This window comes from Cannabis sativa, chromosome 2 (genome assembly GCF_029168945.1).
Source record: "Cannabis sativa cultivar Pink pepper isolate KNU-18-1 chromosome 2, ASM2916894v1, whole genome shotgun sequence".
NCBI lineage: Eukaryota > Viridiplantae > Streptophyta > Magnoliopsida > Rosales > Cannabaceae > Cannabis > Cannabis sativa.
In genome coordinates, this window is record NC_083602.1 from 67,181,372 (window position 1) to 67,253,460 (window position 72,089).

At 31.3% G+C, this 72,089-nt stretch overlaps 7 non-coding genes across 7 annotated transcripts; all 7 read right to left on the minus strand.

Moving 5' to 3' along the window:
• Positions 1-31,806: 31,806 nt before the first annotated feature.
• LOC115721600 (small nucleolar RNA snoR53Y) lies at positions 31,807-31,888 on the minus strand. The gene has a single exon (XR_004012611.1). It is a non-coding gene; the product is annotated as a small nucleolar RNA snoR53Y (small nucleolar RNA).
• An 82-nt stretch (positions 31,889-31,970) lies between these two features.
• LOC115721596 (small nucleolar RNA snoR69Y) lies at positions 31,971-32,062 on the minus strand. Its single transcript, XR_004012608.2, has one exon. It is a non-coding gene; the product is annotated as a small nucleolar RNA snoR69Y (small nucleolar RNA).
• Positions 32,063-32,123: 61 nt separating this feature from the next.
• LOC115721589 (small nucleolar RNA snoR1) lies at positions 32,124-32,215 on the minus strand. The gene has a single exon (XR_004012601.1). It is a non-coding gene; the product is annotated as a small nucleolar RNA snoR1 (small nucleolar RNA).
• Positions 32,216-32,485: 270 nt separating this feature from the next.
• LOC115721594 (small nucleolar RNA snoR69Y) lies at positions 32,486-32,577 on the minus strand. Its single transcript, XR_004012606.1, has one exon. It is a non-coding gene; the product is annotated as a small nucleolar RNA snoR69Y (small nucleolar RNA).
• A 62-nt stretch (positions 32,578-32,639) lies between these two features.
• Positions 32,640-32,731, minus strand: LOC115721590 (small nucleolar RNA snoR1). The gene has a single exon (XR_004012602.1). It is a non-coding gene; the product is annotated as a small nucleolar RNA snoR1 (small nucleolar RNA).
• Positions 32,732-32,952: 221 nt separating this feature from the next.
• On the minus strand, positions 32,953-33,048 carry LOC115721598 (small nucleolar RNA snoR69Y). The gene has a single exon (XR_004012609.1). It is a non-coding gene; the product is annotated as a small nucleolar RNA snoR69Y (small nucleolar RNA).
• A 436-nt stretch (positions 33,049-33,484) lies between these two features.
• LOC115721595 (small nucleolar RNA snoR69Y) lies at positions 33,485-33,581 on the minus strand. Its single transcript, XR_004012607.2, has one exon. It is a non-coding gene; the product is annotated as a small nucleolar RNA snoR69Y (small nucleolar RNA).
• Positions 33,582-72,089: the final 38,508 nt, after the last annotated feature.

A 72,089-nucleotide genomic window follows, 5' to 3' on the forward strand; every position in this document is an offset into this window, starting at 1 on the left:
GCTCTGCCTCAGGCGCAAGACCTGACGGTGACTCCCGGGAAACCCTCTTCTAGCTTCCCCTTGGGCCAAATCATTTTGATCAACAAGGAAGGGGAGGTAGAAGAAGAAGAAGAAGAGGGTGAGATTCTCACCCCTCTAGACCGGAAGCGCAAGGGCAAAATAGTGGAGACCGAGGCTGCTAAGAAGCTCAGGAGAGCCGATACTCCGGCTCCCAGTTCTGATTCAGGGATCCCACCCGAGGCGGAGGAGTACACTGTTCCTCCAATTATTGTCCTAACCCACGTTCCTGCTGACGAGGAAAGAAAACAACTCCATAATTCCAAGCATAACCATGCCACTGCAGAGTATACGAAGGGGAACGCAGAGGTGGAGGCTTTGAAAAAGATTCTAAGGGAGGCCCATGACAGTTTCACCTACAGCGAGTACTTTGGGAACGCTTGGGATTTGAATCTGGATCCTCTGATCGACTGGTTCAACCGCTTTATTGGACCCACCCTGGCTCCTTTCGCCTCAGAATTAACAAGCCACTTTGTCTCCAACCTGGTTCGGCTTCCGATGAAGAGATATGCAACATGTGCTTCCACCAACCCAGTCTACCAGATCCAAGACGTGAGTGCGGCCATGACCGCGGTAAGTTTCTATCTATTAGAGGTGTTTTCAGGCTTTTTATCTTTTTGGTGCCTGACACCGTGTATTTTCTGTTTGTCAGATTGCTGCGAAGACAGGTCGTCTTTCAAAGACTATTATCGATCATGGGTACACCATGTCCGAGTTTAGGGGCATGGAGGAGGCCATAAGAGTCTTCGGGACTTGGAGGCACAAAGGAAGGTTATCCGGGAGGAAGCCCAACAGAAGGAGGCCCTTAGGGAGAGGAGCCATCAGGAGGCGCTAAAGGCGAGGGTCCACGAGTTGAAGGAGAAGGACGAGGAACTGAAGGCCAAGGATGCGGCTGTGACCACTACGAGACGGGAGCTTCGGGATGCTAAGGACACAGTGCAAGAATTGACCGCCAAGCTGAAGTCTCTGGGAGAGCTGCATCAAGCTGATTTGCAAACGATAGCCAACTTAACTGTTGAAGTAAAGGGGCTTCGTGACTTAAGGGAGCAGGCTCAGAAGGATGCGGCTAAGGCGAAGAGAGATGCCCTCCTGGCCCCAATCACTTGCCAACACTGCAAGAAGCGTTTTGACGATGGAGTCTTCTTGGCTTGGTAGACCAGTGGCCAAAATCTTAACCTCAAATTTTACCCCAAACCTGAAGAGGTCCTTGTTCGCTTTTGGAAGAAGAAGAAAAGGCTAGATGCAGTGCTGGAGGAGCACAGGGGCCCTCGTCTTCCACCTCGGGCTGATTGAACCATTCGTCTACCACCACTATTATCATTATCCTCTCTCTTTTCTTTAGTTACATATTCAATCCTTCCCCCTCTTTAAGACAATTTATTTCTTTTTCTTTAAGGAGAGACATTTATGGCCTTATGTTTCAATATATATAGATTTTCACTTTGTTAAATTTGGTCTATTTATATTTTTCCGTGTGATATGCCTTACTACCCCCTGAGTGACATGAAAATCAATTTTTAAGTCACTTAGGCTTACAAAATAAATTAGAGGTTGCATATATTCGTCTGGTACAAATTTACTTTACAGAACATAAACTTTATTTTTCAACTATTGGTAATACTTTTGGAGGTGATCGGCATTCTAGGCCCTAGGCACCAAGGTTCTGTCTATTCTTTTTAGCTTGTAGGTCCCGGAGCCGATTTCATCCTCAATTTTATATGGTCCTTCCCAATTTGGCCCAAGTACCCCCACTCCGGGTTCCTGACTGGCTGGGAAGACCCTTCTTAAGACTAGATCACCAATAGTAAATTTCCTGTCTTTGACCTTGGAGTTGAAATGTTTAGCCACCTTCTTTTGATAAGCTGCCATCTGTACTTGAGACTCATCCTGGAGTTTGTCAATTTGATCCAGCGCTTCTTGTAATAAAGCCTTGTTTGTTACCGGATCATAAATCGTCCTCCTGTGGGATGGGAACAAAGTTTCTACCGGGACTATAGCCTCACAACCATATGCCATTGAGAACGGCGAGTGGCCAGTTGTGGTTCTTGGGGTGGTCCGGTAGGCCCATAACACTCTTGGCAATTCTTCAGGCAAATTGTTTTTACAAGCCAGTAGCTTTTTCTTCAGGGTGACCTTTAGAATTTTATTGACGGCTTCTGCTTGTCCATTTGTCTGTGGCCTTGCCACCGCGGAGAAACTTTTAATGACTCCGTGCTGGTTGCAGAAGTCGGTCGATTCTTCGTAGTCGAACTGCTTTCCGTTGTCTGAGACTATCTTATGAGGCAGGCCATATCGACACACTATGTTTTTAATAACAAAGTCTAGTGCTTTTTTAGCAGTTATGGTCTTCATGGGCTCGGCCTCTGTCCACTTTGTGAAATAGTCCACGACTACTATAGCATACTTTACCCCTCCCTTTCCTGTTGGTAACGACCCAATGAGATCTATCCCCCACACCGCGAATGGCCAGGGGCTAGTCATCAGGGTAATCTCGTTGGGAGGGGGGGGCTCTTGGTATGTTTGCGAACCTTTGGCACGAATCACATTTCAGGACATAGTCTATACAATCTTTTTTCATTGTTGACCAGAAGTATCCTTGTCTCAGTATTTTCTTTGAGAGACTTGGACCTCCGGTATGATCTCCGCAGAACCCCTCATGGACCTCTTGCATGATCTATCTAGCTTCAGGGTCCGATACACACCTTAAGTACGGCATGTTGAGTCCTCTTCGGTAGAGAATATTATCCATCATCACATATCGATGTGCTTGATACTGTAGCCTTTTGGACAGGGCCCTTTCTTGAGGCAACTCACCTTTGGTTATGTATTTGATGATAGGGTCCATCCGATTCGGCTCTTGCTCGATTGTAACCACCGTATCTTTAATTTTGATACTCGGTTTCGTGAGGCGTTCAACGGGCACTACCCCTAGTCTCTCTATTTCGCTGTTCGATGCCAACTTGGCCAAACAGTATGCGCGAGCATTCTTTTCTCTGGGGATTCTTTCCACTTTGTAATCCGTGAACTCATGTAGCAACTCCCAGACAATAGCTACATACGCAGCCATCTTCTCTCCACGCGTTTGATATTCTCCCGAGACTTGGTTTACCACTAGTTGCGAATCGCTAAAGACTTCTACTCTTATGGCTCCCACGGCTTTCGCCAACTTTAACCCCACAATTAGGGCTTCATATTCGGCTTCATTGTTAGAAGTTGGGAATTCAAAACGTAGGGCCGCCTGGAGCCGGAGTCTGTCTGGCGATATCATTGCTATCCCAGCACCGGATCTATTTTTGTTTGACGCTCCGTCAACGAATACCTTCCATGCAGGGGTTCGTGGTGCTGGCACGCTTGCTGGTAGGAACTGTTGGGTTTTATGCCCTAAATAAAACTCATTTCATATAATCAGATTTACTTATTAATAAAGATCAGAAATAATATTTTATGTTGCACGGTTCACATGATTTATTTCATGATTATATGTATATAATGTATGAATTCTTTTTAAGTCCAGAACATATGAGTTTGTTAAAGATTATAGTGTTGTCAGCACAGTGGAATATAATCTTAATTATATGTTCAAAAGTTTATTACCTGATTTGTCAGAACACTGGATTTAAACTGACATGGTATAATCAGCGATAGGTATTCTTACACCTTGGAAAAGTGTTATGTCCTTTCCAGGACATTGGCAAAGTTTACCAGTATAGGATGTATGGAGTATACATCGGAAGGGACCGATATTGAACTTTGACTAGATATATAAGAATTTACCATAATATCTATTCAATTCAATATCACATGTTGATCCTAGATCAAATGATCTTAATCCTGATATGGTTAGGTTCAATCTCAAGAGTGTTATTCGTGTTCTTTGATTTGTTAGTTAAGCCTACTTTTGGATCAGGGTGATACGTACATTTTGGGAACACGGTAGTGCAATTGAGTGGGAGCGCTAACATAAATATGGAATCTATAGCTTCTATCTGGCGAATAGAAAGTAAAGGATGATTTCCTTCGAGCTTAACTAAACGAAAATAAATGGTGGAGATCTCATTTCACTTAGCTGAAATATCATTTATACAGGGTTAAGTGTTTTAAGGATAAAATACATTGTAGGGTGTTACGGTAATTTAATCCCTTTACAGTGTAAATCATCTATATAGAGGATCATTGATTACATTAGGGTTATAACAATGGATAACTAATGAAGTGTCTATATCGTGGAACATATAGCGCGTTCTATATGACTGAGAGTGCAATTCTAAGTTCTAAGGGTGGATTCAATGAGAAATTAATAAGTTAGGGAATTTACTTGGTAAATTTGGTTCGACTTATTGGAAGCTCGGTTATATAGACCCATGGTCCCCATACTAGTTGAGACCATACTGCTTGTAAGACTCAGTTAATTGAATTTAATTAATCAATTATAATTCTAAAAGTTAGACTGTGTCTACTTTATGAATTTTCACTAAGCAAGGGTGAAATTGTAAATAAAAGAGATTCTAGGTTTAATTATTAATTAAGAGACTTTGTATGTCTAATTAATAATTATATTAAACGACAATATTATTTGATAATCTATTTTAGTTATTAAATAATTAATTTTGGCATTTAAATGGTTAAATTGGAAAATTGACATTTTTGAGAAAATGGAAATGAAAAATAACAAAATGAGAAAGTTGCAAAGTGAGGCCCAATATCCCTTGTTTGGCCGCCCACTATGCATAGCAATTACCATTTATAGTTTTCATTATTTTAATGCCATACAATTCTAACCTAAACTTAGAGGAAATTCTATTAATAGAAAGTGGTTGCTTCAGGAAACACACAACTTCACATATTGTTTCCCTCAGAGAAAATGCCACACACCCATCTCTCTCTCTTTTCTTCTCTCTAAATTTCGAATTCCTTTGAGTGATGAGTAGTGCCCACACACATCAAGTGGTATCTCAATCATAGTATGTAAGATTATGGAAAATCTGCATCAAAGAAGGAGAAAAGAAGATCCAGATTCAGATCTTGATTATGCTCTGCTACAGAAAGGAATCAAGGGCTAGAGATCTGAATGGATGGAGTCATAATATTCCGCTGCACACAATGTAAGGTTTTCTTAAACTCTTATGTGTTTATTTTCATTGTTTTAGAATTCATATTAGGATGTTAATCAAACATACTTGTTAGTAAATCTAGATCCTAGTAAAATAAATTCTAACAACTGGTATCAGTGCCATGGTAATGATTTACTTTCATGTAATATGAATTAAAACGATAATTTATATGTTTTTGTGTTAATTTGGATGGTTTCATGTGGTTTATGTGTTTATGTGATGAAAGTTTGTGTTGTACGAATTTTTCCATGAAATATATTTTTTCAATTTTTGAAAATATTTATTTGGATTCCTTGTGAAAAATTGAGCAATTTTTTGTTTTTACGGAACTCGATTCCGATAAAAATTGAAAGAGTTATGATTTTTGGAAAATCGGGGTTCAATGGTGTCCCCCACAAATTGCGAATTTTTGGAGTTTTTTCCCCACAAATCCAATTTTTTCATGGGATTGTTTCCCAAAATTCATTTTTTCAATTTTAAATATTTCTAAATTGAAATATTTCCAATTTTAAAATATTTTCAATTTGGAATTTTTCCAATTTTAAATATGTCCATTTTGGAATATTTTCAATTTTAAATATTTCCTATTATGGTCAGATTTAAAAATTTGTTAACTTCTTTAATATTTATATATTATTTAATTATAAGATTAGAAATTTTGATATTTAACATATTTTAAATTAAAAGATAACTTTGTCTTTTTATTTAAAATATTATATTAAAATTATCTTATATGATAAATTAAATAATTAATAAATTTAAAATTAACATAGATATTTTTATAGATATACTTACCATAATATTTTTAAATTTAAAATTTTTTATTTTTTTAAATATTTAATTATTTATAAATTATAAGTTTAAAAATGATATTTTTTCTATATATATCATTTTTTTCCTTATTAGAAATTTATAAATCATATCTTAAATATTTAAATAACATAGATATTTTGTAGAGATTTGAATATTGCTTAATTTGAGATATTTTGACACATAATTATGGTAATTATTATTCATTTATTATTTTATTCCTAAAATAATAATTATCTAACGAAATCTATTTTAAAATTGGTTTATTTTATTACTTTAATTTTATTAAATTATAAGATCTAAAAGTGATATTGAAGATTCTTTCCTTTTAAATCATTGATCTTATTAGATATTTAATTTAATTTGATTCAAATAAACCTAGATATTTTAAAATTAGTTTCCTTTAGTTGGTTAGTTTAAGAATTATAATTTAATTATATTAATATCTTATTTTCACATTTGTTACATGGACAATGTTTGTTTAATTTTATTGTTTATTCAAAAAAAAATTTAACAAACCTATTATTTATCTGATCTAAATTGCTATGATTAACTTGTTGACAGTTCCAATGATTAGATTTTAATCATAGTCCAATTGTCAATAGATCTTATAAATAATTTGTAACAGGTAATTTTTGTACTTCTTTCATCTCTGTAAACCTAGTAACATGATAGGGCTCATCCAAATCATTTGACATGTGTGAGCCTATATGTTTGCTTTTGGCCTTAGATGCATATAGGAAGTCCATTTAAGTTTTACTAAGTAAATGGACTAGGTTGCTAAAATAAATTTTGACATAAGTAAATTTATTTAGGCCCAATTAGATTTGGGCTTATTCAATGAATAACAATTATTTATTTTAAGGTTAAATTCCTCTCTTTTGGGCCTTGTGTGAGAGTTGGGAGCCAATAGAAGTGGGTACGACATACTGAACCCAGCTCCCTCTCACATGAACTACCCCAATTGTGAAGGCCCATTTGCCTTATTTAAATAATTGTATTAGATTAATTATATTAGTTTAACCTAATTAAAATTGAATTAGCAACATAATTAACTTTTAAAATATATGAAATTTATTTTTCATTTTAATATTTTAAAGTTAATTTTAGAAAAACACTTAGTTAATGATATATATTCTAGATAGTTATTTCTATACTAGTTATTATTTCTAATATGAAATAGGAAAATATCATTGATTGTGAAATTAATTGTTTAATAATTAATTTTGGTACAATCTAAGTTTAGTATATTTTCCTAGTATTAAACTAGAATTAATAATTAAGTTTCCTCTATACTTAATTATTTATTTCTTGAATTTAATACATTTAATTAAATTGAAAATTCAATATCTAAGTTGATTTTCATCATGATACTTAAATATTGTTATTTTCATATTATTTAATCAAAGTTGAAAATTGTCTTAAGTTTAGAATCTTATTTCAGAATAACTTAAATCTGAATAACTTTCAAAATATATTTTATTTTATTTTATTAATCATTTCCCAAAATTTCGAAATTGCATCACTTTGATGCAGAAATTTCGAATTTTATTTGAAAAATAGATTAAAGTTGAAAAATTATTTATTTTGGACCAACTTAAATCAATGACTTTTTCATTTAATGATTAATTAAAATAAATGAACTAAAATATATTATAATTAGAAATTGAATTAATTAGTCTATGAAAGTCTAGATAGATATTATCTGTTTTGCTTGAAGTATTTTTCTAGTGTATTTAATTAAATAGAAAATTAATATTTAAGTTGATTCTTAATCATGATACTTAAATATTTGAAATTTTTCTTATATATTTAATTAATAGGAAAATTATATTTTTTGTTGAAAATTAATTTTTATTAATTTTGTGCCAACATAAAATTAGAGTAATTTTCCAGGATTTATTTTTATTTTATTTTAAAGCATTTTCAAAGTAGTATTCTTATACACTTCATTTTTCGAAATGCAATATATATTTATAGAAAATTAAATTTGAGTTGTAAATTAATTTAAATTAATTTTGAAACAACTTAAATTGAATAATTTTCTAAATATTTATGGAAATTATTACTAAGATGGAAATAATTCACGTTATTTTCATATCCATCTAAGTATAATTTATAAATATTAAATTAAAGTTTATATTTAGAATTTTTTATTCTAAATTGGAAATTTTAATTAAATAACTATATATTTAAAATAAATATTAGGAGAAAATACAACCTTCATTAAATAATGAGCTTTATTATCATTAGGATATTCGATCTCCATTGTTGGTTTTACATAGCTATTGTTTTAGTGAGTAATCCTCCCTAATGGAGGAACGTTCATTAGCAAGTTAGCCCGTTTAATCTCGAAAGATAAGTAATCTTGTAAGTTTTTTATATAGTTTTGATCACCCTAATGGTGGCGACTGTATAAGACTTGCAAGAATATGAAACAATGGTGGAAGCTCATAAGATAGAATAGCCTTGACTCTCGCCTAAACGGGACAACGCGGATTCCAATCTTGATCGAATAAAAGAATGTTGATCATTTTAGATGAGCTGACAACTCTATTCAATGGATGGTAGCTTTGACTCTCGCCTAAACGGGACACTGATATCAGTTTGTTGAAAACCTTGGAAATTATTTAGGATTGTATGTTTTAGTATTTTCACTTGTCATTCCTACTTGCTATGTGCTTCATAATTTCTGAATTGTGTATGAATTTGTATTGAACCATGTTATTTTCTGTTATTAAATTGTAGTTTAATTTCGAATCTTCATTGTTGGTCTAACTTGGTTTGTTTTTCTAATGAGATAAATCCCTAATGGATTTTCACCATTAGACTAACATAATAGTGCTAGATCTCGAAAGATAAATATTGTATATGCAACATCTAGCTGTTCATCAATTGATGACACCTTAGACTAGTATTTTATAATATGAAACAAGAAGATTGTATAAATAAGATTACTTTGACTCTCGCTAATCGGAGCATCATTGGATTCTTATTTAAAACGAAATTATCCTAATTCCTCTTAGCTTATTCATTTTCGAATCAGCTTAACAATATATCATTGGATGAATGGTCTATAAATCATATAAAGTCATTCCATATTTTCTCGTAAGAAATTAAATGACGCATATGATTATATTCTTAAAATTCTATCCCAAAATGATATAAATCCTCAATCTTAGATATCTCCTACTTGTATAGGCAAATCATAGAGTTAGATTAGTAGTGGTGGTCCAAGAAAGAATTACTAATTATACAGTTACACTTTCACAAGTGTTTAATAACCATTTTCTTTCAATGGATTCAAACTGTATGAGTTTAGTATTCTGTGACCAGAATCCACTTGTACTGTTCTACGAACTCTTTGATGTAACTAAACTGAAGTCATCAAAAGATACAACTGTTGGAATTTATTTTACCAGTATCTTAGATCTACTCACAAGTATGTTTATTAACATCCTAAATAAGAACTTTCTAAAACGATGAAATAAACACATATAAAGTTTAGGAAACCTTACATTGGGTGCAGCGGAATATAATGACTCCTTCCGTTCAGATATCTAGCCCTTGATTCCTTTCTGTAGCAGAGCATTATCAATATCTGAACCTGGATCTCTTTCTCTGAATCTTTGATGCTGAAACTCCTTTGCTGATGATCTTTCTTCACGATCTTCCTCACTATGATTGAGGTATCACTTGATGTGTGTGGGCACTACTCATACACTAAGGATTTCGAAATTCTAAGAAGAAGAGAGAGAGTGGTCAGCTAAAGATAGGGAGAGAGAAGGCTCAGTTTTTTCTGAATCAGAAGTGTAGAAATTTAAGTGTAAATTTCCTGAAGCCTTCACTATCTATTTATAGCATTCCACTAGGGTTAGGTTTGAATTATTTGGCATTAAAATAATGAAAAAATCAGTTTAAATTTCCTACAAAAGTGGCTGGCCCTATACAAGTGGATTTGGGCCTCACTTTTTGCAATTTTGCAGTTTTATCTTTTCTGCATCTGATTTTCTCAAAAACGCCAATTTTCTAATTCAACCATTTAAATGCCAATTCTAACTATTTAATAACTATAAATAATTATTAAATAATATTGTCATTTATCATATTTATTAATTGAACCATACAAAGTATCATAATTAACAAATATGCCCCTAAAACTCTTTCTTTACAATTTCGCCCTTACTTAGTGAAAAATTCACAAATAGACATAGTCTAATTTGAGAATTATAATTGATTAATCAAAATCAATTACATGAGTCTTACAAGCAATATTATCTCAACTAGTGGGGGGACCATGGGTCTATATAACCGAGCTTCCAATAAGTAGATCAAGAATTTAGCACTAAAATTCACTAACTAATTAATTCTTCGTTGAATCCACGCATAGAACTTAGAATTGCACTCTCAGTATATAGAATGCTCTATATGTTCCACCATATAGACACATCATTAGTTATCCATTGTTATAATCCTAATGTGATCAATGATCCTCTATATGAATGATCTACACTGTAAAGGAATTAAATTACCGTTACACCCTACAATGTATTTATTCCTTAAAACACTTGACCCCGTATAAATGATATTTCAGCTTATGTGAAATGAGTACTCCACCATTTATGTTCGTTTGGTCAAGCTCGAAGGAGATCATCCTTTGCTTACTATTCGCCAGATAGAAGCTATAGATTCCATGTTTATGATAGCGCTCCCACTCAATTGCACTACCGTGTTCCCAAAAAGTACGTATCACCCTGACCAAAAGGTAGGCTTAACTAACAATTCAAGGAACGCGAATAGCCTTTCAAGATTGAGCCTAATCATAACAGGATTAAGATCATTTGATCTAGGATCAACTAGGCGATATTGACTTGAATAGATTTTACGGTAAGTTTAATTAAATCTAAGTCAAAGTTCAATATCGGTCCCTTCCGATGCATACTCCATGCATCCAACCTGAGCTTTACTTTAACCAATGCTCTGGAAAGAACATAGCACTTCTCCAAATGCAAGTAAACTCTTGTTGTAGATTTCATATCAGTAAAACCCTGTGTCTGATAAATCTAGGAAACTTTATTCACATAGTCATGTTTACTTTCCAATGTGTTGACGCCACAATAAACAAGATCAAGTATGTGAAAAGGGTTTCAGATGAATTTATACATTATGTACATATAATCATGAAATAAATCATGTGAACCATGCAACATTAAATGTTATTTCTGATCTTTATTAATAAGCAAATTTGATTATATTGAAATGAGTTTTATTTAGGGCATAAAACCCAACAAACTCCCACTTGCACTAATATAAAACAAAAAGTGCGTTTCAAATAATCTCAACACCTTGATATACAAATCAAGTGTAGTAGTAGTAAACTCCTCGTAATAGGATCTGAAAAGTTGAATTAACCACAACCTTTTCTCCACCATTACTCTTCCTTAATCACAAAATCATTGATAATGTGAAATTCCTCTCTATATGTTTACTCTCTTGGGATACTGGATTCTATACCTTTGGCAACTACTTTTGGTTAATCAGGAAATTAACACTAGTAGTTTAAGGCAATTTGGAATGGTGCCAAAGATGTATAGAACTTTTCTTAGACTGAATAAGTACCTTTCCTGCAGCTTTAACATTCAGTCCCTCTCTGGTAGACCTAGAGACTTCAGATAGGTTTTTACACTTCTCCAAAATCACTATTCCACCCCCTGAGTAACCACCATCTTATCAGAAAGATTTACTAGCACAAAGGCAAATTTCGAAATCTGATATGGTGTAGTCTAAGAGTTTTAAACACACCCTTATAGACTAACATATAGTTCCTCTTCTTTATCTTAAGATTTACTTGATTGTCTTCCAATGTTCTTCTCCTGGATTAATCTGATACCTACTCATTACTCCCACTCAACAGCAGGTGTCTGGTCTAAGGCATACAAAAGCATATCTAAGACCTCTCACTGTTGATGTAAGAAATTCTTTCATGGCTTTATCTTTTCTGGAATAGTTAAGACTTTTCCTTAGATAAATAAAATCTATACCTAAGAAGTTGTGAAGCTTCTATAGATTGCCATTAGAAAGAAAATGCTGCAGCATCTTACTAAAGTAAGTTGCTTGCATTAGAGTAAGTAATTACCAGGTATACCACAAGCCATAGGTTTAGATAAACTCAAACCTATAATACTAGGAACAGGAAGTTTTGTTAAGTCCATTGAATGGACTTATTAACTAAAATTTCCTTTTATGTCCTTGTAATAGAAAACTTTAGGTTACTCCATGTGAATGGATTAAACCATAGTTCTATTGGCTTTCTTCTTAGTTTCTTATCTTGACAATCCATTACTTGTTTAAACTCACAATGGATTTTAATCACTAGTATCTCCCAAGTCATAAGAAGGTGAGTTCCTAGAAACTCTCCCACTACGACGAGGTACCGTGAATTATGTCGAAGAAAACTAAATGGTATTAACCTCTTTGGTTGTGACAAGACAACAGAGGCAGTGGGATCATCATATATTATATAAGATGATAGAACACTTTTGGAATCAAGAATTAAATATCTCCTTTATTTGCTACTTGTTTTCAGACTTAGTCATTATCTTAGAAAAGTAGTATTTGTTTGAACAAACACTTTCTTATCTATTGACTATGGGATGGTCCACCCCTAATCACTTAGAATAGCTAACAAACCATGGTTAACAGTTCTAGCCTTTCTTAAGATTTTGATTAGGTCATCCATGAATCTAGTAATGATTTACATTAAGTAGCCAACCATTACATCATTCTGAAATTGTATTACCATAGAAGGAATTAGGCAACGACTAGTAACTAATCATCAATATGCAACTCGAAATTTCTGGGGAGGTAAGTTTGGATATAATTCAAAAATCAATTTAATGATCTTTGAACTGCATATCTACTAACTATTTCTCCACCCCTATCGCCCGCAAGATCTTTAACCACTTACCTTAATGGTTTTAACCATTGCTAGAAATTAATGAAATTTTTCAAACATTTCAAATTTCTTTGCTAAAAGGTATAATCTAGAGTTATCGTTTTAAGAATACAACGAAAAACTCATATCCACCCCTGAATGTACATCCATCTGCGAATGAGATGAACTACTTTCAGTGGATATAGGCATATTAACTCTTTGCAGAGATTGATCTTGTCAAATCCACTATGAACAAGATACAAATGCCATAGATTAAGAAAAATGTGGTAGTGTCTATGATGACATAGGTTTAGTTACATCAAAGAGTTCTTAGAATACTGCAAGTGGATCCTGGTCACAGAATACCTAACTCATATTCCATACAGTTTGAATCCATTAATAAAAGATGGATATTAAACACTTGAGAAAGTGTAACTGTATTGTATCTGGAATTAGAAATATAAGAAAATTTCTATTTGGAATCTAAAATTAAAGTCAAAGACTTAAATTTATACCAAATATTATGAGTAATTCTATCTTGGACCGCCACTACTAATACAAACTCTAAGTCAGATTTGCCCATACAAGTAGGAGATTTCTAAGATTGAGGATTTATATCAATTGGGAATAGAATTTCGGGATTATAATCATATGCGTCATTTAATTTCTTAAGAGAAAATATAGAATGACATGAAATGATTTATAGACCATTCATCCAATGATATGTTTTGAAGCTAATTCGAAATGAATAAGCTAAGAGGAATTAGGATAATTTCGTTTATAAATAAGAATCCAACGATGCTTCGATTAGCGAAAGACAAAGTAATCTTATTTATGTAATCTTCTTGTTTCATATCGTAAAAATACTAGTCTAAGGTGTCATCAATTGATGAACAGTTAGATGTCGCATATACAATACTTATCTTTCGAGATCTTACACTATTATGTATGTCTAATGGTGAAAATCCATTAGGGATTTATCTCATTAGAAAAACAAACATGTTAGACCAACAATGAAGATTCGAAATTAAACTACAACTTAATAACAGAAAATAACATGGTTCAATATAAATTCATACACAATTCAGAAATTATAAACATATAGCAAGTAGGAATGACTAGTGAAAATACTAAAACATACAATCCTAAATAATTTCCAAGGTTTTCAACAAACTGATACAGTGTCCCGGTAGGCGAGAGTCAAAGCATCATTTATTGAATAGAGTTGTCAGCTCATCTAAAATAGAAACCATTCTAGCAACCTTTCATTCGATCAAAATAAGAATCCAACGTTGTCCCGGTAGGCGAGAGTCAAGGTTATTCTCATTTTATGAGCTTCCACCATTGTTTCATGTTTCATAAGTTTATCTCTAAGTAGTCACCGTAGGGGAGAGTCTAATAGAGACGAAAACTTACAAAACACTTATCAAATGAAATCTTACGGTGTTAAATGCGTTCAACGAATAACCATCCATAGGGGGACGAAGTCTAGCGTCTCGAGGTTATATTGAAAACATTTAACTTTTGTAAGACCAACAATGGAGATCGAATATCTTAATAATAATCAAGCTCATTAAGATAAGAACAACTGTTATTAATTGAATAGGCCCAAAAACTAAATGGGCCTAAATAAATTCTATCAAAAACTATGATAATTTATTTTAGCAACATTAACCTATATGCATCTATAATAAAATTAAACACATAGGCTCACACAGGCACACTTTGGATGGGTCCTATCATGTTGCTAGGTCATACACAGATGAAAGAAGATTGTAAATATACCTGTTACAAATTATTATCTTGACCAAGGGAGCCATCAGATCATTAGATCTGGCAAAAGGTAACCATGGCTATTTGCAATCAAGTAATAATAGGTTTTGAAAACTTACAAACAAGCTAAAACCACATACTCCTGCAACAAGGTTGGCTGGATAGTTGGATGTAGGATTTATTTAATTTTTAATTAAATAATTAATTTCGAAATATTATTAAAATGTATTTTCGAAAAAAAAAATTAAAAAATTTCGAAAATTAATTAAATATTTAAATTTAAAATTAAACCTACAATTTTGAAAAATTAGGTTTGAACCAACCTAAATATCATTTCAAAAATTTGCTAACTACTTTTAAATTTTAAATATTATTTTATAAATAAAAATTAAATAAAAAATTAGAAAAGATAAATAAATATCTTTTTCAAATTTTAAATGTAATTTAAATAAATAAAATAACAAAATTTAAAAAATTAGCAAAATATCTTATATCTATTTAAAATTACATGATTATAAATATCTTATTTTAAATTTAAATATGGTCAAAATATCTAAAAAGATTTAATTAAAAAATCTTAAAAGATAAGATATTTTTAAAATATCTTAAAAGATAAGATATTTTTAAAATATCTTAAAAGATATTATAAATATCTTTAAAAGATATTATAAATATCTTAAAAGATAAGATATTTTTAAATATCTTAAAAGATATTATAAATATCTTAAAATATCTGACCTTAAACTTAAAAAAAAAATATAATCAAATTTAAAAATAAGATAGATTTTTAAGCAAAAAAATAAATACTAATTCTATTCAAATTCAAATTACACTAATATCTTGAATTAAATTAAAAAAAAAATTTAAATTAATTCAAAATGATAATTAGAATTGAATTAGGAATAGTAATAGTATATATACAAAACCATACAAAAAATTGGAAGCTAATTCCATGAAAAAGTATGAAAAATTGAAGAAAAAAGGAAAAATTCGAAACTGTACGGACAGTTCTCATGATCGTGTGAAACTATCAAGACAAATTTCCGATTTTGTCAAATCTTCAAAAAATCATAACTAATTCAAATAAAATCCAAATTGAGTTCTGTAAAAGGCTAACTTACTTAATTTTTTCCATACTATCCAATAAAAATAATTCCAGAAACGAAATCACAATTATTTTTCACGAAAATTTCACAAACATCAATCAATCATCAAATAACACTCAATACAACATGATACCATCCAAAGAACATACAAACAATCGTTTTAAAGTCCAAATTTCTTGCAAGTAAATCAATTACCATGGCTCTGAGGCCAGTTGTTGGAATTTATTTTACCAGGATCTTAGATCTACTCACAAGTATGTTTATTAACATCCTAAATAAGAACTTTCTAAAACGATGAAATAAACACATATAAAGTTTAGGAAACCTTACATTGGGTGCAGCGGAATATAATGACTCCTTCCGTTCAGATATCTAGCCCTTGATTCCTTTCTGTAGCAGAGCATTATCAATATCTGAACCTGGATCTCTTTCTCTGAATCTTTGATGCTGAAACTCCTTTGCTGATGATCTTTCTTCACGATCTTCCTCACTATGATTGAGGTATCACTTGATGTGTGTGGGCACTACTCATACACTAAGGATTTCGAAATTCTAAGAAGAAGAGAGAGAGTGGTCAGCTAAAGATAGGGAGAGAGAAGGCTCAGTTTTTTCTGAATCAGAAGTGTAGAAATTTAAGTGTAAATTTCCTGAAGCCTTCACTATCTATTTATAGCATTCCACTAGGGTTAGGTTTGAATTATTTGGCATTAAAATAATGAAAAAATCAGTTTAAATTTCCTACAAAAGTGGCTGGCCCTATACAAGTGGATTTGGGCCTCACTTTTTGCAATTTTGCAGTTTTATCTTTTCTGCATCTGATTTTCTCAAAAACGCCAATTTTCTAATTCAACCATTTAAATGCCAATTCTAACTATTTAATAACTATAAATAATTATTAAATAATATTGTCATTTATCATATTTATTAATTGAACCATACAAAGTATCATAATTAACAAATATGCCCCTAAAACTCTTTCTTTACAATTTCGCCCTTACTTAGTGAAAAATTCACAAATAGACATCGTCTAATTTGAGAATTATAATTGATTAATCAAAATCAATTACATGAGTCTTACAAGCAATATTATCTCAACTAGTGGGGGGACCATGGGTCTATATAACCGAGCTTCCAATAAGTAGATCAAGAATTTAGCACTAAAATCCACTAACTTATTAATTCTTCGTTGAATCCACGCATAGAACTTAGAATTGCACTCTCAGTATATAGAATGCTCTATATGTTCCACCATATAGACACATCATTAGTTATCCATTGTTATAATCCTAATGTGATCAATGATCCTCTATATGAATGATCTACACTGTAAAGGAATTAAATTACCGTTACACCCTACAATGTATTTATTCCTTAAAACACTTGACCCCGTATAAATGATATTTCAGCTTATGTGAAATGAGTACTCCACCATTTATGTTCGTTTGGTCAAGCTCGAAGGAGATCATCCTTTGCTTACTATTCGCCAGATAGAAGCTATAGATTCCATGTTTATGATAGCGCTCCCACTCAATTGCACTACCGTGTTCCCAAAAAGTACGTATCACCCTGACCAAAAGGTAGGCTTAACTAACAATTCAAGGAACACGAATAGCCTTTCAAGATTGAGCCTAATCATAACAGGATTAAGATCATTTGATCTAGGATCAACTAGGCGATATTGACTTGAATAGATTTTACGGTAAGTTTAATTAAATCTAAGTCAAAGTTCAATATCGGTCCCTTCCGATGCATACTCCATGCATCCAACCTGAGCTTTACTTTAACCAATGCTCTGGAAAGAACATAGCACTTCTCCAAATGCAAGTAAACTCTTGTTGTAGATTTCATATCAGTAAAACCCTGTGTCTGATAAATCTAGGAAACTTTATTCACATAGTCATGTTTACTTTCCAATGTGTTGACGGCACAATAAACAAGATCAAGTATGTGAAAAGGGTTTCAGATGAATTTATACATTATGTACATATAATCATGAAATAAATCATGTGAACCATGCAACATTAAATGTTATTTCTGATCTTTATTAATAAGCAAATTTGATTATATTGAAATGAGTTTTATTTAGGGCATAAAACCCAACAACAACCACATATTTTATAAATCTATGGCATTTGTATCTTGTTCATAGTGGTTTTGACAAGATCATTCTCTGCAAAGAGTTAATATGCCTATATCCACTGAAATTAAGTTCATCTCATTCGCAGATGGATGTACATTCAGGGGTGGATATGAGTTTTTGTTGTATTCTTAAAACGATCACTCAAGATTTTACCTTATGCAAAAGAAATTTGAAATGTTTAAAAAATTTCATGAATTTCTAGCAATGGTAAGTGGTTAAAGATCTTGCGAACTGATAGGGGTGGAGAAAAAGTTAGTAGATATGCAGTTCAAAGATCATTAATTTGATTTTGAATTACATCCAAACTTACCTCCCCAGAAATTCAATTTGCATATTGATAATTAATTACTAGTCGTTGCCTAAATTCTTTTATGGTAATATAATTTCAGATTGATGCAATGGTTGTATACTTAATGTAAATCATTACTAGATTCATGGATGACCTAATCGAAATCTTAAGAAAAGCTAGAACTACTTATTCTGGTTTGCATGTTTGTTAGCTATTCTAAGTGATTAGGGGTGGATCATCCCATAGTCATTGGATAAGAAAATGTTTGTTTAAACAAATACTACTTTTCTAAGAAAATGACTAAGTCTGAAAATAAAGTAGCAAATAAAGGAGATATTCTTTCTTGATTCCATAAGTCTTCTATCATCTTATTCGTTACAAGATGATCCCACTGCCTCTGTTGTCTTAACACAACCGAAGAGGTCAATACCATTTAGTTTTCTTAGACATAATTCACGGTACCTTGTCGTAGTGGGAGAGTTTCAAGGAACATTACCTTCTTATGACTTGGAAGACACTAGTGATTAAATCCATTGTGAGTTTAAACAAGTAATGGATTGTCAAGATAAGAAACTAAGAAGAAAGCCAAGAGAACTATGGTTTAATCCATCCACATGGAGTAACCTAAAGTTTTCTATTACAAGGACATAAAAGGAAATTTTCGTTAATAAGTCTATTCAATGGACTTAACAAAACTTCTTGTTCCTAGTATTATAGGTTTGAGTTTCTCTAAACCTATGGCTTGTGGTATACCTGGTAATTACTTACTCTAATGCAAGCAACTTACTTTAATAAGATGCTGAAGCATTTTCTTTCCAATGGCAATCTATAGAAGCTTCACAACTTCTAAGCATAGATTTTATTTATCTAAGGAAAAGTCTCAACTATTCCAGAGAAGATAAAGTCATGAAAGAATTTCTTAAATCAACAGTGAGAGGTCTCAGATATACTTTAGTATGCCTTAGACCATACACCTGTTGTTGAGTGGGAGTAATGAGTATGTATCAGATTAATCCAGGAGAAGAACATTGGAAGACAATCAAGTAAATCTTAAGATTAAGAAGAGGAACTATATGTTAGTCAATAAGGGTGGTTTTAAAACTCTTAGACTACACCATATCAGATTTTGAGACTTGCCTGTGTGCTAGAAAGTCTGCTGATAAGATGGTGATTACTTTGGGGGTGGAGTAGTGATTTTGGAGAAGTGTAAAAACCTATCATAAATCTCTTAGTCTACCAGAGAGAGACTGAATGTTAAAGTTGCAGGAAAGGTACTTATTCAGTCTAAGGAAAGTTCTATACATTTGTGGCAACGTTCCAACTTGCCTTAACTACTAGTGTTACTTCCTGAATAACCAAGAAGTAGTTGCCAAAAGTATAGAATCCAGTAACCTAAGAGAGTAGACATATAGAGAGGAATTTCACATTATCAAGGATTTTGTGATTAAGGAAGAGTAATGGTGGAGAAGAGGTTGTGTTTAATTCAACCTATCAGATCCTATTGCGAGGAGTTTACTACTATTACACTTGATTTGTATATCAAGGTGTTAATGATTATTTGAAATGCACTCTTTATTTTATATTAGTGCAAGTGGGAGTTTGTTGGGTTTTATGCCCTAAATAAAACTCATTTCATATAATCAGATTTACTTATTGATAAAGATCAGAAATAACATTTTATGTTGCATGGTTCACATGATTTATTTCATGATTATATGTATATAATGTATGAATCCTGTTTAAGTCCAGAACATATGAGTTTGTTAAAGATTATAGTGTTGTCAGCACAGTGGAATATAATCTTAATTATATGTTCAAAAGTTTATTCCCTGATTTGTCAGAACACTGGATTTAGACTGACATGGTATAATCAACGATAGGTATTCTTATACCTTGGAAAAGTGTTATGTCCTTTCCAGGACATTGGCAAAGTTTACCAGTATCGGATGTATGGAGTATACATCAGAAGGGACCGATATTGAACTTTGATTAGATATATTAGAATTTACCATAATATCTATTCAATTCAATATCACCTGTTGATCCTAGATCAAATGATCTTAATCCTGATATGGTTAGGTTCAATCTCAAGAGTGTTATTCGTGTTCTTTGATTTGTTAGTTAAGCCTACTTTTGGGTCAGGGTGATACGTACATTTTGGGAACACGGTAGTGCAATTGAGTGGGAGCGCTAACATAAATATGGAATCTATAGCTTCTATCTGGCGAATAGAAAGTAAAGGATGATTTCCTTCGAGCTTAACCAAACGAAAATAAATGGTGGAGATCTCATTTCACTTAGCTGAAATATCATTTATACAGAGTTTTTTAAGGATAAAATACATTGTAGGGTGTTACGGTAATTTAATCCCTTTACAGTGTAAATCATCTATATAGAGGATCATTGATCACATTAGGGTTATAACAATGGATAACTAATGACGTGTCTATATCGTGGAACATATAGAGCATTCTATATGACTGAGAGTGCAATTCCAAGTTCTAAGTGTGGATTCAATGAGGAATTAATAAGTTAGGGAATTTACTTGGTAAATTCGGTTCGACTTATTGGAAGCTCGGTTATATAGACCCATGGTCCCCATACTAGTTGAGACCATACTGCTTGTAAGACTCAGTTAATTGATTTTAATTAATCAATTATAATTCTAAAAGTTAGACTATGTCTACTTTATGAATTTTCACTAAGCAAGGATGAAATTGTAAAGAAAAGAGATTCTAGGTTTAATTATTAATTAAGAGACTTTGTATGTCTAATTAATAATTAAATTAAATGACAATATTATTTGATAATCTATTTTAGTTATTAAATAATTAGTTTTGGCATTTAAATGGTTAAATTGGAAAATTGACATTTTTGAGAAAATGGGAATGAAAAATAACAAAATGGGAAAGTTGCAAAGTGAGGCCCAATATCCCTTGTTTGGCCGCCCACTATGCGTAGCAATTACCATTTATAGTTTTTATTATTTTAATGCCATACAATTCTAACCTAAACCTAGAGGAACACAACTTCACATATTGTTTCCCTCAGAGAAAATGCCACACGCCCCTCTCTCTCTCTTTTCTTCTCTCTAAATTTCGAATTCCTTTGAGTGATGAGTAGTGCCCACACACATCAAGTGGTATCTCAATCATAGTATGTAAGACTATGGAAAATCTGCATCAAAGAAGGAGAAAAGAAGATCCAGATTCAGATCTTGATTATGCTCTCCTACAGAAAGGAATCAAGGGCTAGAGATCTGAATGGAAGGAGTCATAATATTCTGCTGCACCCAATGTAAGGTTTTCTTAAACTCTTATGTGTTTATTTTCATTGTTTTAGAATTCATATTAGGATGTTAATCAAACATACTTGTTAGTAAATCTAGATCCTAGTAAAATAATTTCCAACAGGAACATCCAGGATAATAATGTTCTTATCCAGGATATTATCCACTCTTTTAAATGTAAGAAAAGGAAAGAAGGGTTGTTTGCTATCAAAATCGATTTGGTTAAAGCTTATGACAAGCTGAGTTGGAAGTTCATTAATCATGTGCTCTGTAGCTTCAAGGCCCCTGATAAGTTTTGTACCTGGGTGAGGCAGTGCATAACTACAACCTCTTTTAACCTCTTCCTTAATGGGTGCAAGATGAGTAGTTTTGAGCCTGAGTGTGGACTTCGTCAAGGGGACCCCCTATTCCCTTACCTCTTTATGTAGGCTGCTAAAATCCTCTCTCGTATTCTTAAAAATGCCTTAGATAATGGTACTATCAAGGGTATTCAGCTGAGTAGGGATGGCCCTAGACTCTCCCATCTCTTCTTTGCCGACGACTTGATTTTTGTGGGCAGAGCTAATGCCGCGGAGGCAAAGGGTTTTCGGCAATGTCTTCAAAAATTTTGTAACTGGTCGGGTCAAAGGGTTAATAAACTCAAAACCTCGATCTTTTTCAGCGGTAACACTACGGCCGGGATGAAAGAGGAATCATGCAGGAGCTTGGTCTCAACAATACTATTGAGCACATCAATTATTTGGGTCTTCCGTTGTTTAGATCGTGCCAAAAAAATGTGGACTTTAATTTCATTCTGGATAACCTTATATCTAAACATCATGGATGGAAGCTAAAATCCTTGTCCAAGGCAGGGCGTCCTACTCTAATCAAATCTGTGGGGCTTGTGTTGCCAATTGATACAATGCAAACTACAATGTTGTCCAAGAAGCTAACCTCAAAGGTGGATGGTATGGTTAGAGATTTTTGGTGGGGCTGTGAGCAAGGCAATCGTGGTACCTGCTTAAAGGCCTGGGACCACTTGTGTCTTCTAAAATCTCGGGGAGGCCTCAGTTTTTGTAAATCCTCGGAAATGGATCAAGTGTTATTAGCCAAGTGGGGCTGGGGCCTTCTCAACGAGGACAAGTCTTTGTGTTGTAAAGTCTTGAGGGCCAAATATATGAGGGGTAAAAAAATTTTCCAGTGTTCTTTCAGGAGCTCAGATTCTTGGTTTTGGGAGAATGTGGTGCATACTAAAGATATTTTGAGAAAAGGAGCTTGCAGGCTTATTTCGAATGGAAAAGATACAAGTATCTGGGATGACCCTTGGGTAATCCATAGCCGGGATTTCGTCCCTAAGACTATTACTCAGCCTCTGGGGGCTTGAGGCTTGTTGCGGACTTACTCTTACCAAATGGGGATTGGGATCTTTCCAAGCTCTCAAACCTCTTTGACTAGGAAATAATTAGAAACATTATCAAAGCTGGTAAGCCGAGTGGCCAGGAGTGTGATAAATGGGTCTGGACCAAAGAATCAAATGGGTTATTTTCTACCAAGTCTGCTTATCTTATCCAAGCTCTCGACCGTGCTCCCTTGTGCTCTGTTGCCCCGACACTTTAGAATAAACTTTGGAGCTCTAAAATCTTGGAGCGACATAAAGCTCTTTGGTGGAGTATTCTTTCTAATGCTCTACCTATCCGTGCTTCACTTGCGATGAGAATGGCTATTGAGGAAGTCTCGTGCCCCATGTGTGGGGAGGGTGAGGAGACGATGGAGCATCTTTTCCTCTATTGTAACTTTGCTTTTCATCTCTGGCGTTCGTCTCCTTGGGAGATTATGCCGATCTTGAATTTTGGTGCCCGTGTTTGGGACTGGGTTCAGTTCCTTTAGAATCTTCGATTTAAAGGGGTGGACACTGACAAGCTTTTCCTTTATGCTTCAATTGTTGTTGATACAATCTGGAGAGCTCGCAATGATAAGGTTCACAACAATGGTCTGGGTAGCATTGATTCTATCTCTTCTTGTTACGCAGATTATGGATCTTGTTTACTTACATCTTCGAACATTGTTGGGTCTACTGGTTGGTCATCACCTCTTGAGGATTAGGTCAAGATCAACTGCGAGTTGGTTCGATTCCATGTATGCGGTGGCCATTGCTCATGATCACAAGGAGTCTATTTTGTGGGTGGCTACATACTTGCTCAACTTCTCTGACCCTCTTATTGGAGAAGTTGCGGCTTGTCTGCTAGCCATGGAGACTGCTGCCGCGAGGCATCACAGTTTTGTGATGGTGGAGAGTGACTCAGAGACGGTCATCAAGAGTCTAACGGGTGCTGACACTAATTGGGGTATTGATAACTATGTGCGCCAATGTAAACAACTCTCTAATGTTATGTTATGTTGTAATTTTTCATTTATTGCTAGATCTTGTAATTTCATGGCCCATAATGTTGCCAAATGGGCTTTTTCTAATGATTTATCCGGTATGGTTGATTTTTCTTCAATATCGGCTTCTATCCTTTGTAATGACCACGAGGTCTAACTTTATCTATTAATATATGGACCTGTTTGGTACGCGTGACTGGATTGAATTAGACAGGCTAATTTGTCCAATCACGTGTTTGGGCATGTTAGAAGTTTGGATAACTAATCCAGTTAACCTCATCTGTCTGGGATTTTTTATCCCATCCAGCAGGGTGGGATAAATAATCCCATGCAGGTGAGATTTTTTTTTATCGCTTTTTTAATTTTAATTTTATTAATCTATTTTAAATTTAATAGGAATTTAAAGGAAATAATTATCACACATTTATTTATATATTTTTTTTATCAAAAACTTATTCATTAAAATTAGCAAAAATGTATAATTTTGAATTATTATACATAAGTTTTCAAAATTTAAAATATTATTAATTAAATAATAATTACTTAAATTGATTCGAAGGAAAAAAAATAAGACAATAAAATTATATATTATTTTTAAATTATAAAAAAAATTTATATAAATATTTTAAAAAATTAATATTTATATTAAATTAGTGATTAAATTACTATTTAAGATAAATAATTTTATATTATTCAAGTATTTTTATTTTACTATTTTAATTATTTATGAAATAAAAAATATGATAAAATATTTTATTATATATTTACGATATATACTTAATTATATAGGATATATTATTTTATAATTTATTTATTTTATTTTTCTGCTGGGAACTATTTATTTTTATTTATTTATTATTATATATTTTAATTTAAATTTATTATTATATATTTTTATTTTTATTTAAGTTTTTATTTTTCTAAAAATAAATAAATAAAATATTCCAGTCTATTCTTAATCCAATCTTTTCCTGTCCAGTCCAATCTAGCGTACCAAACGAGCCCTATATGATTTGCGTTTCTAAAAAAAATGATATGTATAAATTAAATATTTTTAATTAGTTCAAGTTTTTAATTTTAAAAAGGTATTAAATACATCAAGTGATAAGTTTAAATTTTTATTTGTTATAGTCATTTTTAGATTTTCAAAATGTGTTAATAGAAATATTTAAAATTCAAGATAGAATCTACTATTAAGATTGAGATTTGTAAAAGAAAATAGTGATAACTACAAATGAGACACAATGGGTTATATATTATGATGATAACATATGAGATATAGTGATAATTATGCGAAAGAGTGTTTACTTAAATAATAATAATAACACTCTAATTTTTCTCTAAACTATCCTATTTAATTAGTTATTTAAAAAAAAAGTAACTCAAAATTCTATTATACAATTAAATAAATAAATAACAGAATATATGAACTTACTAATCTTCTTAATAATAATAATGAATAATATGATGAACACTCCTATTTATTTTTATGTTTTAATAAATAATATAATTAGATAGTATAATTTTACGGAGTTTTTTTTATTTTTACACTTCAAACTAGTTTTTTTTTTTTACATTTTTACGGAATTCTACATAAAAACCTCTATTGCACCGCCCTGCAACCTAAATTGCAACAAAAAAATCGTATAGAGACCCTTATTGCAACTAGCACTGCAATTATTTTAGAAACCCAAACCGTAAATTTGAAAAAAAAAAAAGGTTTAAAAAAATAATATATGGAATAATTTCTCTAATTTTACTAAAAACTATTTTTTAAGTTACTATTTATTATATTAATATATTAATAAATTGTTATTTTTTACAATAATACTAGAAAAATAAGAACTATATTGCCTTATTTATACTAACTAAACAATACTATCAATTACTAAAAATAAGAACTGTAATACGGATGTTTCAATTGGGAACCACCAGTCGGCTGGGGCTGTGGTTTTCAGAAACGAAGATGGAAAATTTACCAATTGTTTCACTTTTCGGCTAGTGGTGAGTGAACCTCTCTTAGGAGAGATAATGGTTCTTTGTAAAGGAGCGGAAGAAGCGCTGAAGCTTGGGTATTCAAAGATGATCTTCCAAAATGACTCCTCTACTGCAACTGCTGCTCTGAAGTCGAATAGGCAGGAAGTTGGATCCCTCCATCACAATATTCAAGAGCAGGTGGCGGCTTTCAGATACTACGTGGATCAGCTTGAGTTGTGGGAAGTCTCCTGGATTCCGAGAAATTGCAATGGTGTGGCCCATTCGGTGGCTAAATGGGCGAATCAGAACAATCAATTTGGTTGGATTGATCTGTCTTCTGAGAATGGCACTCTGCCCCCTGCGTTAGCAGGGATGGAATGTCTCTAGTTCTCTGTTTTGTTTTAATTTTGGTTCTCTCTTTTGTTTAGCTAGTAGTTTCTTGTTTTGTTGTTAGGACCTTTTGTTCTTTCGTTGTTGGCTTTGTTCCTTTGTTCCTTGCCCCCAGGGCTACTAATCAAAAAAAAATAAATAAATAAATAAATAAATAAATAAATCTCTATACCCTTTGATGTGACACTCCCTAACCCTTCAAAATTACCTTCCAAAATTAGCTTGTGTTAAAAATTAAAAAAAATAAAACTAAGAACAAATACAAATATAAAGAAATAAAAAAGGAATAATTACATAAAGCATCATTTTTTTTAAAATATTTACATTTTTACATTCAAAGAATGTTTTTTTTACATTTTTACGGTTTTCCAAAAAATACCACGAAAACAACATAAAATCAACAAAAAAAAATATAAAAGTAACATCAAAATAACATCAAAATAACAAGAAAAAATAATATACAGATAACAAAAAAATTAACAACAAATGAACAAAATTTCAACATAAAAAGACCGTATTTTATGTAAATAAAATCAAAAAAATCGTAAAAATATTTAAAATTCCGTAAAACCGTATTTTTATTGTTTTTTTGTTGTTTATGTGAATTTGTGAAATTATCCCAATAAAAAATTATTACAGCCCAATCATTTTCTATTAATTCTGTCCAAGCCTTCTTTTTTTCTAGGCATAAGCCCATTATTTGGCACTACACTTCTTTTTACCTTCCAATGAAATTAACGACAAGTCGTGTCTACTACTTCCTCTTATTACATTTTCCCTAATTTGAAGCTTTATCATAATCACACTAATTGAACCATAATGTATATATATTTGCAATAGGGGTGAGCAAAAAATCGAAAAAAAAAAATCGACCAAACTGAATACACCAACCGTCAGAACACTGAAAAAATCAACACCAAAAAAACTAAAAATCAAAAAAACTGCCTTCGGTTAAAACCGCTTTAACATGGTCAGTTTTAGTGTCAATGGCAAACTAACCGATTAAACCAAAAAACCGACCGAACATATATATTATATGTAATATATATATTATTTTTGTACATAATTAATATACAATTTTATTAAACTAATTTTACTTATATCTTTTTTATTTAAAATCTCAATTATTTATTGCTTTATTTTATTATAGTTGATGCATTTACATATATTATATACACATTCATAAAATATTTTTTAATATAACTTATTACCATATTAATAGCACAAATAATTTGAACAAATTTAAAAAAAAAAAATATTTTACATTATTTATTTAACTAAGAAAATTTTATTCTTAAATTATATGATATTTGATACAATACTCTAATTTTTTTAGTTTTCAAATAATCATAAAAAATTTAAAAACATATTTTTTAAAAAAATAAAAATTGAAGTTCAGTTTGGTCGATTTAAACCGACCAAACCGTAGATTAAAATGATCAATTTTTTTTATATTTGTATAATAGTCAGTCGGTTTTCAAATTATAACCATGAAAACCAAAAACGGAATTTTAGTTTTTTTTTTTAAACCGACCGTTACTCACTCCTAATTTCGCAACACTAAGAAATGCACATACATTTTATCTTTCTGCACATACATTTTATCCCAATAAAAAATTATTATAGCCCAATCATTTTCTATTAATTCTGTCCAAGCCTTCTTTTTTTCTAGGCATAAGCCCATTATTTGGCACTACACTTCTTTTTACCTTCCGATGAAATTAACGACAAGTCGTGTCTGCTACTTCCTCTTATTACATTTTCCCTAATTTGAAGCTTTATCATAATCACACTAATTGAACCATAATGTATATATATTTGTAATAGGGGTGAGCAAAAAATCAAAAAAAATTGACCAAACTGAATACACCAACCGTCAGAACACTGAAAAAATCAACACCAAAAAAACTAAAAATCAAAAAAACCGCCTTCGGTTAAAACCGCTTTAACATGGTCAGTTTTAGTGTCAATGGCAAACCAACCGATTAAACCAAAAAACTGACCGAACATATATATTATATGTAATATATATCATTTTTGTACATAATTAATATACAATTTTATTAAACTAATTTTACTTATATCTTTTTTATTTAAAATCTCAATTATTTATTGCTTTATTTTATTATAGTTGATGCATTTACATATATTATATACACATTCATAAAATATTTTTTTAATATAACTTATTACCATATTAATAGCACAAATAATTTGAACAAATTTAAAAAAAATTATTTTACATTATTTATTTAACTAAGAAAATTTTATTCTTAAATTATATGATATTTGATACAATACTCTAATTTTTTTTAGTTTTCAAATAATTATAAAAAATTTAAAAACATATTTTTTAAAAAAAAAAAAATTGAAGTTCAGTTTGGTCGATTTAAACCAACGAAACCGTAGATTAAAATGATCAATTTTTTTTATATTTGTATAATGGTCAGTCGGTTTTCAAATTATAACCATGAAAACCAAAAACCGAATTTTAGTTTTTTTTTTAAACCGACCGTTACTCACCCCTAATTTCGCAACACTAAGAAATGCACATACATTTTATCTTTCTGCAGTGAATACAGAGAAAGGATGGATGGTCATCAACTTAATTTCTCCAAGTATTTTTACAATCTTGTGTGACCAAGACTCCGCTCATCCTCCGATAGTCACCCACTCCCATCAATTGTCGTCGAACTCAATTTGTCGTCCCCAAACAAAAATCCACCTCCAATCTATTAGAGTAATCAGTTTCCATACCAAAAACAATCTCTAATAGCACCACTTTACGAACCACAAATACTCCACTACATAACCTTCTTCTACGTACTCGCAAGATGATCATATTACCCCAATCAAGAGGTAGCAAGATTCTCATATCCCAAATCTCCATTCGAGCAAAGAGCTATTCCTCTACCTTCGACAAACTGCAATTCAACCTTGGCAGTGTTTTGCTACCATCTCAGACAACACCTGTATCAACAGCAATGTCTAAAGCTTCGTCAGGATTATCCATCTCCCTTTTCAAAGATTCAACAGGGCCATAATGCAATTATTGACCTCTAGAGAAGTGGATTAAGAAGAGAAATCTGGTAGTAACTTCGATGGTCAGCAAAGCTCAAACATGATATGAATTCAGTTTTTTTGAGTATTATAGAATTGATCCATACACAACTCAACTGATTTCAAAGTGGATCTCACAAAGCTCTTCATCATTTTGCAGAGCTCTTAATGAAAACACAATGATACAATACTAAGGGCGCATTTGGAAAGCTACCTGAGAATTGGAATTGGATGTAATTGAAAGTAATTACACAGTTTGACGTGTTTGTATGGTCACGTAATTACATAGTAACGGTGTAATTAGAGGTAATTGGGAGACCTCAATTACTCTCTCCAATTCTCATACCCCCATGAGAATTGGGTGTAATTACACTTTGTAATTACATACCAAAAATAAATTCAAATTATTTTAATTAATTGATATGATATTTTAATTATTTTTAATGTATTGACTTTCCCTTTTTCTATTTTTCTATATATTCCATATCTCTCAAATAAAAAAAAAAATCCTATCAATCATCAAACACACGTATTCCCATATACATTTCATCAACCTATTTTCTATATGGAAAATTTGAAATTGCATGCTTATAATATCTTAAAAATTTTTTCCTAAATTCATAATTAATAAAATTAGTCAAATATGACCACATTATTATTTTCCCACAAATACCCCTCCCATTTAAAAAACTAAAATCAAAAGACTTAGTTCTCTCTCTCCCTCTCGCACGGTACACCCACACACCACATCGGCTTCACCTCCGACGACGACGGACGACCACCCACAGCCACCGATAGCACCGCAGGATGACGGACGACCACCCACTGCCACCACCACCGTTATCGGACCACTCCGATCGAGACCCGGACTGTATCGCACAAAACCATTTTTTTCTGGGTTTTTTCTGGTTTATCTCTCTCTCTCTAAAAAAAAAAAAAAAAAAAAAAAATTGCTCCAGTCCGATGGCTCGGACCATGGGTCCGATGGGGTCCGATTGGTCCGACCATCGAACCCGGAGCAATTTTTCTCTCTAAAAACGCAAAAAAAAAAAAATAAATAAATAAATTGTCCCAGGTCCGATGGGTCCGATTGGTCGGACCCCATCGGACCCATGGTCCGACCATCGGACCTGGAGCAATTTTTTTTTTTTTTTGCGATTTCAAAGAGAGAGAGATAAACCAAAAAAAATGGTTTTGTACGATCCAATCCGGGTCTCGATTGGAGTGGTCCAATAACGGTGGTGGTGGCGGTGGGTGGTCGTCCGTCATCGTGCGGTGCTATTGGTGGCGGTGGGTGATCGTCTGTCGTCGTCGGAGGTGAAGCCGATGTGGTGTGTGGATGTACCGTGCGAGAGAGAGAGAAAGAACTAAGTTTTTTGATTTTAGTTTTTTAAATGGGAGGGATATTTGTGGGAAAATAATAATGTGGTTATATTTGACCAATTCTATTAATTATTAATTATAAGCATTCAAATTTCCCTTTCTATATATTCCATTTCTCTCAATCAAAAAGAAAAAGACTCAACCTATCTATACCGTTTGCCAAAAAAAAAAAAATCTTTCTCACGTACACAATTTTATTATTTTTTTGATGTCTGATGCTATTTTATAATATTTATTTTGAGTGCAGTTTATCTTGTAAAAAAAAACAAATGATATGAATATATAAAATTGAGATTTTTATATATTATTAATTGATTAAATTTATTTTTAAATATTATTATATTAATTGACTGTGTAATTACTAACTATCACACCAAACATAATATTAGAAATTCAAATGCAATTACCACTTGAAATCCAAAACACACCTTGTATTTTAAAATACAATGTAATTACTATGCAGTGTAATTTCTACAGACACTTGTTTCCAAACAGACCCTAATTGCATCGAGTTACCCTCTTTAAATCAGAGTCAAACTCTGACAAAAATAATCTTAATTTTTTCTCATTTATTCATTAATTATTTGTGTAATAGTATTACATATTAACAATACTAATTATCCATTGTGAGGAACTGGACAGGCTCTTTTATTTCATGTAACAAACAATACTAATTAGTCTATATCCTTTCAAGTAAGATTGCGTGGAACTGGAAAAAGACTCTTTTAGTGAGCAACACACGTATATAATCATAGTGACACACATAACAATTAAATATAGAAGTACTGAAGAACAAATAAACAAATTGTGAAGATATCTGGTGTCAGAAAGGTGTCAGAAATTAAGCACTCATCATCATCGCCCTACTTTTTTAAAAGAACAAACTAAAAGCATATGCAACAATAATTAACTGGAAAAAGTCCAAATACAAACACAACAATAATCACGATATCAAAGAAACCACATTAATTGATAAAACAAAATTGTTTTCAATAAGTAAACACATGAATAAACATATAACAGGAACAAAATATTTCGAATGATGGGTTCAAAAACAAGAATTTCAGAAAAATATATTATTCACATAGCAAAAGAAGAATCACTGCGGAAACATGGAAAACCAGAAAATTCCCTCAGAAACAAAGTAAGAATCAATCACTACTTCAATGATCAGAATTAGCATGGTAAGTTATAGCATCACAGGGAATTGTTCTATTTAACGAAAATAACAAACAAATAGCAATAAAAAGGTATAGTACTTAAAATATAAGAAAGTAAGAAATCTAGAATAAATAGCTCAGAACTGTGTGAACAAATTCTAATCTCAAACCTACAAAAGGTCTCATAGAGCTGGGATTACACTTGTCATCAGAGCAACATACATAACAATTGACTGAAGAAACAGTAAAGCAAATAAAAAGAATTTGAGGATATCAATCAAAGGGCTCAGAGAGTTGCTAATTGTGCTCAAAGAAGAGTATCGAATTCTTCTCATACAAGAGGTGTCAGAAATTTAAGCACTCATCATCGTCGCCCCATATTTTATTCAGTTAAAAAAAACTAAAAATATGAAATGCTAATTAACTAAAAAAAAGTCCAACTACAAACACGACAACAATTACTAAATCAACAACCACTTCAGAAACTATTCAAATAGAAATTAAGGAAAACCAGAAAGTAATTCTCTCCGAATAAACTTTACCAAAAATAAATCTCACAGGAAAACATTTCGATTTTACAAATAACATAAAAAACGATGAAAAGCTACGGTATTTAATATAAAGAAAAATAAGAAATCTTAGAATAAATAGCTCAGAAATATGTGAACTAACTCTAATCTCAGACCTACAAAAGGTCTCATAGAGCTGGGATTACACGTGTCATCATAGCAATATGCATAATAATTAAATGAATAAAAAGTAAACAAAATAAAAAAGTTTGTTAAGGGATCAATCTAAGGGCTCAGAAAGTTGCTAATTATGTTCAACGAAGAGTATCGAATTCTTCTCATACAAGAGGTGTCAGAAATTTAAGCACTCATCATCCTAGCCTTATTTTACTAAAACGCTGAAATGACAACTATGTAAAAAAAAACACCCAATTACGAAGGCAACAATAATTGCTAAAACAACCACTACAAAAGGTATAATCAACTTGAAATCATAAAAACCAGAATGAAATTCTCTCAGAAATAGAGCGATTCAATCACTTCAATGGTCAGTATAAGCATGGTGACCTTTAGTATTTTAATAAAATAAACATAAGAGATTTATATTAGAGGCCTCAGAATTATGTGTAGGAAAATTCTACTCTCAGACCTACAAAAGGTCTCATAATGAGCTGGGATACACATATCATCATAGCAATATACCAACATACGTAAAAACTGAATATGAAGTAAAAGTAAAGCAAATAGAAAAGAAAGTCCAAGATTCTATCCCGGGGTTCAGGGAAATACTAAGTATTAAAAAAACACCAGTCCAGATGATCTATCCTAGGACTCAGAAATTCTAAGTGTTAAAAAAGCAGTAAATCTAGATGATAAAGAACGGAGAAACACGGCAATTTGAACAGCACCCTTAGAAGGGATAACTTCAACAAAAGAAAATTGCATTCAAAATAAATTAAATTCAAATCATGGAAAACGTAAGAATCAATGTCAATTACCTCGTAACCAGAGTACGGAACAATCACTTCAATGATCAATAATAGCAAGGTTTCTATATTTTATGAATATCACTTGCAATAAACAATAAAAAACTCAAATCGTACACAATATAAACAAAAAATAAGAGAACTTGTTTCGATAGCTCAGATTTATGTGTGGAAAAATTCTACTCTTAGACCTACAAAAGGTCTCATAATGAGCTGGGATACACGTGTATCATCGTAGCAACATCCATAAAAATTGAATATGAAGTAAAGTAAAGCAAACTGTGTTTAAAAAAAAATAATGTAGATGGTAGAAAGCGGAGAAACACCAACAATTTGAACAGCTCCTGGATTGACTCAACATAAAGAGCAATATCATTCATAACAAAAGAATGAAATTGAAATTATGAAAAGCCAGACAGCGATTCAAAAGAAATTACGTCATAAACATAGTATGAATCTACCACTTCAATGATCAATATCATCTTTTCAAAACACTTAATTTTTAAAATAACATAAAAATAGCACTAAATCTGATTAAATTAAAATACTCATTAAGTAACCCATTATAGTAAAATTCAAATTTTTTTTCAGGAAAACATAATAATAATAGGGCAATTTCACAATCACAAGCATAAAATAGCTATCATACAAACAAATGCCCAAAACTTTTGTACCATGTGCCAGGAAATAAAAATGAAAATGGGGTGTGAGACTGATCTGGTGTCATGGTCCGTAAGGGAGATTGTTGCCGAGTCCCAAACGAGAGAGTTCAGAGAGAGTAGTGAGAGAGAACTGGAGAATGACAATGAGCTCTTGGTTCCTTTAGCTTTAAAGTTCATATAATGAAATGGCAGAGGCCAAGAGAGGAGAAATGGGTCAAGAGAGCCGATGACTCATGACTGTGTGTGTGTGTGAGAGAGAGAGAAATGTTAGGTTAAAAGTTAGAATAGTTTGTTTTTATAGCTCAGGGTTGGGATAGATCAGATAATAATGTTTGTAAACCCTAAACCCTAATGTATGTTAATGGATTGCGGCCTCATTTGGGTTGTTCGACCCAGTAAATAGTAAACCTAATTTGGCCCAATAACGTAAAAGGGTTGGGAGATTTGATGACTGAATGGGCTTCCGCCTCCTATGGATTGGGTTATTCGGTCCAAATCCTGGTAGGGTTTGCCGGGTTATTCGGCGAGTCACATAAATGTGCAGCTCTGTCCATGATAACAAATACATAGAAAGAAATAACACAGCAAAAATTATAAGTTTTTTTTTAATGGCATAAATAAATAATACTAGGTTATAGGTTATTTTATTTTTTTACATTTATATAGATTTTTTATGCTATTTTTTTGCTAAAAAAAGATAAAAATCTCATATTTGTAAAACAATAATAAGTTTCGCCGGAAAAGTCGTTGGTACCAAAAAAGTCACTGGAGAAGTTAGTAAAGCCAAAAATGTTGTCGGAAAAGTCACTGTCGCCGGGAAAGTTACCTTCGCTGGAAAAAATTACTAAAAAAGTTACTATAAATAAATGTCTCTGATATGAACAAAAATAAAACTTGTTCTATTACATAATGAATAAAAACATATAACACAAAATAACTCAAACCGATTATAATTGAAATATAACTGGGTTCGACGTAAAAAGAGGGCCCAATCCCATTTCGGACGTAGGCTGCCACCCCCTTGTCCTGGAGGTTCTCCGGCCGGGGAGGGGCTTGCTTCACGAACTGTTCGTTCTCCGGGGGACGGTCCCTCTGTGGCCCCAGACCAAGAGAGGCAGCGGCAGCAAGAGGCCCCCGCCTTTTCTACAGAATGGACAAAGGCTGCGCGGGTAAGTTGCTGGTGGGCTCAGTCCTGAACTCCAGAAGCAGACGGATGCCCGAGGAGTTCTACCTTTGACGACAGCAGCGGGAATGGATTTAAAATAGCAGCTGCTAACGCCCAGTGAGAAGGCTAAAAAAGCTACATTCGGCCGTTGCGCGCTAGCGCGCTTCTGTTTTTCAAAAGGCTTCTTCAAATATCCTATTAAAAAAGAAGTAGTATATTACTAGTTGTAGCTAGCTAGCGCGCTAGCGTTTTCCCTTACTATACAAGGGGCTGCTAGTAGTAGCGCGCAGTGTACTAGTGAATAGGAAAAGCGGATTGAGATTCTATAATATAATGAATAAAAACAAATAACACAAAATAACTCAAACCAGTTATAATTAAAATAGAACTGGTTTCATAACAATAGTATAATGAATAAAAAAAAATGAAATAACTCAAACCGATTATAATTAAAATAGAATCGATTATATAACATGATGAATGGGTATTTTTGTAGTAAATATGGTATGTGTGTAATTATTTGGTGAGTTAGAGCATGTTGAATGGATATTTTTGTTTGAGTTATTTTATTTAACTAATTTTTGTGTGTGAGTTTTTTTCTTAGTTGCTTTACGGAACCAGTTTTTTTGTCTCAAATTTTTAACTAGTTGATAAATATAACAGGTTTCTTTATATTATATTTGAGTTATTGTGTGTTATTCATTTTGTTATGAAACTGATTCTTTTCATATTTATGCCTCAATATCTTTTGGAATTGATCCCCATTTTTTTTAAAAAAAAGATTATAATCGATTTTATGAGGTATTATGCGTTATGAGGTATTTATTGTGAAACTAGTTTTGTTTTTATTTTATGTTTTAGTATTTTAGGAACTGATTTCCTCTTTGTTTTTTAATTGTATCGGTTTGAGTTATTGCGTGTTACTTGTTTGTGTTCATTATGTTATATAGCCGGTTCTATTTTAGTTATAACCGGTTTGAGTTATTTCGTGTTATTTATTTTTATTCATTATAATTATAGACCTGGTTCTATTTTAATAATAATTGGTTTGAGTTATTTTGACTTATTTTGTGTTATTTGTTTTTATTTATTATGGTACAGAACCAGTTATATTTCAATTATAACCGATTTGAGTTATTTGTTTAGAACCGGTTCTATTTTTAGTTATATCTGAGACATCTACTTCTGGTGACTTTTCCAGTCACTTTTCTGGCGACGGTGACTTTTCTGGAGGCGGTGAATTTTTTGGCAACGATGACTTCTCCTGCGACTTTTCGGCCGACACTAACTTTTCCGGTGACTTTTCTAATTTTGGTGACTTTTCTGGCGGAACTTATTATTACAAGTTTTATTAAATTTATTTATTATTTATTTTTCATATTTTAAACTTTAATTATTTTTTAATCTCATATTTTTTGCATTATTTATTTATGTCATAAAAAAAAAGTAAACTATATCTTTAATTCTCATACTTATAAAAATTCTCCTATAGAGAATGAGAGATCCCTGAAAAATATATCTCTTGTACCTGTCTACTTCTTAGCGAGTGTGGGAATTAGTAAAGGAAATTATTTTACCAGGATCTTAGATCTACTCACAAGTATGTTGATTAACACCCTAAATATGAACTTTCTAAAACGATAAAATAAATACATATAAAGTTTAGGAAACCTTACATTGGGTGCAGCGGAATAATATGACTCCTTCCGTTCAGATATCTAGCCCTTGATTCCTTTCTATAGCAGAGCATTATCAATATCTGAACCTGGATCTCTTTCTCTGATTCTTTAGTGTTGATACTCCTTCTTGCTGAAAGTCTTTCTTCACGATCTTCCTCACTATGATTGAGGTATCACTTGCTGTGTGTGGGCACTACTCTAACACTAAGGATTTCAAAATCTCAATGAGGAAGAGAAAGATGGAGTGGTCGGCCAAAGATAGGGAGAGAGAAGGCTCAGTTTTTTCTGAATGAAAAGTCAAAAAATTTAAGTGTGAAATTTTGGTGTAAATTTCCTGAAGCCTTCACTATTTATTTATAGCATTCCACTAGGGTTAGGTTTGAATTATTTGACATTAAAATAATGAAAATATCAGAGGGAAAACCCTACAAAAGTGGCCGGCCATGCATAGTGGATTTGGGCCTCACTTTTTGCAATTTTACAGTTTTATCTTTTCTGCATCCGATTTTCTCAAAAACGCCAATTTTCTAATTCAACCATTTAAATGTCAATTCTAACTATTTAATAACTATAAATAATTATTAAATAATATTGTCATTTATCATATTTATTAAATGAACCATACAAAGTATCATAATTAACAAATATGCCCCTAAAACTCTTTCTTTACAATTTCGTCCTTACTTAGTGAAAAATTCACAAATAGACATAGTCTAAATTGAGAATTATAATTGATTAATCAAAACCAATTATATGAGTCTTACAAGCAATATTATCTCAACTAGTGCAGGGACCATGGGTCAATATAACCGAGCTTCCAATAAGTAGATCAAGAATTTATTACTAAAATTCACTAACTTATTAATTATTCGTTGAATCCACGCATAGAACTTAGAATTGCACTCTCAGTATATAGAATGCTCTATATGTTCCACCATATAGACACATCATTAGTTATCCATTGTTATAATCCTAATTTGATCAATGATCCTCTATATGAATGATCTACACTGTAAAGGGATTAGATTACCGTTACACCCTACAATGTATTTAATCCTTAAAACACTTAACCCCGTATAAATAATATTTCATCTTATGTGAAATGAGATCTCCACCATTTATTTTCGTTTGGTCAAGCTCGAAGGAGATCATTCTTTACTTACTATTCGCCAGATAAAAGCTATATATTCCATGTTTATGTTAGCGCTTCCACTCAATTGCACTACCGTGTTCCCAAAATGTACGTATCACCCTGACCTAAAAGTAGGCTTAACTAACAAATCAAAGAACACGAATAGCCTCTTGAGATTGAGCCTAATCATAACAGGATTAAGATCATTTGATCTAGGATTAACTAGGCGATATTGACTTGAATAGATATTACAGTAAGTTTAATAAATCTAAGTCAAAGTTCAATATCGGTCCCTTCCGATGCATACTCCATGCATCCAACCTGAGCTTTACTTTAACTAATGCTCTGGAAAGAACATAGCACTTCTCCAAATGCAAGTAAACTCTGTTGTAAATTATCATATCAGTAAAATCCTATGTCTGATAAATCTAGGAAACTTTATTCACATAGTCATGTTTACTTTCCAATGTGTTGAATGCACAATAAACAGGATCAAGTATGTGAAAAGGGTTTCAGATGAATTTATATTGAAATGTTATTTCTGATCTTTATTAATAAGCAAATTTGATTATATTGAAATGAGTTTTATTTAGGGCATAAAACCCAACAAACTCCCACTTGCACTAATATAAAACAAAAAGTGCGTTTCAAATAATCTCAACACCTTGATATACAAATCAAGTGTAGTAGTAGTAAACTCCTCGTAATAGGATCTGAAAAGTTGAATTAAACACAACCTTTCCTCCACTATTACTCTTCTTTAATCACAAAATCTTTGATAATGTGAAATTCCTCTCTATATGTTTACTCTCTTGGGATACTGGATTCTATACCTTTGGCAACTACTTCTTGGTTATTCAGGAAGTAACACTAGTAGTTAAGGCAATTTGGAATAGTGCCAAAAATGTATAGAACTTTCCTTAGACTGAATAAGTACCTTTCCTGCAACTTTTAACATTCAGTCCCTTTCTGGTAGACCTACAGACTTCAGATAGTTTTTTACACTTCTCCAAAATCACTATTCCACCCCTAGAGTAATCACCATCTTATCAGAAAGATTTACTAGCACAAAGGCAAATTTCGAAATCTGATTTGGTGTAGTCTAAGAGTTTTAAACACACCCTTATAGACTAACATATAGTTCCTCTTCTTAATCTTAAGATTTACTTGATTGTCTTCCAATGTTCTTCTCCTGGATTAATCTGATACCTACTCATTACTCCCACTCAACAGCAGGTGTCTGGTCTAAGGCATACAAAAGCATATCTAAGACCTCTCACTGTTGATATAAGAAATTCTTTCATGGCTTTATCTTTTCTGGAATAGTTGAGACTTTTCCTTAGATAAATAAAATCTATGCCTAAGAAGTTGTGAAGCTTCTATAGATTGCCATTAGAAAGAAAATGCTTCAGCATCTTACTAAAGTAAGTTGCTTGCATTAGAGTAAGTAATTCCCAGGTATACCACAAGCCATAGGTTTAGATAAACGCAAACCTATAATACTAGGAACAGGAAGTTTTGTTAAGTCCATTGAATAGACTTATTAACAAAAATTTCCTTTTATGTCCTTGTAATAGAAAACTTTAAGTTATTCCATGTGAATGGATTAAACCATAGTTCTATTGGCTTTTCGTCTTAGTTTCTTATCTTGACAATCCATTACTTGTTTAAACTCACAATGGATTTTTAATCACTAGTGTCTCCTAAGTCATAAGAAGGTGAGTTCCTAGAAACTCTCCCACTACGACAAGGTACAGTGAATTATGTCTAAGAAAACTAAATGGTATTGATCTCTTCGGTTGTGACAAGACAACAGAGGCAGTGGGATCATCATATGTCAAATAAGATGATAGAACACTTTTGGAATCAAGAAAAATATCTCCTTTATTTGCTACTTTATTTTTCAGACTTAGTCATTTTCTTAGAAAAGTAGTATTTGTTTGAACAAACACTTTCTTATCTATTGACAATGGGATGGTCCACCCCTAATCACTTAGAATAGCTAACAAACCATGGTTAACAGTTCTAACTTTTCTTAAGATTTTGATTAGGTCATCCATGAATCTAGTAATGATTTACATGAAGTATACAACCATTACATCATTCTGAAATTGTATTACCATAGAAGGATTTAGGCAACGACTAGTAACTAATCATCAATATGCAAATCGAAATTTCTGGGGAGGTAAGTTTGGATATAATTCAAAAATCAATTTAATGATCTTTGAACTGCATATCTACTAACTATTTCTCCACCCCTATCAGTTCGCAAGATCTTTAACCACTTACCTTAATGGTTTTAACCATCGCTAGAAATTAATGAAATTTTTAAACATTTCAAATTTCTCGCTAAAAGGTATAATCTAGAGTTATCGTTTTAAGAATACAACGAAAAACTCATATCCACCCCTGAATGTACATCCATCTGCGAATGAGATGAACTACTTTCAGCGGATATAGGCATATTAACTCTTTGCAGAGATTGATCTTGTCAAATCCACTATGAACAAGATACAAATGCCATAGATTAAAAAAAATGTGGTAGTGTCTTTTGATGACTTAGGTTTAGTTACATCAAAGAGTTCTTAGAATAGTGCAAGTGGATCCTGGTCACAGAATACCAAACTCATATTCCATACAGTTTGAATCCATTAATAGAAGATGGATATTGAACACTTGGAAAGTGTAACTGTATTGCTTCCTAGAAATAGAAATATAAGAAAATTTCTGTTTGGATTCTAAAATTAAAGTCAAAGACTTAAATTCAACCAAATATAATGAGTAATTCTATCTTGGACCACCACTACTAATATAACTCTAAGTCTGATTTGCCCATACAAGTAGGAGATTTCTAAGATTGAGGTTTTATATCAATTGGGAATAGAATTTTGGGATTATAATCATATGCGTCATTTAATTTCTTAAGAGAAAATATAGAATGACATGAAATGATTTATAGACCATTCATCCAATGATATGTTATTGAGCTAATTCGCAATGAATAAGCTAAGAGGAATTAGGATAATTTCGTTGTTTAAATAAATATCCAACGATGCTTCGATTAGCGAAAGTCAAAGTAATCTTATTTATATAATCTTCTTGTTTCATATCATAAAAATACTAGTCTAAGGTGTCATCAATTGATGAACAGCTAGATGTTGCATATACAATATTTATCTTTCGAGATCTAACACTATTATGTATGTCTAATGGTGAAAATCCATTAGGGATTTATCTCATTAGATAAACAAACCAAGTTAGACCAACAATGAGGATTCGAAATTAAACTACAACTTAATAACAGAAAATAACATGGTTCAATATAAATTCATACACAATTCAGAAATTATTAAACATATAGCAAGTAGGAATGACAAGTGAAAATACTAAAACATACAATCCTAAATAATTTCTAAGGTTTTTAACAAACTGATATCAGTGTCCCGTTTAGGAGAGAGTCAAAGCTACCATTCATTGAATAGAGTTGTCAGCTCATCTAAAATGTTAAACATTCTAGCAACCTTTTATTCGATCAAGATTGGAATTCAGCGTTGTCCCGTTTAGGCGAGAGTCAAGGCAATTCTATCTTATGAGCTTCCACCATTGTTTCATAATTGGCAAGTCAAATATGGTCGCCACCATTAGGGTGATCCATACTATATAAAACACTTACAAACTACTTATCTTTCGAGATTAAACGGTGCGAAATTGCTAATGAACATTCTTCCATTAGGGAGGATTACTCACTAAAACAAACGCGATGTAAAACCAACAATGGAGATCGACTATCTTAATAATAAAGCTCATTATTTAAAGAGAGTTGTATTTTCTTTGAATCTCATTATTTTATCTATTTATTTTAAATATATATTTATTTAATTAAAATTTCCAATTTAGAATGAAAATTTCCAAATATAAATTTTAATTTAATATTTATAAATTTTACTTAGATGGATAACATGAATTATTTCCATCTTAGTAATAATTTCCAATAAATATTTAGAAAAATATTCAATTTAAGTTGTTACAAAATTAATTTAAATTAATTTACAACTCAAATTTAAGTTTCTATAAATATATATTGCATTTCGAAAAGTTAAATTATTTAAGAATACAATTTTTGAAAATGCATGTTAAAATAAAAAATAAATACTGGAAAAATTATTCTAATTTAATGTTGGCCCAAAATTAATTAATAAAATTAATTTACAACAAAAAAATAACATTTTCCTATTTAATTAAATATATAAGAAAAATTTCAAATATTTAAGTATGATGATGAAAATCAACTTAAATATTAATTTTCTATTTAATTAAATACACTAGAAAAATATTTCAAGCAAAAACAGATAATATTTATCTAGATTTTCATGCACTAATTAATTCATTTTCTAATTAATTATATTTTACTTCGTTTATTTTAATTAATCATTAAATGAAAAAATCATTGATTTAAGTTGGTCCAAAATTAAAATAAATAATTTACAACTTTAATCTATTTTTCAAATAAAATTCGAAATTCCAGCATTTAAGAAATGCAATTTCGAAATTTGATTAAAATAAAGAAAAAATATATTTTGAAAATTATTTAAATTTAGTTGAAAAAATAAATTTCAACTAAAAAATAATTTTCTATTTAATTAAGTGTCATGAAAAAGAAATATTGTAGTATCATGATGAAAATCAACTTAGATATTTAATTTTCAAATAAATTAAATGTATTAAATTCAAGAAATAAATAATTAAGTGTAGAGAAGGCTTAATTATTAATCTCTAGTTTAATACTAGGAAAAATATACTTAAAATAAATTGTACCAAAATTAATTATTTAAATAATCAATTTCACAATGTATAATATTTTCCTATTTAATATTAGAAATAATAAGTAGTCTAGAAATAACTATCTAGAAAATATCTTATTTGACAAAGTATGTTTTCCACAAAATTTGAAAAAATATCTAATTTAAGTTGTATTAGAAAAATCTACAACTTAAATATTTTCAAATTTAAATTTAATTAAATATCAAAAATTAAGTTGTAACCACTTAATTTGAAAATATTCTATTTTAAGTTAATATTCGAAAAGATATTAACTTAAAAAAAATATCTAAAGAATCTTAATAACCAATGCCTAAAATTCCTCAACTTAATTTTGAAATTTTAAATCCAAAAGATATTCAGATTTAAGTTGGTTAGTTAGAGATAACTAAATATCAACTTAAATAGGAATATTTAATGAAAAATTTAAATTAAGCTTCACAAAGAATCTAGATAGTTATAATTCTATATTTAATTAAATACAAGAAAATACATATAGTTTAGCTTAGAATAAAATTCTTTAAACTATGATTTTCTTAAATTAATTTTAAAATAAATGAAATTAATTATGTTGCTAATCAATTTTATTAGGTTAAACTAGTTTAATTAACCTAGTACTGTTATTCAAATTAGGCAAATGGGCCTTCACAATTGGGGTGGTTCATGTGCGGGGGTGCTGGGTTCAGTATGTCGTACCCACTACTATGGCTCCCAACTCTCACACAAGGCCCAAAAGAGAGGAATTTAACCTTAAAATGAACAACTGTTATTAATTGAATAGGCCAAAAAACTAAATGGGCCTAAATAAAATCTATCAAGAACTATGACATTTTATTTAGCAACAACAACCTATATGCATCTATAATGAAATTAAACACATAGGCTCACACAGGCACACAATTTGGATGGATCCTATCATGTTGCTAGGTCATACACAGATGAAAGAAGATTGTAAATATACCTGTTACAAATTATTTACTTGACCAAGGGAGCCATGAGTTAAAATCAGATCATTGGATCTGTCAACAAGTTAACCACGGCTATTTGCAATCAAGCAATAATAGGTTTTATAAAACTTACAAACAAGCTAAAACACATACTCCTGCAACAAGGTTAGCTGGATAGTTGGATGTAGGATTTATTTAATTTTAAATAGATAAATTTCAAAAATAAAATAATTAAATAAATAAATAAAAAATATTTAATTTTTTGGAAAAAATAAAAAAATATTTATTTATTTTCGAAAATAAAAAAATATAATATTAATTTAATTTTGAAATTATTTTAAAAAAAATTAAAATTAAACCTACAATTTTGAAAAATTAGGTTTCAACTAACCTAAATATCATTTCAAAATTTGCTAACTACTTTTAAAAATTTAATGTTATTTTATAAATAAAAATTAAAAAAAGATAAATAAATATCTTTTTCAGATTTTATAATTTAATTTAAATAAATAAAATAACAAAATTTAAAAAATTAGCAAAATATCTTACATCTATTTAAAATTACATGATTATAGTTATCTTATTTTAAATTTAAATAAAGTCAAATTATTTTAAAAAAAAATTAATTTAAAAAATTTAATATCTCACCTTAAATTTAAAAATAAGATAAGATATAATCAAATTTAAAAATAAGATAGATAATTAAGCAAAAAAGATAGATATTTACTATTTTTCAAATTCAAATTACACTAATATCATGAATTAAATTTTAAAAATATTAATTAATTTAATTATGATAATTAGAATTGAATTAGGAATAGTAAATGTATAAATACAGAACTACACAAAAAATCGGAAGTTAAATCCATGAAAAAGCATGAAAAATCGAAGAAAAACGAAAAAAAATGCGAGCTGTACGGACAGTATGCTAGCATACTGTCCATGGGCGCGCAAGGGGCTGCATGGGCGAGGGATGTGGGCGCAGGAGGCTGCATGCAGCCTGTTCCGCGCGCGTATCCCTGTTGCTCAACCCCGATTTTTTCGAAACTTCAAAAAATCATAACTAATTCAAATTAAATCGAAATTGAGTTCTGTAAAAAAATAACTTGCTTAATTTTTTCCATACTATCCAATAAAAATAATTCCAGAAACAGATATTCAATTATTTTTCATGAAAATTCACAAACATCAATCAATCATCAAATAACACTCAATACAACATGATACCATCCAAAACATCAAACAATCGTTTTAAAGTCCAAATTTCTTGCAAGCAAATCAATTACCATGGCTCTGAGGCCAGCTGTTGGAAATTATTTTATCAGGATCTTAGATCTACTCACAAGTATGTTGATTAACACCCTAAATATGAACTTTCTAAAACGATGAAATAAACACATATAAAGTTTAGGAAACCTTACATTGGGTGCAGCGGAATAATATGACTCCTTCCGTTCAGATATCTAGCCCTTGATTCCTTTCTGTAGCAGAGCATTATCAATATCTGAACCTGGATCTCTTTCTCTGATTCTTTAGTGCTGATACTCCTTCTTGCTGAAAGTCTTTCTTCACGATATTCCTCACTATGATTGAGGTATCACTTGCTGTGTGTGGGCACTACTCTAACACTAAGGATTTCGAAATCTCAATGAGGAAGAGAAAGATGGAGTGGTCGGCCAAAGATAGGGAGAGATAAGGCTCAGTTTTTTCTGAATGAAAAGTCAGAAAATTTAAGTGTGAAATTTTGGTGTAAATTTCCTGGAGCCTTCACTATCTATTTATAGCGTTCCACTAGGGTTAGGTTTGAATTATTTGGCATTAAAATAATTAAAATATCAGAGAGAAAACCCTACAAAAGTGGTCGACCATGCATAGTGGATTTGGGCCTCACTTTTTGCAATTTTGCAGTTTTATCTTTTCTGCATCTGATTTTCTCAAAAACGCTAATTTTCTAATTCAACCATTTAAATGCCAATTCTAACTATTTAATAACTATAAATAATTATTAAATAATATTGTCATTTATCATATTTATTAATTGAACCATACAAAGTATCATAATTAACAAATATGCCCCTAAAACTCTTTCTTTTCGCCCTTACTTAGTGAAAAATTCACAAATAGACATAGTCTAAATTGAGAATTATAATTGATTAATCAAAACCAATTATATGAGTCTTACAAGCAATATTATCTCAACTAGTGCGGGGACCATGTGTCTATATAACCGAGCTTCCAATAAGTAGATCAAGAATTTATTACTAAAATTCACTAACTTACTAATTCTTCGTTGAATCCACGCATAGAACTTATAATTGCACTCTCAGTATATAGAATGCTCTATATGTTCCACCATATAGACACATCATTAGTTATCCATTGTTATAACCCTAATTTGATCAATGATCCTCTATATGAATGATCTACACTGTAAAGGGATTAGATTACTGTTACACCCTACAATGTATTTAATCCTTAAAACACTTAATCCCGTATAAATGATATTTCAGCTTATGTGAAATGAGATCTCCACCATTTATTTTCGTTTGGTCAAGCTCGAAGGAGATCATTCTTTACTTACTATTCGCCAGATAGAAGCTATAGATTCCATGTTTATGTTAGCACTCCCACTCAATTGCACTGCCGTGTTCCCAAAATGTACGTATCACCCTGACCTAAAAGTAGACTTAACTAACAAATTAAAGAACACGAATAGCCTCTTGAGATTGAGCCTAATCATAACAGGATTAAGATCATTTGATCTAAGATCAACTAGGCGATATTGACTTGAATAGATATTACGGTAAGTTTAATAAATCTAAGTCAAAGTTCAATATCGGTCCCTTCCGATGCATACTCCATGCATCCAACCTGAGCTTTACTTTAACCAATGCTCTGGAAAGAACATAGCATTTCTCCAAAATGCAAGTAAACTCTGTTGTAGATTATCATATCAGTAAAACCCTGTGTCTTATAAATCTAGGAAACTTTATTCACATAGTCATGTTTACTTTCCAATGTGTTGACGACACAATAAACATTAAGTATGTGAAAAGGGTTTCAGATGAATTCATACATTATGTACCTATAATCATGAAATAAATCATGTGAACCATGCAACATCAAATGTTATTTCTGATCTATATTAGTAAGTAAATCTGATTATATTGAAATGAGTTTTATTTAGGGCATAAAACCCAACAATTAGTAACTTCAATTTTTTGAAACATAATTGGTAATTAATTTAGGGACTTTATTTAGAGTAATTTATAGTTAAAATAGTTAAAGTTCACTAATTTATAATATTTAAATGTCAAATTTTTATTTATTTATTTATTTTTGGCCAAAATACCTTTTGTTACACTTTATTGGCAGTTGGAGGTACCTTGATTTTTTTTTAAATTGAAGCGATGAAAAATAATGAGAAAAGGTCCAACAGGTCGTTACAGATTAAAGATTCTGGTAGGGAGGAAACATCCAATAGCCCAAAACTTAAGTAGATAAAGCTCATTTGGCAAAGTTGTGAGCAACATAATTAAAATTCTTAGAAACATACAAAAAATCATAGCCATCAAAAGAACTAGCCAATGTTTTCAGATCAGACACAGTATTACTAATCAGTCAACAGTTGCAAGCATCATTAACAAAGTTGACCAGGATCTCAGAATCACACTCAACAAGAACAAAATTGTGTAGAAAGTGTCTAGTCGAAACCAAAGCTAGACGACAGACTTTCGCTTAACCTAACAGAGGGTTACAAAAGTTCAATACTTGAGAGTTGATCCAAACGACTGTCCCAAAATGATTTCATCACCATGGAATCACTACCAATCGCCAGATTGCAATTGATTTTAATGCAATCCACAAGAGGAGTGGAGCAACCAACAATAACACACTCCAGTGAAGTTGCCATGAGAGAGGGAGCAAACTCTGAAAAACAAGAAAAAATAGAATTAATAAGATGAGTAAAGGAGTGCAACACATTATGATGAATTTTGTCATTTCTAGCTTTCCAAATTGAATTAACCATAATGGAGGCAAACAAGAAAACTTCTTTAGAATCAATGCCCATATTATCAAGATACCTAAGGAATTTGACCCAATCCCAACACTTTAGATTATTCTCTATAATCAGAATTAGGCCTTAAGGGGAAGCACACCAAAGATGGTACGCCAAGTCACAAAATAAGGTAAGGTGTTCCAAGGTCTCGTTCTCTCTACCGCAAAGGGGGCAAAGTTGATCTTCTATTTGAATTCTAGCACCCACAAGCTTTAGTTGGCAAAGCTTCTAAGAGAATGCACCACCAAAGAATTTTGTGATGTTCATGAATCTTAGAATTCCAAAGCTTATTCCATAAGGAGGGAGCCACTGAAATAAGAGGAGCATGACGATAGGCTTGGATAAAGTAAGTTGACCTGGTAGAAAAGGAGCCACTGGGTTCTTTGAGCCAAACTCAATTGTCTCTCTCGACCCCACACAGTTTCCCACCCTTTGCAATATTTCTAATAGGTTCAGCTTCATAGAGTGAGAAAAGTTTTGGCCTGTCCAATCCCCATCAAACCCAAAAAAGGTCAACCACTACTCTCACACTTCTCAAGGAATGCCATTAAGTGTAGGGCAACGGTTATTCCCATACGAACCCACAGATCTGTCTAAATGTTTATGGTAGAGCCATCACCAATACGTTTACAAGTCGCTTCAAGAAAGATGTCCATAGACTTTACAATATTTTTCCAAAACCAAGAATTTGAGCTCTCTGCCTTGGCTTCCAATAAAGGGGGATTCTTGAGGTATTTGGCTTTTAATTTTAACGTACTTAACTACAATCCTCGTGGGATCGACCTCACTCTTCGTGAGTAATACTTGTTTAAACGATACGTATACTTGTGTGTTGCAAAATACCACAACAATTATACGTACTGTCATACTATATGGAGTCTGTTCAAAACATTTACCTCCGCCCAGATACAGGAAATGCAAAACACGTGTCACCTGAGTATTCTGCCACATCATTGTGTAAAAATAGGATAATAGACTTGTTAAAAATTTCCTCTAAAATATAACCGCTACATAATTAAAAACCTAATAAAATATTAAATTAATTACAAAATATTAATTTTACTTAAAAATAAAACTTAAATTATTCCTACAAAAGATTCAAACTTTATTTTATTTATAAACACGTATCTTAAAAAATTAAACTAAAATTATTGAGAATCTAATAAATAATTTAAATAAATTAAGATTTTCTGAAGTAAAAATCAAACTTATCTATATTTATGAACTCATATTTTAACAAATAAAGAAAAATAATTAAATATTCAATAAAGATAGAAGATTATTTTGAAAAAAAAAAGTTAGAAATTAAACTAAAAAATTGTTATGTTTACTTAAACAAATCTACTTTTTTTTAGATAAACAAAACAGACTCAAATTTGTTCCCATAAAATTTAGTTTTTACAAAATTATATTTTTAATATCTAAATGAATTTTTGAATAAAAAATAATAATTTTTTAAATCGCTTAATTAGTTTTAAAATTTTAATTTTTTAATCATTTAAAATAACTTTTTCTTAAGGTCTAAATTAATTTTTTAAAATTTACTAATAAAAATGTTGAATCTTTCTCATTTTTATTTTGAGGGTACGATTTAATAATTGTCAAAATTTAAGGAGAAAAAATTGTTAATTTATAAAGACACGTCAGTATTTAAACAGAATAATAGGACGGAACCTAGCAGAAGGACTAAATTTCTATACATGTAAAAGTTTAGGAGTTCTTAGCAAGTCGTATATTTTAGGGAGTAAAATCAATATTGTCGAAAGTTTAAGGTACAAAATCAGTATTATCGAAAGTTTAGGGCGTAAAATTGTTATTTATTCTTAAAAATTTGAAAAGTAAAAATAGTTTTATAGAATATGACTTTGAAAAATATTTTTTACTTCTCTAATTTTAAAAACAAAAATTGATTAAAAAAGTATTAGCAAATGTATCCTATATTTCGGACAAATTTCAAATAATATTAAACCATTTATTTAATAATCTATTGGCTAAAAAGTAAGCTAAAAATGCTATCTTTGCTTTGCTAAGACTCCTTGAGCCGGAGCACTTCATTTTGGTTTTCCACAGTTCATCGAACCCTTTCGTCCAATTTTTGAAGTTGTTTCTCCATCTTAGACATGCCATGCGATCCTTGCCCTTACACACATTTTTTTTTTCTTATGGTGAGTGGGGTATTAAAAAACTGAGTTTCGATTGTGCCCTCTGGAATAGCGAAAAAATAACAAATCTGAGAATTGCAGTAAATGAACTTATAATGCAACCTTCCTTTGAGCTCATGTGTTTTGGGCTACAAATAGAAAGTGTGGCCTCCTCAATCTTACAAGAACAAGTCGTAGACACATGTCCAACTAGCTCAAGAAAATAATCCTCCTGATTCATTATAAAATAAAACGCTACATTTTTTATTAATTTATTTATTTATTTTTTTGAAAAAGAGAACAATTTCATTATGAAATATGCAAAACTTCAAATATTTAAAGGGTCAACAACATACATACATTATTCTTAACATTGTGCAGCTTCAACCCGAAGCATAAACTAATTTGAATTCAACTTTTATCATATGAATGAGCCACTAAAAACATTGACATGAATAAATTGTAACAAAGAACTACACCACCAAACTATAAAACATAGATGGTACCAAGTTACCAACCTCCACATCTAAGTGTAGCAACTAAACCCAAAATAATGAGACTATTATTGAAAGCCCAAATAACACAAAAATAAAAAATAAAAAAAAAAATCTATATATTTTAGATATTTGAAACTACATCTCTGAAACATTGCTTAGATATTTTAGTTTCTATATATAAATCTAGATTTTGAACCTAATAAAATGAAGCCATGTTCGATGCTCCTGACTGAACTAATGAAAACAAGACATTTTGTTAGTGAACGTGCTATTCATCTCTAATCCATTTGTCGTACTAGAGCCATGACAAATTTTACATTTGTCGTACATACCCCTACCAAATAAATAATGGTCTCATATGTGGCACCTAAATTAGAGGTTGTTGGCCTTTCTTTTCAAAGCCCCTCTTCCTCTCCAAACCGCAAAAAACAAAAATAATTCACTTAATCTTATTTATCAAATCAATTCTACACAGTTCTTTTCAGGGAATTAATACCTTATCTTTGAATGTTTTTCTTCTTTATTCATTGTTAAAAATGTTAAACCAATACAACTTTAGTAATTGTTTTTTTTCTTCAAAAAAAAGGTCGAAAAAAGCAATTTAGTTGTATGTAACTGTAAATTAAAATAATGTTTCATAGCAAAGAAATTGTACTTAATCATTAAACGCCTGTTTTGGTGGACCTTATATAAAATATACGAGTTGGTAGACATGCCTTTGTGTGTTTCCCATTCTTATATCATTTTTTTCTTTTTTTTTTAACAGTCTTATATCATTTTATTAGGAACAAGAAAACTGAAGAAAATATAAATACTTTAAAATTGAAGCTTTTAAAGCGCAATAAAATTTATTCTAAAACTTGCAAAATGATGTGAATTCCTAATTGATGATAAAAAGCCTTTGGTTTGTAAAAATTAATACCTTTACTTCATAGTTTCTTCTTTTCCAAATCTATATATATTTCTTTTTTATCAATATATGCTATTTATGCTAATTGCTAGTACTAAAAGCTACAAGCTTAAATCATCCACCTGAATGGAATATATATAGTTAATTATTACATATATCTAAAAAGATAGGATATAACCAATCTTTCAGAGACATGCGCATGTAACCATGATAACAAAATCTCAGCATGGGTGATGGGTGGGACGAGAATTCGTAATTTTTTTTTTTTGTTTTTGTTTTGTTGTTTTTTCTTCATATTTATTTATAAATAATAAATAACAAACATACACAGTTGTGTATGATCAGATCTCCTTAATGTGGTGAAAGTCATCGTTTTATTATATTCATTACTAAATAATTTAAAAAACATACTTTAATCAATATTATCTACAGAAAAAAAAATTATTATATATTATGAATGATAGTGATAGAGTTTGGTCAACTAATTTTAAAAATATATATGTATATTATCATTAGTCATGTTAATTAGTATATAACGAATAACTAGAAAAGGTGATTTTCACAAAAAAAAAAAAAAACTAGAAAAGGTGACATAAAGCGTATTTTATTAATATAATAGATTAGACTTCACGATCATTACATAATATGTTTAAAGAGATGGTAGATAGCGGAATATCATTAAGGGCCCGTTTGGTACGCAGGATTGGACTGAAAAGGATTGGACTGGACTGGACAAGATTGGATTATTTCCTTTTAGAAAAAAAAAACTTAAATTAAATAAAAACATATAATAATAAATTAAAATTAAAATATATAATAATAAATAAATATAAATAAATAATTCGTAGCAAAAAAAAAATATCATATATAATTAAGAATATATCATAAATATATAATAAAATATTTTGTCATATTTTTTATTTAATAAATAATTAAAATAGTAAATAAAAATACTTGAATAATATAAAATTGTTTATCTTAAACACTAATTTAATCACTAATTTAATATAAACATTAATTTTTTAAAATATTTATATAAATTTTTTAATAATTTAAAAATAATATATAATTTTATTGTCATATTTTTTTTTCTTAGAATCAATTTAAGTAACTATTATTTAATTAATAATATTCTAAATTTTAAAAAATTATGTATAATAATTCAAAATTATACATTTTCACTAATTTTAATGAATAAGTTTTTGATAAAAAAATGTATAAATAAATGTGTGATAATTATTTCCTTTAAATTCTAATTATATTTAAAATATATTAATAAAATTTAAATTAAAAAAACGATAAAAAAAAATCTCACCTGCATGGGATTATTTATCCCACCCTGCTGGATGGGATAAATAATACCAGACAGATGAGGTTAACTGGATTAGTTATCCAGACTTCTAACATGCCCAAACACTGGATTGGACAAATTAGCCTGTCTAATCCAATCCAGTCCTGCGTACCAAACAGGCCCTAAATAACTTGTGGGTAAACGTCCACTTAGTCACATTATGGGCGACAAAATTACAAGTCCTGCTAATATGAGAGAAAGTACAACTCGAAAATAAAAAAGAGTGACTATTACAAAAGGGAAATTTCACTTTTTGCCCTTAATAATATACCCCATATCAAAATTTATACCCTCTCTTAATTTGTACAAATTTAGTCCATTGATTATATGAACTTCCCATTTTACCCTTTTTTTTAAAAAAAATAAAATAAAATTGGTAAAAACTGAAATTGGTCTTTCTCTCTCTCTTCCCTCTCTCTCGTGCACCACTCTCTCTCTAGAAAAAACTGAAAAAATTTCTCAAAAAATTTCTCTCTGTCCGTCTCACTCTCTCGTCCCTCTCTCTCTTCCCTCTTGAATGGTTGTTTCTCGGTGGGTGTTGGTGGAAAACCGAAGCACAACCCAATATCACTCAAGAATCTTACACCATTATAATGGGTAAGTTGTGTTTTAAGCATTTTGTTAGACTTTATGTAGTTTAAAATTGTTATATGTGTCGTATTTGTTGGAACTGCTGTTTTTTAGTCTGAAATTGTTGAGATCTGGCAGATCTGGTTTTCAGTCGAAATCTGGGTTTTCCAGTTGTTATCGATGATATATCGATAACTTATCGATGGTTTGTCGATGATTACACGAGGAAAGGTCAGTGATGACCATTATCGACGTTATGTCGACAGTATGTCGACATGCTGTCGACATTAAGCAACCAACATATTACTTACAATTTGTCGACATTTTGTCGACAGTTTGTCGAGAGCATGTCGACAAAAAGCATTTATCTTTTCTTCCGTAGTTGTCGATATGTTGTCGACACCATGTCGACATTATATCGATGCAAATGAAAAAAGCCATAAATAAAACATAACATAACATTAAAATAACATAAAATAAAATAACATAAAAACATAACATAAAAAAACATTAAAAAAAAAACAGAAAATAAAGTTCATAAAAAAAAAACAAACATTAAATAAAACTCACCACAAGCCATAACATAACAAATTATTTTTTTTTTTAAATTCTTTGGCTTGTGGGTGAGCCTTGCAATACTTGCATAATGTTCCAGGCTTCACCGGTTTACCGTTAAAGATGCCTAGTTTGCAACGACGGCATCCTTCGGGGAACCCTGGTGGTGGAGCCGGCCATACACCAGTTTTGCAAAATTCTCTTTCAAGTTGCATGAACTTGAACTCGTAAGTTGCAAAATACTTTACTTACGTCATCTGTAAGCCATTCCTTTGGTGTGAGCATTATCCAAAAGAATGATGGACCATAATCACCACTTCTCAAATCCCGAAGTCGGTGGTTCGGAATGAGTCCAACACACCACTTTCGGAAAGTAACTAACAATTTCTCATCCGGTGGCTCCAGGGGATCAAACGTCGAAGATGGCCTATGTCTCCTCTTCATCTCCGTGTAGTCACCGAACCATACAGGAGGATTTCTCTTCCTCTTCCGACTCTTAACCACTGCAGGTTGTGCCTCTATCGACAAAATCTCACCCTGGGACTCGGTGTCATGTACATGGATAACACCTGTATCGATGGGAGTCGCTGGAGCTCCCTCATAAGGATCGTACCCGTCGGAGAAGACCTCCTCCTTTTCTACTGGGGGTGATGCAGCTGGTGGTGGGGTAGATGGATCTGCTGGGGCCTCCGGTGCTGAAGCTGTCGTTGGCGGACGATTCAACATGGCCAATATGTCTCTGAGCTGCTCCATAATTACGTTCTGACCACCCTTCAGCTCTACATGGCTGGTCTCGTATGCCTTCTTCAGCTCGACATGAGCAGTATACAGACCCTGAGTGTCAGCCTCGATCCTATCCAACCTCGCCACTAAATCAGTGTACTCGGCACCACGAACGCCTGATGAAGATGGTGCACTGGGCTGAGGTTATGAACGAGTGGCCTGAAAAAATATATACCAAAAAAATACGGTAAGCATACGATAATTCCACAATGTAACAAATATCACAAAACAAAAACAATAAAAAATCAAGACATAAAAAAAAAAGTTCCAAAAATTGGTACCTGAGTGTCTGTTTCCTGAGTGTCTGGTACCTGACTACCTGCCTCAGCCTCTGTGTCATCCACACCATCATCAACCAGGTTCTCCACACCATCGTAAGATATGGTCCTCACAAATGCCTCCTCCTCTGTCCGTGGAAGTAGCCCCTTCACCACTTCAAGATTCTGTTTATGGTTCAAAAAATATCAAAATAGAACCATTTAGCATTTATTACAAGCATTTATGTTAAATAATAACTCTGAACATAAGTGAAATTCATACCCGTCTAGAAAATAATGCGCTAACTTCTTTCTTCCCAATATCACCCTTGCTCGTCCAGCTAAGCATCCTGGGGAATCGAATCCTGTGATTCGTGCCATACCTCTTCCCTACCTCCAAAATGGCCTCGTACGCCCAATATTGTACTGCAGGTGCGAAGCCATATGCTGTGTATTTTGCACTCGTGCTGAACATCCGAACTCAGCTTCTTCTCGTAGTTGGCCTTCTGTTTCAATATATCTTTTTGAAGCGAGTGCATGAGTCTGGAAAATGAGTGCTTCCCCCAAGGAATCCGGAAGAAGAACTCGAGGTCTTCGACATATCTAAGTATGTCAGGAGTAATCAGCGCATTAGCCTCGCGCCCCAGAAGCACTGACTCCACAAACAAGCACAAGCCGAGCTTGTACAAGTCTTCCGGGTTCTGACAGTTTGTGAACCTATCTTGGAGTGCTTCTATCTTCACACTACCAGACCGGTTGAAATATTTGTTGATCAATCGGTCTGAGCCTGAGCGAGCAACCTGCGCAGCCTTCTCCTCTTCTGTTGGCCCCGAGGAGAAGTCCAGTCCTGTAATGAGTGCAAACTCAAGCACTCCGAATCTGACCTCCTTCCGACCAACGTAAAACCGCATCCTCAACTCCTCCTGAGCATCAACTTTCATTTTGTGGAGCATCAGCTGGTGAAATAACACCGAGGAGAATGTCAAGGGTACGACATTCCAAAAGCTGCCGAAACGGCTTTCCTTCGCCGTGTTATTCAGATTGAACTCTTCAAACCGAGCTTTGATTTTTGAAAAAATTCCGGTGCCTCTATATGTCACGCGACCAGTAAAATGCTCGGGTGCTGGAATTATGAGTCTGGGAGCCATCTGAAAAAACAAAAAACAAATAAATAAAGCTGCCAAAAAATTCAAAAAACATGTCGACATTATATCGACATGCCGTCCACAACATTGTCAAAAGCAAACACAATTCATTTATGTCGACAAAATATCGACATCCTGTCGACAATTTTAATCGGGCAACAATTTCACAGCATGTCGACAAAATATCGACATCCTGTCGACATTCAGTCGACAATACAAACTTAAATTCAACATGTTAAGATAATCGACAACATATCGACAACCTATCGATATGCTGTCGACAAATTCAATCAGACAACAATTTAACAAGTCGACAACATATCGACATACTGTCGATATTCAGTCGACAATACAACCTAACAATCAACAAGTTAATTTAATCAACAAACCATCGACATACTGTCGACAAGTCATCGACAATACAGAGCAGAAAATACACTTAAACCACCAATCGACATCCTATTGACATACAAACGATATCCTATCGACATACAAATAACAGCTAAATTCAAACAGACACCCAATCTATCGACATCCTATCGATATCCTATCGATATGTCATCGACAACCCTGTAATAAACACAGATACCATTGAAACACTAACATCTACAACCTAAAGATCACAAAAGCTACAAAAAATCCACTAATCTCAACAACATTATATGATTGGCATCAAAATCTATGAAAAATATATTTTTTCAAAAAAAAATCTTACCTTTGACTGAATTTGGTGGTGTAGGCGACGGTTTCTGCTCGTGGTGGTGACGACAGTTTCTGCTCGTGGTGGCGACGACAGTTTTGCGTCGGTTTAGGTCGAAGATCGACAGACGGTTTCGCTTCGTCGATTGGGTTCGTGGGTTTGGTTCGTGGGGTTGGGTTCGTGGGTTTGGGTTCGTGGGTTTGTTGGTTTCGTGGTCGACGACGGTGTGGGTTTGTTGGTTTCGTGGTCGACGGCGTGGGTTCGTTGGTCTCGAGCCTGGTTCGTGTGGGTTCGTGAAGAGAGCGAGAGAGAGGGAAAGTCTTTGAGCGAGAGAGAGGGAAAGTCAGAGAGCGAGAGAGAGAGAGAGGGAAAGTCAGAGAGAGAGTGAAAATTTTATTTTAGGGGTATTTTAGGAACTTTTTTAAATTAGTGGAATCAATTTGTTCAAAAAATTAAGGAGTCTAAATTTTGATATGGAGTATTTTATTAGGGCCAAAATATGAAATTTCCCTTACAAAAAGAGACATAGTTTCCAATAACTCAATGAGACTCATTCCCATTGAGAGATTGATGACTACCCTCAAGTCGCTCTCCACGATGACAAACTTGGCAACAAAATCCAAAGCAACAGAAATAGCCAAGCAGCATGCCGCCAATTCCCCACAAAGAGCATCAGAAAAAGTCAAGACAAGTCGTATGAACTCGAACCATCTCGCCTAAGTGGTTCCTGGCAACAATTGCTATACACATGCTATCAAGCCCCACTTTAACATTGCAATTCAGTTTGATCCAATACTGAGGGGGGGGGGAGACCAGCACTCCTTCAGGCAAGGGACAGGGGAAGGGAAAATAGTAGCATGTAATTCTGCAAAAGAAAATCGAATAGAGTCAATGCACTTCTTCACATCTAAAGTGAGATTAACAATTCATCTATTTTCCTTTTGAGGGTATAAATTATTTAATTGGTAAATTGCAGCAAAATTCTCAAAACTTTAACTTTATTAGCAATTAACCTCCAAAATTTAAATTTTAGCAATAAAACCTCCAAAACTTATGCTCTGTTAGCATTTAGCTATTTTCATCTATCTTTTAGAGTTAAGTACCACGTTGGCTATCTATGTTTACACAGGGTATTGTCCACATGAAGATATTGTACACGTGGCACAATATAATTGGCCTGTATAAATAAATATTTAAAAATAAAATTTAAAATAAAATATAAATATAAATATAAAATTTGCTGAAAAATAAAATTTTAATTAATAAATAAAAGAATTCAAAATTTATAAAGAAAACCCTAAAATTTAAAAAGCTTAAACTCAAAATTTATAAAGAAAACCCTAAAATTTAAAAAGCTTAAATTAGGCATTTCTCATTTTAAATCCAGTTAAAAAACATAACAATTAGCAATATAATTCCCACAAACAATAAGAACAATCCAAATTACAATTTTCATTACAGTGTAAATAATATTACAATTCAAACATCCACAATATTACCAAATTTACAATTTATAATATATTTCTATTCACATTAAACTATTAAACTCAACATAATAAAAGTTGTGATTAAAGTTATACCCTAAGATTCACAACAAATCAACTATTATTTCAAGAGTTTGAAACAAGATTGGGAACATCTCAAATGATGACTAGCTGGAGCTCCTCCATTCACAGCTAGGGATGCACATTTTTCTCATCGGGATGGGGCCCCGCGAGGACCTGCCCCTAATGGGGCGGAGATTTCCCGTCTAAATGGGGAACGGGGTGGGGACGGGGATCAAATTTTGTCACCGAATGTTAAATGGGGCGGGAATGGGGATGACACTCCCCGCCCCGACGGGGCCCCATTTAATTTATTAATTTTTTTTTAATATTTTATATTTTATATATGCATTTGTATTTTTTTAGTATATTAATATCATTTTTACAATTTTTGAAGTTGTGTTTTTGTATAATAATTACTATATTAAATAGTAAATAATATGTAATATTTTATCTTTTATGTAATTTAATAATTTTATACATTTAAATTTTTAAAATAAATTTTATTTTACAATAGGGGATTCCCCGCCCCATTAGGGGATTCCCCGTCCCGTCCCTGATGGGGAATAAGCGAGGATGGGGATTAAAATCCTTAATGGGGACGGGGACGGGGAGAGCACTCCCCGCTAATTCCCCGCCCCGTGTGCATCCCTATTCACAGCGCCAGTCAACGTTCAACATTAAAAAAAAATGGATCTCGAAATCATAGAGTTCACATAGACCAGGGTAAGGATCTATACGTCATTTACCATCAGGGATCTAGAAATGGTCAAATCGATGCCATGCAATCTCGGGTCCGACGAGTTCCTAATAGCGACGGGACAATGACATTCGTCTTGGGAATCATAGAGTTGGGGTCTTCAGAACACGGCGAGTCCAATCTTGGCCTCGTCTTGAGCCCTCGACAGGGCAGAGGAGGCTTGTTGTGTCCACGCTGAGAGAGGTTCGAGAGTGAGAGCTAAAGGGCGTCAAATTTGGGTTGGCTCTAGGGATTTTCGAGGTGTAGGTTCTCCGATCGTGCGATTGAGAGAGAGCAGCTAGGAGAAGATGAAGAACGAGAGTGCGGCTGAGATTGGAAAGAAGAAGGAGAGTGCAGTTAGGGTTTTCCTTTTTAAGTTTCTAATTAAATTCTTTTATTTATTAATTAAAATTTAAATTGTCAACACAAATTATATACATTTTTATTTTAAATTATTTATTAACGTGTGCCAATTAAATTGTGTCATGTGTATACTGCGTCCATGTGGATAATACCCTGTGTATACATGGATAGTCATCGTGGTACTTAACTACAAAAGATGGATGAAAATAGCTAAATGCTAACAGAACATGAGTTTTGGAGGCTTTACCGCTAAAATTTAAGTTTTGGGAGTTAATTGCTGATGAAATTAAAATTTTAGGAGTTTTGCCACAATTTGCACTTATTTAATATGTAGTTACGTGTATAAGAATAAAATTTTCTTTTTTAAAAATGAAAATAATAATAATACTGACACCTAAATGAAGAGAAGTAAAAAGCTTGGATTGGTTATTGAAAAATTAAAAAAAAAAGTTTCGTCAATCTCATATTTTTATTTTCTCTTTTTATCCATAATTTCATGAGAACAAAAGCAGGTGTGATAGGAAAACAAATGTAAGATTGAACTAATGATTAAAAGCTTGATTTTTATACAATAGATTTTGTTGAAAGTAATTTAGTTTTCTTTTTTCATCAATAATTTGGAGTTATGATGATTGTAGAACGTTAATACTCGAGGCTATGAAGACAAATTAACAACAAGTCTGTAGAGGTGTGGTTAAGAGAACTATTACCCTAGCTTTTTAGTAGGTAAATATTTGTTCTTTATCAAAATTTGAAGTTAACTTCGAAGTGGAAATTTCTTCCCCATTTTTTTCTTATTTACAATGTGAATTTGATTAGATTGAGATGTCTAATGCCATATAACAACATATTATCTTTTTTAGGTGGAGGGAGGAATTGTGTTCGAAGAGAAATTGGGAATACTCATTTCACCGATAGAGGTCTTATGTCTTCTCGACGCCATACTCTCAGAGAATGAAAAATAATGCCCCTTCTCGAGTGAGAAATTTATCAAATAACATTTGCAGCATATTAGACTTGTAAGGTGTCGAGTTAGTTATGTTTGTTACAAAGTTAGTTAGTAATTAGAGTGAGTTGGTTAGGTTCATCTTCTCCAATCGAGCTGTGTATATAAGCTCTGCTATTGTACTCTATTTTTCTTTAATAAAAAGTTTCAGCTCATTCTTTCATTCTCTCTCTCTCTCTCTCTCTCTCTCTCTCTCTCTCTCTCTCTCTCTCTCTCTCTCTCTCTCTCTCTCTCTCTCTCAAAAATACTCATACTCGAAGTAATAGCAACAATGAAGCTGCTGATCAATCTAATCGATTTGCAGCTCTCGATGAAAACAACAGGTTCCCTACCATTGATCCACAAAGTCTTTATTATCTATCTAGTGGTGACAGTGCTTCTTCATCACTAGTTCCAAAGATTCTTATTGGTGCAGACAACTACAGATCATGGTGACGATCGAAGATGGTGGCTTTACTGGCGAGGAATAAGATCAAGTTCATTAATAGAAAGCTTCCAGAACCTGATGAAGATGATGAGAATTATGATTCTTGGATCAAATGCAACAACTTGGTTATATCCTAGATTTTAAACTCTATTGCACTTACCATAGCTGATAGCATCATGTACATGGAAGATGCTTCGCGAATCTGGTCTAAATTACAGGAAAGATTTCACCAGAAAAATGCACCAAAAAATTTGGGGTGAATACAACGTTGGTTATTTGCTAATAACTGGTCCCATAAAACACTACGACGCCAGTTATTAACAAATAACCGACGCCATAAAGGCTGCATAATACAATAGGACCCCCTATGCCGTCGGTTATGTCATAATAACTGATGACATAGGGTCTCCTTATGATGTGTGTTAATGCTCCCCCTATAGTGTCGCATGGAACACTATCGGTAGCAAATTTTGCTAAAACTGACGGCGAAGGCCCCGAAAAATTGCCTCTAAAGCCCATTTTTCTAGTTGTGAGGTTACTCATAATAACAAGTGACTCCCACATTTGTTACAAAATGATGACAATTAATATATATTGTAATATGTTACATATTATTAATTTAATACACATATTTAATCTATATATTATATTATTTATAAATAATATAACAATCCCAATCAGATTAAATATTATCTTTTTAGTAACAAACTTGTAACTTTTGTAATATTTAGTTAATCAATCAACAATATTATATCAAAATATAACATGTAAATAGTAAAATTTTAGTTGATATACTATTTTTTTTTTTCAGGTAGATATACCACACTTCAGACTCATAAACTCTTAGATGGTGTTTGATTTGAGGTAACGAAATAGAATTGAATGGAAGGAAAACAATTTTTATTTAATTTCTTAGTTTAGTTTTATGTGAAAGTATTGGAATGTTATTCTTATTCTACCTATATTTTGATTTCTTCCAACCATATGCCACCTAATGGGGTGTTTATTATGCGAGTTTGAGTTGGAGAGAATAAGCTTGGAGAGAATATGAAACCCAAATCTTAGAAAGGATTAATATTACCACCATTTTAATTTAACACGTAAGATCTAACTAAATTAAATTTTTATAATCAAAAAGTTTGTGTTCCAAGTGGATCCTAATTTTAAATTTGTAATGTTAATCCTTATTGGAGGGGATTAATATTACCACCATTAAATCAAAATCTCATACCAAATGCCAATTTTCTATTTCTTTTTCATTTTCATCAAGTAAATATAGGTGCTACTTTAAGGTTTTCTACTATCTTTTCCAAGTGCATAAACAATATTATGCTAGTAATGAATATTTTTACTTTTTTCTTTATTATTATTATTATTTTGATAAGTATTAATTTTTTTTCTTACCATATAAATATATCTTTCTATTGACTAAGAGCCCATATGCTCTTATTTGTTTGAAAATTAATACGACATTTTACTATAATTCCAATTAAAATCTTCATTTTTTTTCCATTTCGTTTACCTCTATTTCTCTTATAATTTTTTCTTTATAATTTTGTTGAGTACATGCCTTTTACTTTTACTATGTAATGTGTACTCAAGTTCTTACGTTGCTACGTACATATATAAATGTTAATTGGTGGAAAATATAATTAATATGGTAAGTAATAAAATTCGATTTCAGAATTTAATTTAAAATTTTAATTAATAAATAATTTATTAAAGGCTCGTTAAAACGCCGTATTACATCGTATTATATTGTATTATATATATTATATTAAATTGAATTATATATCATATTTTATATTATACTATGTTAAAATTTAATTTATACTAAAATATCATATATTTAGGTGTCTATAAAAGTTAATACTAAACATAGCTTTACATGAAAATATTGCATAAAATATAATTCAATATAATACTATATAATACAATACGGTGTAATACGACATACAAAACGAATCCTAAATGTATTAGTTTATAAGAAACTGCCAAGACAAATTTTTAATGTTTATTACTATTAATAAAATAATATATATGAACTAATTATATTACTTGAAATTTTAATAAGGAGCAAATAATATAAATTTATACGTGGGGTTTTGGTGGGGTTTTACAAAATTTCTATTTTTTTTTTATTGTGGGGCGGAATTTTTTTTAAAAATACTGTGTAAATTTTATATTTTATACTATGTACATGTTAAGTTTTTATTGTTGTTCAGCTTTTTTTTTTAGTTGTTTTACTATTATTTTTAATTATTATGTTTTGTTATTTTACGGATATTTTATAAAAACAATAGTATTTTTGTAAAATAAAATTCCTTATGACAATAGAATTATAAACTTTTATCCAAAATTCAATATTTCTATAAAAACCCTTTTTTTTTTTTTTCATAACATGCTTATTTTTGAATTGAAAAATGTTGGCTAATTAGGATTTTTGCCCCTGAACTTTGACATGTACCAAATCATACTCCTTGAACTTTTAAGATCGTTAAAAATGCTCCCTGAGCTATTGAGATTGTTTGATTTAAAGACTTTTGTCTAATTTCATTCAAATTTACTATTTCAGTGAATGTTTATGTACTAAACCATGTTCCCCAGACTTTGATATCTAACAAATCATGCCGTCAAATTTTGACATGTACTAAATTATGCCCCTTGAACTTTCATCCATATTAGACTTTTTTTACTAAAATTGGAAAAAAATTCTTAAATCCAACAATCTCAATAGTTTAGGGGCATTTTCAACGACCTTAAAAGTTCACGAAGCATGATTTAGTACATATCAAAGTTCAATGGGCAAAAATCTTAATTAGCCAAAAATGTTTGTCCTCCTCAACTTTTTATTTATATAAATAAATAAAGTCTACAAGTTAAAGATTTGTTTTCCTCATTTTTATTATTAAATTAGCATTTTATATAATATATAGAAAAAAAAAAGTAAGATGGACATTAATATCCTAAAAATATATATTTAAATAAAAATAATTTCAAAGCACTAAAAAAAAGTATCCTATAATTTTTTTTTACTAAATATTAGTTTTAATCACAGTAAAAAAATATTTATAAATAAAAAGTACTATTTAGATTTAAAATTTTCATTTATTTTATTTCATTCACAGAAAATATTGTGAGTAAAAGCACTATTAGTTATAACAAATGGTAAATTTTCTAATGTGACTAATATTTTTTAATCATGAATGTTTTATTGATAACATATAAATAATGATGCATTTTTAGTCATGTTAACTCAAAATTTCGTTAACAATAAATGAAATATTTTTTGTGGTTTAAAAGAAAAACTTTAATAAAACTTTAGAGAAAATAAATAATAGAATAATTTACACAAGATATTTACGTAAAAGATGAATTTTGCTTAGGGTGACCACTCGATAATTTTATCGTCCTTTGTACACTGGTCTTGCCTCCTATTTATAGGGTTTCTAATATGGAAGTTATTCCTTTTACACTTATCTTAATAACTTGAAACATGAACAATTCTCATATTTCATATAATTACAACGTGTGATAAAATGCATAACTGCCAAGTAACCGCATTTGGTTTTATCTAATAAACGATTATTTCACCGAGAAGCCTTCCTACATTGTGCTGCTCGCAAATTACTTTAGCACTTCTCCATGAGGGTTTTTTTACGTTTGTCTCGCATTAGAGATATTTTATGTGTTGACTCATCTATCCTTTGTATATCCTGTATTTTCTTTTGTAATGTGTATATTCTCTACTCAGTTATCTCTAAAATAATTACAATATATGCTATTTTGATCTCGTTTGTTTTCTATTTAACAATTAATACTTTTAACTTGCATTTAATTATTCTTTAAGTTGAGACTTAAATATAAAATTACTAATAGTAATTTTCTGATGCGTACAGTGTAAGAAGGCTTCTTTGTAAAATAGTTGTTAACTGGATAAAACTAAATGACTGTTACTATGCAATTATATATTTTACCACACGCTGTAATTATATGAAACGTAGGGATTTTATGAGCAGTTATTAATATAAGTTCAAAAGGAATAACTGTCATATTAGAAATCTTATAAATAAGAGCGAAGACCACTGTTTAAAGGACGAAAAAATTATCAAGTGATCAACCTGAGAGATATTCATCTTTTTTCTTCTGATGAATAAGATCATTGTATTGCTTAATCAATTAATTGGAAACCATTAAAACTCCAATTACAAACAAACGGTATATTCTATACCCCAGTACAATTACCCTTTAATATTACTTAACAATTCCTATCCTCATTAGAAATCTTACAAGGAAAAACGTAAGCTAATCTGATTTCACAATCATTTTGGATTCTTCAGACTGTGTGATTAACCTACCACAACTTTTGTTTCCATAAAGTAACATTTCTAACCTGCCAAAGATTATAGACTACCGTTGCTAGGATAGATAAAATCATTCTCTTATGAATGTTGGTCATATTTTTAGTTTTGCAAATCCACTTCAACAACTTTACAAGAATTACCGTTCACATTCCAATTGAGCTAGACTTTAACTGTAAAACCCTCACTAACTTAGGCATGTTAGCGTGATTTTAATCGTACTGTGCAACTCGTTGCTAATCAACAAGATTAACGAAAATGTGATTAATTCAAATTTGCTTAATTAATTAAAAACATAAAGTAACACAATCTTCACCTGCTCGCTCTCACGGCTCCTCAACTTTAGCCTTGCCCTTACCTACACATGAAAATAGCACTGTGAGTCGACAGATTCAGTAAGAAAAGTATAAACAATAACATAGTAATAACCCGAATTATGATCGGATGCCCATACCCCCAAACATAACCCGATCCCCGTGGCCCGCACGGTGCTGAGTCTAGAACGTTCGTACGACTGTACTATTGACTAAAATATCAGCCTATACTCGGTACGCTAGTCATACTCTAGACGTACTGATGTGATAATGTAAATTAGTATGGTACTATCGACCATAATATCAGCCTATACTCGGTACGCTAGTCATACTCTTGACGTACCGATGTGATATTGTCGAATTGTACAAAAGCCAATATACATATCAGATGTAATTTAACAGGCTTAACTAACATGCACACTAAATGTTGGGTTTTATGCCCTAAATAAAACTCATTTCAATATAATCAGATTTACTTATTAATATAGATCAGAAATAACATTTAATGTTGCATGGTTCACATGATTTATTTCATGATTATATGTACATAATGTATAAATTCATCTGAAATCCTTTTCACATACTTGATCCTGTTTATTGTGTCGTCAACACATTGGAAAGTAAACATGACTATGTGAATAAAGTTTCCTAGATTTATCAGACATAGGGTTTTACTGATATGATAATCTACAACAAGAGTTTACTTGTATTTGGAGAAATACTATGTTCTTTCCAGAACATTGGTTAAAGTAAAGCTCAGGTTGGATGCATGGAGTATGCATCGGAAGGGACCGATATTGAACTTTGACTTAGATTTATTAAACTTACCGTAATATCTATTCAAGTCAATATCGCCTAGTTGATCCTAGATCAAATGATCTTAATCCTGATATGATTAGGCTCAATCTTGAAAGGCTATTCGTGTTCTTTGATTTGTTAGTTAAGCCTACTTTTAGGTCAGGGTGATACGTACATTTTGGGAACACGGTAGTGCAATTGAGTGGGAGCGCTATCATAAACATCGAATCTATAGCTTCTATCTGGCGAATAGTAAGCAAAGGATGATCTCCTTCGAGCTTGACCAAACGAACATAAATGGTGGAGTACTCATTTCACATTAGCTGAAATATCATTTATACGGGGTCAAGTGTTTTAAGGAATAAATACATTGTAGGGTGTAACGGTAATTTAATCCCTTTACAGTGTAGATCATTCATATAGAGGATCATTGATCACATTAGGATTATAACAATGGATAACTAATGATGTGTCTATATGGTGGAACATATAGAGCATTCTATATACTGAGAGTGCAATTCTAAGTTCTATGCGTGGATTCAACGAAGAATTAATAAGTTAGTGAATTTTAGTGCTAAATTCTTGATCTACTTATTGGAAGCTCGGTTATATAGACCCATGGTCCCCCCACTAGTTGAGATAATATTGCTTGTAAGACTCATGTAATTGGTTTTGATTAATCAATTATAATTCTCAAATTAGACTATGTCTATTTGTGAATTTTTCACTAAGTAAGGGCGAAATTGTAAAGAAAGAGTTTATAGGGGCATATTTGTTAATTATGATACTTTGTATGGTTCAATTAATAAATATGATAAATGACAATATTATTTAATAATTATTTATAGTTATTAAATAGTTAGAATTGGCATTTAAATGGTTGAATTAGGAAATTGGTATTTTTGAGAAAATCATATACAAAAGGTGTTAAAATTGCAAAATTGCAAAAAGCAAGGCCCAATCCACTAAGTGTAGGGCCAGCCACTTTTGTAGGAAATTTAAACTGATTTTTTTCATTATTTTAATGCCAAATAATTCAAACCTAACCCTAGTGGAATGCTATAAATAGATAGTGAAGGCTTCAGGAAATTTACACTTAAATTTTCTATTTTTCATTCAGAGAAAAACCTGAGCCTTCTCTCTCCCTATCTTTAGCTGTCACTTCTTCTCTTCCCTCTTGAGAATTTCGAAATCCTTAGTGATTACAGTAGTGCCCACACACATCAAGTGATACCTCAATCATAGTGAGGAAGATCGTGAAGAAAGATCATCAGCAAAGGAGTTTCAGCATCAAAGATTCAGAGAAAGAGATCCAGGTTCAGATATTGATAATGCTCTGCTACAGAAAGGAATCAAGGGCTAGATATCTGAACGGAAGGAGTCATTATATTCCGCTGCACCCAATGTAAGGTTTCTTAAACTTTATATGTGTTTAATTTATCGTTTTAGAAAGTTCATATTTAGGATGTTAATAAACATACTTGTGAGTAGATCTAAGATCCTGGTAAAATAAATTCCAAAAACTGGCCTCAGAGCCATGGTAATTGATTTACTTGCAAGAAATTTGGACTTTAAAACGATTGTTTGTATGTTCTTTGGATGGTATCATGTTGTATTGAGTGTTATTTGATGAATGATTGATGTTTGTGAAATTTTCGTAAAAAATAATTGTGATTTCGATTCTGGAATTATTTTTATTGGATAGTATGGAAAAAATTAAGCAAGTTAGCCTTTTACAGAACTCAATTTGGATTTTATTTGAATTAGTTATGATTTTTTGAAGATTTGACAAAATCGGGGCTGTGCTGATATTTTCTGCGATCGCAGAACTGTCCGTACAGTTTCGGTTTTTTCCCTTTTTCTTCAATTTTTCATACCTTTTCATGGAATTAACTTCCAAATTTTTGTATGGTTTTGTATATATACTAATACTATTCCTAATTCAATTCTAATTATCTTTTTGAATTAATTTTATTTTTTTTAAATTAATTCAAGATATTAGTGTAATTTGAATTCGAATAGAATTAGTATTTATCTTTTTGCTTAAAAACCTATCTTATTTTTAAATTTGATTATATTTTTTTTAAATTTAAGGTCAGATTTTATAAATATTTTAAAAGATATTTTGACCTTATTTAAAATAAGATATTTATAATCATGTAATTTTAAATAGATATAAGATAAGTAGGTTTAATTTTTTAAATTTTTTTTAAATTTTCGAAATTTATTTTTTTAATTCCGAAATTATTTTTTTTCGAATATTAAATTTTTATTTAATTATTTATTTATTCGAAATTTATTAAAAAAAAAAAATTAAATAAATCCTACTTCCAACTATCCAGCTAACCCTGTTGCAGGAGTATGTGTTTTAACTTATGTATAAGTTTTTCAAAACCTATTATTACTTGATTGCAAATAGCCATGGTTACCTTTTGCCAGATCTAATGATCTGATGGCTCCCTTGGTCAAGATAATAATTTGTAACAGGTATAATTTACAATCTTCTTTCATCTGTGTATGACCTAGCAACATGATAGGACCCATCCAAAGTGTGCCTGTGTGAGCCTATGTGTTTAATTTTATTATAGATGCATATAGGTTAATGTTGCTAAAATAAATTATCATAGTTCTTGATAGGATTTATTTAGGCCCATTTAGTTTTTGGGCCTATTCAATTAATAACAGTTGTTCTTATTAAGGTTAAATTCCTCTCTTTTGGGCCTTGTGTGAGAGTTGGGAGCCATAGAAGTGGGTACGACATACTGAACCCAGCACCCCCTCACACAAACTACCCCAATTGTGAAGGCCCATTTGCCTGATTTGAATGACTGTACTAGGTTAATTAAACTAGTTTAACCTAATTAAAATTGAATTAGCAACATAATTAATTTCATTTTTTTTGAAATTAATTTAAGAAAAATATAGTTTAAAGAATTTTTTATTCTAAGCTAAACTATATGTATTTTCTTGTATTTAATTAAATATAGAATTATAACCATCTAGATTCTTTCTGGAGCTTAATTTGAATTTTTCATTAAATATTCCTATTTAAGTTGATATTTAGTTATCTACAACTAATCAACTTAAATCTGAATATCTTTTGAATTTCAAATTTCAAAATTAAGTTGAGGAATTTTAGGCATTGGTTATTAAGATTCTTTAGATATTTTTTTAAGTTAATATCTTTTCGAATATTAACTTAAAATGGAATATTTTCAAATTAAGTGGTTACAACTTAATTTTTGATATTTAATTAAATTTAAATTTGAAAAATATTTAAGTTCTAGATTTTTTCTAATACAACTTAAATTAGATATTTTTTCAAATTTTGTGGAAAAGATACTTAGTCAAATAAGATATTTTCTAGATAGTTATTTCTAGACTACTTATTATTTCTAATATTAAATAGGAAATATTATACATTGTGAAATTAATTATTTATTAATTAATTTTGGTACAATTTACTTTAAGTATATTTTTCCTAGTATTAAACTAGAGATTAATAATTAAGTCTTCTCTACACTTAATTATTTATTTCTTGAATTTAATACATTTAATTAATTTGAAAATTAAATATCTAAGTTGATTTTTATCATCATACTTAAATATTTCTTTTTCATGACATTTAATTAAATAGAAAATTATTTTTAGTTGAAATTTAATTTTTCAACTAAATTTAAATAATTTTCAAAATATATTTTTTCTTTATTTTATTAATCAATTTTTTTTCGAAATTGCATTTCTTAAATGCTAGAATTTCGAATTTTATCTTGAAAAATAGATTAAGTTGTAAATTAATTATTTATTTTAATTAATTTTGGACCAACTTAAATCAATGATTTTTTCATTTATTGATTAATTTAAAATAAATTGAATTAAAGTATATTATTAGAAATTGAATTAATTAGTCCTAGATAGGTGATATTTTTGCTTGAAGTATTTTTCTAGTGTATTTAATTAAATAGAAAATTAATATTTAAGTTGATTTTCATCATCATACTTAAATATTTGAAATTTTTCTTATATATTTAATTAAATAGGAAAATTATATTTTTGTTGTAAATTAATTTTATTAATTAATTTTGGGCCAACATTAAATTAGAATAATTTTTCGAGGATTTATTTTTTATTTTAATATGCATTTTTCGAAAATTGTATTCTTATATACTTTAATTTTTCGAAATGCAATATATATTTATAGAAAATTAAATTTGAGTTGTAAATTAATTTAAATTAATTTTGTAACAACTTAAATATTTTTTCTAAATATTTATTGGAAATTATTACTAAGATGGAAATAATTCATATTATTTTCATATCCATCTAAGTAAAATTTATAAATATTAAATTAAAATTTAAATTTAGAATTTTTCATTCTAAATTGGAAATTTTAATTAAATAAATATATATTTAAAATAAATAGAATAAATAAAGAGAATAAAAGAAAATACAACTCTTTTCAAATAATGAGCTTTATTATAGAGACATTCGATCTCCATTGTGGGTTTTACACCGCGTTTGTTTTAGTGAGTAATCCTCCCTAATGGAGGAACGTTCATTAGCAATTTCGCACCGTTTAACCTCGCATGATAAGTAGTTTGTAAGTGTTTTGTATGGTATGGATCACCCTAATGGTGGCGACCATACTTGACTTGCAAATTATGAAACAATGGTGGAAGCTCATAAGATAGAATTGCCTTGACTCTCGCCTAAACGGGACAACGCTGAATTCCAATCTTGATCGAATAAAAGGTTGCTAGAATGTTTAACATTTTAGACGAGCTGACAACTCTATTCAATGAATGGTAGCTTTGACTCTCGCCTAAACGGGACAACGATATCGCCTTGTTGAAAACCTTGGAAATTATTTAGGATTGTAAGTTTTAGTATTTTCACTTGTCATTCCTACTTGCTATATGCTTATAATTTCTGAATTGTGTATGAATTTATATTGAACCATGTTATTTTCTGTTATTAAGTTGTAGTTTAATTTCGAATCTTCATTGTTGGTCTAACTTGGCTTGTTTATCTAATGAGATAAATCCCTAGTGGATTTTCACCATTAGACATACATAATAGTGTTAGATTTCGAAAGATAAATATTGTACATGCGACATCTAGCTGTTCATCAATTGATGACACCTTAGACTAGTATTTTTACGATATGAAACAAGAAGATTGTATAAATAAGATTACTTTGACTTTCGCTAATCGAAGCATCGTTGGATTCTTATTTTAAACGAAATTATCCTAATTCCTCTTAGCTTATTCATTTCGAATTAGCTTTAAAAACATATCATTGGACGAATGGTCTATAAATCATTTCATGTCATTTTATATGACGCATATGATTATAATCCCGAAATTCTATTCCCAATTGATATAAATCCTCAATCTTAGAAATTTCCTACTTGTATGGGCAAATCTACTTAGAGTTTGTATTAGTAGTGCTGGTCCAAGATAGAATTACTCATTATATTTGGTATAAATTTAAGTCTTTGACTTTAATTTTAGATTCCAAATAGAAATTTTCTTAAATTTCTAATTCCAGAATACAATACAGTTACACTTTCTCAAGTGTTTAATATCCATCTTTTATTAATGGATTAAAACTGTATGGAATGTGAGTTAGGTGATTCTGTGACCGGGATCCACTTGAAGTATTCTAAGAACTCTTTGATGTAACTAAACCTATGTCATCATAGACACTACCACATTTTCTTAATCTATGGCATTTGTATCTTGTTCATAGTGGTTTTGACAAGATCAATCTCTGCAAAGAGTTAATATGCCTATATCCACTGAAAGTAGTTCATCTCATTCGCAGATG